At 32.8% G+C, this 72,089-nt stretch overlaps 4 protein-coding genes and 1 non-coding gene across 5 annotated transcripts; 3 read left to right on the top strand and 2 right to left on the bottom strand.

Annotated features, from left to right (window-relative positions):
* Positions 1–20,927: 20,927 nt before the first annotated feature.
* Positions 20,928–22,352, top strand: MYB69 (myb domain protein 69). Its single transcript, XM_012211178.4, has 2 exons — positions 20,928–21,226; positions 21,329–22,352. Exons 1-2 carry the CDS (start codon positions 21,064–21,066, stop codon positions 22,093–22,095), a joined length of 930 nt encoding a protein of 309 aa, XP_012066568.1. The 5' UTR covers positions 20,928–21,063; the 3' UTR covers positions 22,096–22,352.
* A 25,501-nt stretch (positions 22,353–47,853) lies between these two features.
* PSAN (photosystem I reaction center subunit PSI-N, chloroplast, putative / PSI-N, putative (PSAN)) lies at positions 47,854–48,793 on the top strand. Its single transcript, XM_012211177.3, has 3 exons — positions 47,854–48,272; positions 48,392–48,517; positions 48,604–48,793. The coding sequence occupies exons 1-3, from the start codon at positions 47,979–47,981 to the stop codon at positions 48,691–48,693; spliced, it is 510 nt and encodes a 169-aa protein (XP_012066567.1). The 5' UTR covers positions 47,854–47,978; the 3' UTR covers positions 48,694–48,793.
* Positions 48,794–49,159: 366 nt separating this feature from the next.
* On the bottom strand, positions 49,160–53,885 carry LOC105629564 (Pectin lyase-like superfamily protein). Its single transcript, XM_012211176.4, has 5 exons — positions 53,107–53,885; positions 52,130–52,250; positions 51,078–51,252; positions 50,495–50,565; positions 49,160–50,384 (listed from the first exon to the last, which is right to left on the bottom strand). The coding sequence occupies exons 1-5, from the start codon at positions 53,545–53,547 to the stop codon at positions 49,759–49,761; spliced, it is 1,434 nt and encodes a 477-aa protein (XP_012066566.1). The 5' UTR covers positions 53,548–53,885; the 3' UTR covers positions 49,160–49,758.
* Positions 53,886–58,144: 4,259 nt separating this feature from the next.
* On the bottom strand, positions 58,145–62,481 carry LOC110010541 (uncharacterized). The gene is made up of 5 exons (XM_089719259.1): positions 62,338–62,481; positions 62,129–62,283; positions 60,234–62,039; positions 58,906–59,852; positions 58,145–58,740 (listed from the first exon to the last, which is right to left on the bottom strand). Exons 1-5 carry the CDS (start codon positions 62,479–62,481, stop codon positions 58,145–58,147), a joined length of 3,648 nt encoding a protein of 1,215 aa, XP_089575385.1.
* Positions 62,482–62,527: 46 nt separating this feature from the next.
* On the top strand, positions 62,528–62,634 carry LOC119370042 (small nucleolar RNA R71). Its single transcript, XR_005177621.1, has one exon. It is a non-coding gene; the product is annotated as a small nucleolar RNA R71 (small nucleolar RNA).
* The last annotated feature ends 9,455 nt before the right edge of the window (positions 62,635–72,089 follow it).

The raw sequence follows: 72,089 nt of genomic DNA, 5'->3' as shown, positions 1-72,089 counted from the left end.
TTAACACCTATCATGTCTTGGTGATGTATGGCTGTTAGTTTTGCATGCAGTCATCATATGAGTCCCCATCGGGACTGATTTTTTGACTTTAAAAAACTTGAAAATGAAGTTGTCTATACTACAAATAACACTCCTTGCTTCACAGAAGGGATTGGTTCAATCCATTTGAAGAATCATGATGGGTCAATCAGGATCCTGACTAATGTTCGATATGTACTGAGTTTGACAAAGAATCTCATTTCAGTGGGAGTCCTAGAATCAAAAAGACTCATTATAATTGCGAAAGATGGAATGATGAAAGTCATCTCTGGTGCACTTGTGGTGATAAAAGGAGTACGGAGAAGGAATAATTTGTATTACTAATAGGGTAATGCAATTATTGGATCAACATCAGTAGTTGTTTCTAGTGATAACAAAGATTTAGAAACAACCAGATTGTGGCATATGCACTTGGGACATGCAGGTGGAAATCCTTGAAAAGTTTGGCAGATCAGGGATTATTGAAAGATGTCAAAACCTGCAAGTTGGACTTCTATGAGCATTGCACCAAAGGAAAGCAGTCAAGAGTGAAATTTGGCACTGAAATCCATAATACCAAGGGTATTTTGGACTATGTTCACTCTGATGTATGGGGACCCTCTACAATGGCTTCGTTGGGTGGCAAACATTATAATGCGACCTTTGTTGATGATTTCTCTCAAAGGGTTTGGGTGTATACTTTGAAGTCAAAAGATGAAATGCTAAGAGTTTTCCTCAAATGAAAAAAAATTGGTGGAAACTCAGACTGGCAGACGCATCAAATGTCTTCGAACAGATAATGGAGGAGAATATAAAAATGATGCTTTTGATAAAATTTGTGCAGATGAAGGCATTGTTCGACACTTCACAGTTGAAAATACACCGCAACAAAATGGGGTGGCAGAACTCATGAACCGAATGTTGCTGGAAAAGTTTAGTGTATATTCTTTAATGCTGGGTTAGACAAGAAATTTTGGGCTGAGGCTTTAACATATGCATGCCATCTCATTAATCGATTACCATCAACTGCTATTGGTGGCAAAACACCTATAGAGTTATGGTGTGGAGAACCTGCTAATGATTATGATTCCTTACGTGTATTTGGTTCCACTGCATATTATCATATTAAGGAATCGAAGCTGGATCCAAGAGCTAAGAAAGTCATTTTCATGGGGATAAGCACGGGTATTAAAGGCTATCGGCTGTGGTGTACAGAATCAAAGAAAATAATCTTTAGCAGAGATGTCACTTTTGATGAATCTACCATGTTAACAAAAGTGACAGTGAGGCAGTCAGATGGTACTCCACAAAAGGTGGAGGATAGTCCACAACAGGTGGAGTTTTATAGAAAAATCCCAGTGGTAGGTACTGAACCCGTAGAAACTCCTGAGGTAGAAGGAGGTTCAGATGAAGGAGATTTAACTCTAAGAACCTCCACAGCAACTTAAGTCAATTGCACTTGATAGGCCAAGAAGATTTATAAGAAAGCCTGCTCGTTTTGATGATATGGTGGCCTATACATCTTCAATTGCAGATGATAGCATTCCATCCACTTTTTATGAAACTGTCAAAAGTTCAGAAGAAGTAAAATGGAGAAAAGCTATGGAAGATGAAATGAAGTCCCTTTATAAGAATCAGATGTGGAACTTAGTTGATCCACCAAAGGGAAAGAAGGCGATTGGATGCAAATGGGTATATGCAAAGAAAGAAGGATTTTCTGACAGAGATAATATTCACTATAAGGCAAGATTGGTAGCTAAAGGCTATGCTTGGACGGAGGGAATTGATTATAATGAAGTGTTTTCTCAGTTGTAAAAAATTCCTCCATTCGGATTTTGTTAGCGTTAGTGGCAGAATTTGATTTGGAACTAGTTCAATTGGATGTAAAAACTGCGTTTTTACATAGAGATCTGGAAGAGGAAATCTATATGACTAGCCAGATGGATTCAAGGTTGTTGGAAAGGAGAATATGGTATGCAAACTTAAAAAAAGCCTTGTGGATTGAAGCAGTCTCCAAGGCATTGGTACAAGTGATTTGATAAGTTTATGCAAAGGCAGAAGTACACAAGAAGCAAATACGATCATGTGTGTATTTGCGCAAGCTACAAGATGACTCTTTCATTTATCTTCTTTTATATGTTGATGATATGCTGGTAGCTTCAAAGAATAAAGAAGAAATTGAGAATTTGAAGAATCAATTGAATTAAGAATTTAAAATGAAAGATCTGGGTGAAGCAAAAAGGATTCTTGGCATGGAGATAACCAGAGATAGGAAATTGGGGAGACTTTGACTAAATCAGAAGCAATATTTGAGAAAGATACTAAAGCATTTTGATATGGATGACAAAACCAAGCCTGTAAGTGCACCTTTTGCTCCTCATTTCAAACTCAGTGCAGCTTAGTCGCCAAAAATTGATGCAGAATGGGAATACATGTCAAAAGTTCCCTATGCAAATGTTGTAGGTAGCTTGATGTATGCTATGGTGTGTACAAGGCCAAACATTTCACAGGCAGTTGGAGTTGTGAGTAGGTACATGCATGATCCTGGCAAAGATCATTGGCAAGCTGTGAAATGGATTCTGTGGTATCTTCTGAACATCGTGGATGTTAGATTAACTTTTGAGCAGGATAAGAATATTGGTCAACACGTAGTCGGATATTGTGATTCTGGTTATACCAGTGATTTGGACAAACGTCGATCAACTACTGGTTATGTGTTTACTCTTGCAAAAGCACCAGTTAGTTGAAAGTCTACTTTATAGTCAACAGTGGCTTTGTCTTCAATAGAGGTAGAGTACATGGCAGTTACAGAGGCTGTTAAGGAGGCAACTTGGCTTCAAGGGTTGCTTGATGAATTGGGAATTAGGCAAAACAACATTGTTGTACATTGCGATAGCCAAAGTGCTATTCACTTGGCAAAGAACCTAGTTTATCATGCAAGGACAAAGCATATCGACGTTTGCTTTCATTTTGTCAGAGAAATTCTGGAAGAAGGACAAGTTCAACTTCAGAAGATTCAGACTGCTGAGAATCTTGTTGATATGTTGACAAAAGTGGTGACAGCTATCAAGTTCAAATACTATTTAGACTTGATTAATTTTGTTAAAAATTGAAGCTTGGCACTGCCAAGCGCATTTGAAGACATTGCAACTTTGTGAGAGAGAGAGCAAAAATCTGTGTTAGTGGGATTTTCGCCAAGGTGGAGATTATTGGTTAGATGGCTTAGAATCCCACATTGGAAATTTAGGAAGGGAATAGGAAGTCCTTTGCCTATAAAAGCAGCCTACCTCCTTAAGTTTTTATCATCCCAACTTGTCTTCCAATACCTAATGGGTTAGATAAGTTTCTCTCCTCTCTCAATTTGTATATTTCTTCAATGAAATATAAATTTGGTAGTGTCCGAGGATGCAGGCAAAATTGGCCGAACCTCGTTAAAATTCTGGTATTCTCTCTTATTTATTGCTTTGTCTTTATTTATTTAATAGCTATTGTTGGGCAAAATATTTTTGGTGGTTATTGTCTGAATAATTGCATGTCAAGGTAAATTCTGTCAAACGACACGAATTTAGTCTAAGGCAAGTGGATTCTAAGTGAGACCGCTTGTGATTCTCCACTTATCTGAGAATTTACCAGGCATATTTACTCAGTACAGTAATTCACAAATTGTTTAATTTGGTGGAAAAAGCCCAATTTCCACAACAATAACCATGTATCACAGCTAATAAATAAGAAAAAGAATAAGAAGAAATTGAATTACCTTGGCTTAATTTCATACGAGGTTCCTCGACTGTAGACACTATTACAGCGTCAACCCTCGAATTCAATTTGTAATAGTAAACTTCTTTAATTCCAATCTGTGTAATGAGTAAATCATTTTTACCTGATTTACGGTGAGAATACAACGGAAAACTGATGTGGCGTGCCAACTTAGCTATTAATTTCATTTTTAATGCCACATAAGCCTTCAAAACTGTGAATCAAAGTTTTTCTCTTTCCTACCCACATTGTTTTACTAAAAAACTACCACATTCCTAAGGGACTCTCTTCTCTCCTATCCTACCTCTCACACTCAGCAAGAGTCCACTTTGAAACTCTTCGCTTCTCCATCTCTATAGCTCGCTCACCAAAACTAGTTTCCTATAAAATATGATAATCGAACATTAACAAAAGTAGTCACTAAATATGATACAACTTCTACTTATACTGTGGATAAAATGGAAAAAGATCCATTGAATGTGAAAGAACACTCTCGAGATTTCTGTTGAAGCGTATGTTACAGATTCAACCTCTTAAGATGCATCATCTAATGCTCACCAAATCGAAACTTATTCTATACTAGGATCAAGGATCAATATCATTACTTAGGGCAAGATTAGATCGAGATAGGCACGATCTCGCCTTCTCGTAACAGGAAAAGCGAAGCCAATTCTACTTACAAAATTATATTATTTTATTTTGTTTTGTTTGCTAGTGTTCTCTCGATTGAAGATTTCGAAATGAAAGGTAGTAATTGTGTTTTGATAAATTCAATCAATCGGAGGAACAAGAGCATTTGGCAGTTTTGATTTTGAGTTTGAAAGAAAGCAAAAAAAAAAAAAAAAAAAAAAAAAGTTGAATGGAGGAACCGAGGAAGCATCACTATCTTAAGAGGGAAACCGAATGCCCTCTTCCATTAGACCACTAGTCCATAAACAAATTCCAAAAACTTTCCACCTCTTTCCCCTTTTCTTGAGCTTCCTACAACATTATTCAATACTGTTTTAGTTTTTTGGTGAAATAATTTGGGTAGGAAAGAGAAAAACTTAGCTTTGATGGTTTACAGCTTTTGAGGCTTATGTGGCATTAACAATCAAATTAATAGCTAAGCTAGCGTGCCATGTTAGCTTTCCCATGAGTAAAAGGGATTTTCTTGCTATACAAATCGAAATTGACGGATTTTACTATTACAAATTGAATTCGAGGGACAGTACTGTAATAGTGCCTATAATTGAGGGACCTCGGGTGAAATTAAGCCAATTACCTTTGGATTAGCAGATCCAAATTAAAACCTAATCAAAAAATCAAGTAGCCATAGAATACATTTGATCAAAAAGAAAAAGAAAAAAGAAGAAATTGAATTATTTTAAGTAAAACAACACCCTACTTGAATCCACTTGAGCCATCGATGATAGCAGTAGAAAAGGAAGAAAAAATTTAGAATTTGAGATTGAATAGAGAACGAAGAGGAAATGAGGGATTAAGTAGGATTGTGAGAGTTAATAGATAATAGATAAGTATTAATTATTTTTAAACAATAAATAATTAATTAGAAAAATTATGAGAACCAATCAAATGAAAGTAAAATTAGAAAAAACCTAAAAATTTGTTAAAAAAGAAAAATGAAATACTGAACAAATGAAGCGCATTGAAATTTCTCTGCATTTCAGCTTTCATATATTTATATAGACTAGTCTTTTTTATGACGTATCTTATACGTTAACTATGATCATTATATATTTGTACTCTTTTAATTTTTTTTATTTATATATTATTAAAGCATAAATTTTTGTTTAGATTAAAATAAATACAATTGCTTAATTTGTAAGGGACTTTGTCGTACAAGCTGCTTTACTTCCTATGTATTTAACTCTATTTTTTTTATAATAAAGTGGTCAAAATAAAATTCAACCCAATCCTTAGACCTATTCCTTCAGTCCTTAATTTATAAATACAGATTCTTAAAACCTTAATAAGCGCCCAAAAAGAATATCAAGTCATCGATTAATCTCTAACCTCCTGCCCTCAACTCCAAACCGATATCTATATACAACTATAATGAAAAATAATAATAAATTATTTTTTATTGCTAGATAAAGAAAAGAAATAAGTAGATGATCTGAATTGATAATGGTAATTACTTTGGCTATAGTGACAGTATTACTTACCCAGTGCATTAGAAAAAAGAATATATGCATATACACACAAATTTTGAAATCTCAAAAAGTGACTCCAAACATAAATATATAGTTCTAGTATTTTTTCAGTTTTATAAAAACTATTTTCATTCAAGTCAAACAGATTTAGAATATAATAAAAATATATTAAGAAAATTAAGTAATCATAAAGAGGCCCTTAAGAATATTTAATCATAAAGAGGCCCTTTATTTATCGTAAAGGATATATAAATCTCTTACTAAATTAAAGTGAGAGTAGTTATAAATTAATTCAGTAACGAAAAAGAAAATAAAAAAAAAATTATTATTGAGAATAGAACTCTTTTCGGAATTCAACATATAACAACAAACAAATTACATTAAAAACATTACCAATTTGAGTTTCAAAAATCAACCCCTTCTTTAAATGAAAATGCTGTAATTTAATGAAATTTGATGTTAATATACCAAAAAAAAAAAAATTATAGCCAAGTCAATAAATGAAAATCACAAAGCAAATAATGTTAGGATCTAATTGTGTTTCTCTATTTTTTTAACTTGTAAATTTAAAATAAATAAATAAATAAGTTAATTAATAAAAAAATGTTATATCCTCGCTAAATAGACCATCGCTAAATAAACTTGTAACCATACAGAAAAAGAAAAGTATATTTTTTTCTTTTTTTTATCTATATGTATTTATTTAAAAAATAATTTTTAGAAATTATATCCAATCAAGTAATTAAATGTAATTTTATTTTTATTTTTGGTCTTAACCATAAGTATCTAATCCCATTGGGCTAAAACTAAAACCTGCTAGCACCAAGTCAGTCCAAGAAGGGGTAAAGTGCTCCCAGTGAGTATTTACTTCATTAATAAGGATCAAACTCTCGACCTCACTTAATGGAGAAAAATGTCGAACTACTCATCCAAACACTCACTGGGATAAAATATAATTTTCGAATTAGCTACGACTAAGGCTAGTCTAGTTTCAAATTTCATTAAAGACGATATCGAAAATCTCATTATTCTTCCCCTCTTATTTCCACTTTTATATATAGTACTAGCTATTTTTATAATGTACTTTACACATTGACTATACTCGCATATGCTCATTTTTTATACTTGTTTAACTTTTTTATCTATATAATTGAAGTATAAATTCTTATTTAGATTGCAATAAATATAATGATTTTTATATATACAGCGACATATGTTTTTTTAGTTATATGTCTTGCACTATAATATCTCATTGAAACAAAATTAATATATTTGTTTCTCTCTTTAAAATAGCAATTTAAATATGACAGTGTCATTTATATTCTCTTCAACGTACTAGTTCACATAGTTTTATTACATGATAGTTGCTTTTATTTTTTTTTTTTAAGTACCAAATTGATTTATAAAAATCACTATGTACCTTTTATTTTACGTTTTATAATTAACTTACATGTTTAGTTAATAACTTTCTCTATAATCTCTTTTAGTAAATATAAATATATTTTAACAATAGAATGAGAAACTAATGTAATAAATCAAATTAAATATTTATAAATAATAATTATTTTTTTTTTATTTTTTTAGCCAATTAAAATCATGAAATCATTTAAAAATTTATTAATAAAATTATATTCCTTAGTAGAAAGAATATGATTTGATTTAAATAAGATATCAATATAATTAATCAAATTCGAGATATTTAAAAATAATATTTTTTATCTTATTCTTTTTGTCAACCAAATTAGATTGCAATTTGTAATTAAAGAAATTTAACCATACTCTTTTAAATCAAAATCTTAATTATCCAGATATATTTATTTAAAATAAATTCAAAAAAAATAAAAATTTTCAAATGCCTCACATTTATACATATTCATTTAAAATAATAATGTTGAAGATAAATTATAATAATAGTAAATAAAAATAAAAAATAATATAATAATAATAAATTATTAACATTATTAATTATTATTAATAATTTATATAGTAATATAATGACATAAAAAAAAATTAGACAGAATAAGATATAGCAAAATTTTAAATTTTCAAATGCTTAATTATCTATATGTATTTATCTATTAAAAACTTAAAAAAAATCCAATCAAATTATAGAAATATTATATTTTTTTTTTATGTTAAAATTTTTTAGCTGGTTATGACTAAGGTTATTTTAAAGTATCTTAAATTTTACAAAGACAATATAGAAAATCTCACTATTCCCCTTCCATTTCCACTTTTATATATATTATAGATATAGATATAGATAGATATAAATAGATGCTAATACCGATTTCGAAATTTACTGATAATTTAACAAAAAAAAATTCAACTATTTTTGTTGAGTCATTAGTGAACTTTCAAGTCATGTTAATGTTTCATGTATGGGGACATACACATTGGCAGATCTATGTATGAAAGGAGGGGAAGATAGTCCACAAGTCCGGGTCTAGTGGATCCCATTCCTCTTAGGCCGAAAAGTTGCCCGTGATTCCCCGTTCTCAGGGGGCAATTGCAAGGCGTTCCCTCGGCCATGCCTTCTTCTGGCCTTTAAATGGGGCCATCTGCTTCCAACTATGAGAATTTTCCTTCTATTCCTCCAACGACTCTATCAGAGGTAAATTTCTTTTATTTCCCAATTTTGGCTTCATTCAAATCTATATCCTTTAACATTCTTCCTTTCAAGGTTGATTGTCTTGATTTTGATGATGACAATCCTACTTTCTAGTCTAAATGTCCTTTCTTGCTCAGCCAAAATAAAGAGAATTGTTTATCATACTCTCTCTTCGGCCCCTATGGCCGTTAATAAAACCTCGACTGAGACCTAGTTCAAGGATTCCTTATATGATATCTAGGTGCTAGAGCACGGGACCGATATCTTCACAAGCTCTAAACTCTTTGACTTGTTCATTAAGAGTTTAAATATTGTGATTGCCATGAAGGGAGTGGTCTTATATATCTCCACTATGAAGAAATTGGCTAACAAGGTTCATGACTTTTAGCTGGATTTCTGCATCCGTCAGTTCTCGAGGAAGCTTTGGCTGCAACAAAAGAAGCAAAAGGAGGAAGTAGAAGCCTCTTGCCTAGAGCTTGCTGAAGAGGGCAAGAAACAATCTAATGAGCAAAAGGCTGCCTTGACCGAAATCGCTAACCTCGAGTCCAAGCTTCGTGACTGAAGAGCTAAAGAACTCATTTTAAAAGAAAAAGTGGCTTCCTTTTCATTCAAACCAATCATGCCCATAAAATAACAATTGCTTTTAATAGCTAACTAGGTGAAAGCCAGTGTTTTGCACCAATTGCTTTGATAGTTTATAATTCACAAATACATCTTACAAATGTATGTTTCCGGCAAATTACTATATTGTTAAATATTTTATTTTATAAATTGTATTTAATATATTAGTATATAAAATATTTATCTTTCTCGTGGGTTACTTTATTAAATTATCATATTATAGAAATTTTAATAAATTAGCGTGTTATAGGAACTGCAATGCCATTAATTTTTTTTAAATAATTATAAAATGTGATGAATAATGTCTAGATTTTAATTAAAGTTTATAATTCAAACAACATCTTATCATATAAAATTTTAAAATTCAAATCATTCAACTTGGATAATATATAAGTAAATAATATTTATTATTTAATAATAAAATATAATTTAATTATTTATATTGAATATTAATTCTATGAAATAAAGAAAAAATTAAAAATTACTATTCTAATAAATATTAATCTCAAATAAAAAATAATTTAGTTCAATTTTGACATATATAGCATAAATGATTTTTAAAATAGAGTTAAAGTAGAGAGATATAGATGATCAATAATTTAAAGTTTTAAAAGCCTAATTATCTTTAAAAAATCTAAAATTTCTATTAAAAACCTAAAGAGATATAAAAAATTTTGAAAAATGAAATAGAGATATAGATAAAGAAAAGAAAAATGAAAATTTTTCAAAAAATAAATATTATATACATAACTTTTCATTACGACTCTTTAATACATGAAAAAATAACCTATAAGTTTAACCTAAAAATTTAGTCAAATTACTATTTCAATTTTTTAACTAATATATTAAAAAATAGCTTTTAATGTTTAAGTAACTTTTTTTTTTTTTAGTTTATTAATGTCACTTTATTTTTGCTATAAAAATATAAGGTCGAGACAAAAAAAAAAATTTCAATAAAAAAATAATAAATTCAAATATAAATAGAAGTACAACAAATATTAATGACAAAAAAATTCATCTCAATTAAAAGTCCAGATTTTTGGAGTATTAATTTAAATATACAATCTCCGCTTCAATTTGCATGCCAATAAATGTAGTGTATAGTATAATAGCACTAAAATATATTTAGTTGATCTATTTTTCAAAATTGATATACATCTATTTTTTACTACTCTCTCGTATTCTGCATTTAATGCACTTGTAGCCTCATCTAACAATAATATCTTTAGACTGCGTGAGTTATGGCTACACTTTGCTTTTATCACCCGGATAACTATATTCCTCGCTCCCCTACCACAGTTTCGTACCCTTGTATTTTGGATTGACATAGCAATATCAATCATGCTTAAGAAAAAAATAAAAACAAAAAAGAAACCTTAATGATTATTTTTCAAAGGAAACTTTTATTTGCCAAGTGAAATTATCCACTTCTTATTTATTGACTACATTATCAACATTAATTAGCAAAAAAATAATAATAATAAAAGAAACACAAAAACCACGGTAAGAAAGATCTGTTTAATCAACACTAAACAGAATATTGAAAATTACCAAGAGAGGGAGACCTTCAAAAGATAAAAACGTGCAGAGAGATCTTTAACTTCCAATGTAGGAGTTTCAATAGAAGATAAGATATTAGAGAATAAAGATCATTATTTATACATTTTATTTATCTTAACATATAGATAGTTACAACATATAACAAACTAATATTTTTAAAATCATAACAAAATAAGATTTTCAAAATCATAAATAATTTATAATAAATAGTTTGTAAATTGTAAAACTCAAAAAAAAAAAAAAAAGAAATACTCTAAAAATGTAGAAAATTTATAAAAAAAGAAAAACACAAATGTTGAAAAAGTAGAATGCCAAATCAGCAAATCAGCATTTTCAAATGTTTTTTTATTTCATAATATATATAATTTGCTTTTATTATATGTACAACAACCAATAAGTCATTCTTTATCTACCAACCAAGCTTAAAATTTTTGTATAGTATAAGTCTCCGTACCCCCATATTTTGCCTTTCGGTGCAGCATCTTTGACGATTAAGCTTTGCATGTATCGTTCTATATGGCTATCCATAAAAATTCTTCTTTTTTTAAGTGGTATATTTTTTTATTTTTAATTGATAATTAATTAAAGAAATTTCATGAATTAATTCAAATTAGCAAAAAGAAATTGTTTCTTATTCTATCCATTAAGTTTTTATTTTAAAATCAAAACTTGCAAGATAACTTACGAATATACAAATCAAGACTGAGATGCGTATTTAAGTTATTAAAATAAATTAATTTTATTAGACACACGAAGTAATTCTAGAATAACTTTAACAAAAGTAATCAAAAGAAAGAAGGAGAATAATATGTTAAAGGCTAAATTTTAACCATGTTGATTTTTTTTAAACAAATTTTTTTAACATCAGTAAATCAAAATGTTGAGATTTGGATTGAAATTCTCTCGTGCGGAGATGAACTTGGCCCACGGTATATACAAATATCTCATGAATTCAATGGTCAAGATTCATTTTCAAGATATATATTAACCACTTTCTGATTTTTCCTTTTTTTTTTTTTTCAATTAAAGGAGGCGGTAATGCAAATATATAATAGTGATATTTTATAATATATAAGAGGATCTAAATCCATAGGGTTTAATGTTTTAGTCAAAAAAAAAAAAAAAAAAAGGGTTTGTTGGTGGATTTCAAAATGTTCGCAAATGTCAAAAACAGTGTGGTTGGGAAAAGATAGGTTAGGTTGAATTGTTGAAGAGTAAAAGAAATGAGAAAGATATGTTTGCTTAATTAATTGGGCTTCTCATTGGTAAGGTAAGCTCAGTTATCTTATAGTTTTCATGAGGAAAAAACAAATAGTTCTAATGGCTGAACAATTCAGGAGTCTCAGTGGCTCGCCCTACCTAGCCCTACATGGGTGAATAGCTCAAAGCTTCTATGCAGGTTAATGATTTCGAGCCATGTTACTTGTCCAACCAATTCCTATGCCGAAAATCAACTCAGAGCCTCAGTAGTTCGCATTATCTATCTCTACGCAGGTGAACCGTTTAGAGCCTCAATGGCTCACCCTCCCTAGCCCTATATGGTGAACAACCTTAATTAAGTCTTAGTGTCTCGCGCTACCTTAGCGCCATGTGGGTGAATAGCATAGAGCCTCAACGGCTCGCCTTACTTAGCCCTACGTGGATGACCAGCTCAGAGCCTTGGTGGCTCACCTTATAAAGTCATACGTTGGTGCATATTTTGAGTCATTTGCAAGCCGAAACAAACTTACCTGGGTGAATAAACGCCAACCAAATCGACGCGAAAAGCGAACTCTTGTGCTTAAATAGCTTATTTGAGGCATTTAGCCAAACAAATGGGAGAGTTAGCCTTCGAGCATTAAGTAGCTCACCAGCTTAAATAGCTCGACTAAGGTGCAAAGCCAGAACTGAGGCGCGAAATCAACGTTCGAGCTAAATTCGCTCTCTCAAATAAGCCATAAGAAGTGAATAGCACTTGGCAAAAAAGGCACAATCCGAGCTAAAAACAGCTTTCCCAACCAAGCACTTAGCCAATAAATGCAAAAGAGTCAGAAAAAACATCTCGCTATGAATAGAATAGAAGATAATTGCCAAACCAAGCCAACAGAGATCAAGACAAGTCGCCTAAAGCCGAGCTTCTTAGCTTGAAGGACATTTGTGTAACCTTTTGCTCGCCTAGCCGAGCTACACATGCCTGAAAACCAAAATATAATAAATAAAAGTGAGAGGAAGAGTCATATTTTTGAACAAAGGAACGAGTTAACAGAAATACATGATTCATTATTGGACATAAATATTCAATACTTGTGAGTAATAAATTAATTAATTAATTAATTAATTCAAGATAACTATTTCACCCTTTATAAATTTCTAGAATCATGACTTTCTTTTACTTAATTAAGCTCACGTAGTTAATTAATTTTTTTTAATGATGCCAAAAACATAACCAACGTAATAAAAAGAACGAAAGATAAAGATATTTATAGTTACTAGTCTTTTTTATGACGTGCATTGCACGTTGGCTATGCTCATTATTTGTTAATTCTTCATACTCGTTTAATTTTTTATTTATAGAATATTAAAGTATAAATTCTTATTTAAATTGAGCGTTAAATTAATTACACTTTGTATATATATTAAAAAATTTTTTTAGTTATATGTCAACGTACAGATTCATACAGTTTTTATTATATGTTAGTTGCTTTCATTTTCTTTTTTAAGGAAAAACCACATTGATTTGCAAAAATCATTATATAGCTTCTATTATATGTTTTTATAATTAATTTACATGTTTTGTATAATCTCTTGCAGTGAATAAATATATTTTAACAATAGAATGAGAAATCAATCTAATAAATCAAATTAGATATTTATAAATAATAAAAAAATTTATTTTTATTTTTTTAGTCAATCAAAATCATGAAAGCATTTAAAAAAATTTATTAGTAAAATTATATTCTTTAATAGAAATAGGATTTAAATTACTATGTTTAAAGGGCTTTCAACATAGTTCGAATTCCACCATAAACAAAGCTCAAGATTGACCAATAATTTTGAATTAGAAAAAGAAAAAGAAAAATCAAACAGTATATGCATACAATAAGAGTAACCTTAAAAAAACTAATGTTTAAGAAAATTAAAAAGAAGAGTCCAATTAGTTATGAGTGAATGAGAATAATTGAGTTTGATTTTGTGAGGTGAAATGTAACACCCACCGGCCAATCTCAGAGAACCAGACGGCGAATGCCACAATCGGTGCCGGAGCACCGTCTTATGTCACTTATTAAAGCTAGATCACAAATTCGAGGTGATTAGATTTTCATAAGGAGACAAGTAATTAACATTTTTTTTAAAATATATTTAAGGAAATTTCTACGAAATTTTTGCAAGAGTTTCCCCTAAAAATTAACTTGCCACACAAAGAAAATATACACACTTCCAATTTTCTCCAAATCCCAAAACTCCAATTCAACACAACATGCCACAAGCACTTCTAACTATCCATCATAATATACTTAGATTCCATCACAATATTCTAAACACATACCTTTCAAGGAATATATAAATCATCATACACAAAAAATATAATAAGATGTTCTGTCCTTAAATCATAATAACTCTTAATAAAACTTAGTTTATACAACCTCCATAACACAATATTTATATACATGCCAAAAATCACCATTTACAAAATATCCTACCCAAAATATGATATCTACTCTGATGCTACTCCTCTGGTCTTGATGAACACCCTCCGCTCGTAACCTGCGGGTGATAAAAATCAACGCGCTGAGTGGAAGACTCAGTGGTGCTAAATAACCAACAATTAAATTAATAAGAATAGCCAAGGCAAATCTCACAAATGCTTTAAATTACTAAACTATATAAATACTGAAATCGCATTCATTTAATTCAAATACTTTGAAAGCAATGAGAAGATTATAAATACAAATACGTTTTCATTCTTTTATAGCAACAATAAAACTTCATTTTTCGTTAAGGCTCGTACTCATGCAGAATGAAAATAAGCAGATTTGATCGTGGCCTATGTTACCCCCATCACACAATTGTGGCCTATGAAAGCACCACCCCCATCACACAATCGTGGCCTATGAAAGCACCACCGTGGCCTATCCCCATAACACAATCGTGGCCTATAAAAGCACCACCGTGGCCTATCCCCATAACACAATCGTGGCCTATGAAAGCATCACCCATCACACAAATAAGCGCGTCCACCTATTTATAAGGGCTGATAACCCTAGCATATGATTATAGCTTCACAATAACAAAATCAATCTCATCATACCACGTTTCAATCATGCATAGTAGAGCCCAAATCAAAATCATTCTTTCACAAAAGCAATAATTCTTAATCAAAAACTCTTCATTTCTTAATACCCATCAGTTCAAAATTTTTACTCAAAACACTATAGATATATATACTTAATATAGTATAAAAGTACATAAATCAAGTAACTTTTCAGCATTTTCATAAACTTGACCTTTGCTGGGTTCTTAACACATAATTTGCGATATGGGCCTCCAAATTGAATGAAATCAGATTCATTATAAAGATAAGACCAAATTGTACAAATTTTAAGAAGGAAACATAGCCCAGATCAATCGGTAAAATAGCAAACAAAAGCTAGGAACACAGACCAACAGATCAGACCTGATTCAGCAGAACCAAGTCCAATGTTTATTGAATTCCTACTTAACCAAACACTCAAATGAAACCAATCTAGAACAAGAGAAGTCTCAAGACACAGGGCAACAACTTTTATTATAACTCAGACCCTAATCTTGTCATTAGAGTGGTCAAAATGGGCACTCAATTTAGTGATGCATGTAGCGCGTTACAACAGAGTCAGTTTGGGTGTTTCAGCCATAAGTTGAGCTATGTATCTCCAAATTGGACACAGGAGGATGGGTTGGAAAGATAAGAAGTAAAGCTACAACTTTTATGAAGAACATAAGACCTTATTTTGCCATTTGAGTGGTCAAAAGGGACAATCATTTTGGATATACAAGTAAGACACCATAACAGAACCAGTTTTGGTATTTAAATCATAAGTTGAGCTACAAGTATTGGAATTAGACATAAGAATATGTTTTGGAAAGCTGAGAAATAGAGCTACAACTTTCATGAAGAAGTCAGAAACATATGGGAAGTATAAATGGGTCGAAAATGAGTTCCAATCCCACCTCAGAACATATCTAACATTAAAATCATCAATTTAACCAAAACATACAAAGTTCCCAAAATATATTTAAAAATATAACCATGTAAAAACTGTAACATCCCTTCCCGGTCCGCCAGTTAACCCGAATGAATCGAACCGAGACGCTACAAACTGGTTGACTTAATGACCTATCATGTTGATCTCATAATGGATACAGACTCTTATATCATGCTGATGCTGTCTACATTAATAATGTAATTAATATTTACAAGACATTATACTAGTTTTCAAAATAAAATGGGCCCAACTGTGTGCCTTGTACATGCCATGAAAAGGATAGACAAAAGATACACATCAAAATGAGTAGCTACCCTGAAGACTGAGTCTTCTACAGATGAACTGCAGCAGTTGTAAGCTGACTCTCTACGGTCCAGTCTCAAAACCTGCGAGTTAAACAGGTAACTCGCTGAGCAAATAAAGCTCAGTGGATATCTCAACATATAAAGAAACAATTAAGCACATATAAAGAAACAATTAAGCACATATAAACACACATGGATACTTAAACATGTGTATGGCACATATAAGCACACATATCATGATACTTTCATTTTACCTTGATGATCTTTCTTGCTGTTTATTATACTGTATGATTCATGTTAAATCAAGATATCCGTATGGCTCCATAAGGTTATAGTGAAACCGAAGTGATAAGAAAAACTGTATGAAACTGGATGAAACTGTATGACTTGGCTGCTATGGCCCATATATAATCATATCCACTCAACGGCCTGTAGCCGGAGTACCAAACTGTAAGGAGTGCAGATCTGCTATCCTATGTCGTGACATAGCCTTATCTACATGGTTTCTACCTAACCTCAATGGAGCATAATTTTGGTATGTCAATAGTATAACACAACAGCATATTAATGGTTTCATAACTTCATAAATCATAATGTTTACTTGGTTTCACATCATTTGCATGCTTGCATGTTGTTTTGATACATGTTCTTATGTTTTCTTTTTGTTTTAAAATGATTGGAGGCATACAAGTTGAGCAAAGGAATATAATTGCATAGAAAATGAAGTCCAAAAGAGCATAAAAACACAAGTCGCGAGCGCGCCATGAAAAGTCGCTAGCGTGAGAAGCACACAAGAGGGTCAGAGAGTTTACAGGCCAAATTCGTGAGCGCGCAATGAAATTCGCAAGCGCAAAAAGCACCAAATGAGAGTCAGAGAGTTTACAGGCACAATTCGCGAGCGCGCAATGAAATTCGCGAGCGCGCGTCGTGTTTTCCAGCCTGCGCAGTCTGTACTCTTTTAGTCATATCTCTCAATATATAACTCCGATTTGGGTGATTCAAAAACCCATGTAAAGCTAACACATAGAGGAACAAATAACTCTTCTATGACACTTCCTAATTCCATCATTAAATAGGGTAAAAATCAAGTTGAAGTTACTGGTTATTTTTCCAGCAAAACCTGTTTCAGCATAAACTCAATATCTACTTCATTTATTCAATTCCTCCCATGCTTTCTACCATTTCCAATCCTCTCACTCAACATTAAGCAACATATTTTCTCATTATCAACACACCACACAAGTTCTCATGCAAAGAAAGTGGTAAATGACAAAAGATATCAAACCTTCACTCCAAAAAGCTTGAGCTCTTCTTTAGCTTCCTTTTCTGCTATCTTTGAACTCACTTCTCCTATACATAAGAATTCTTATGAATTATCTACAATATAACTCAATTAGAGGTTGAATAACATAGAGCTTCAAGAAATTCTACTTACTTGGAGAAATAGAGGTTGACTTAATGCTTAACTACCATGAAAATGGATGGAGAAAGGAAGGGAAAGGAAGGAGATGAAGAAGATGAAGATAAAGATGAAAATGGGAAAGTGAAATGGTTATCACGGGTAGGCCATCAAAATATCAATACATTTTAGGTGAAACTTATCAAATGGTACCTCAATTGTCAACAGGCTACAACTTAATACCCAAGCTTGATCTTTTAGTGCAAGTAAATCCTAACTCTTATACTTTGATCTTTTTCTCTCATTCAAGTAAGTCCACTTATAATCCCATTCTACCCCAACCGGGTTTGGTTCAGCCCGACTCAACCCGACTCTATACAATGACTCGACTCAGTAGGATGTCACAAAAACAACTTAAACAAGTGAAAGGGAAAGAGAATATGATTGCACTAACCTTATTAACAAGCTTGAATAAGCTTGGAAAGCCTTACTCCTTGGCTTTCTCTTTACCCTTTGAGGATGGTTCTCCAACCTCTTCAAAGTATGAGAAATCAACATTAAAAGCAAAAATAGTTGGAGCATGATTTAATGCATCAATAACATGTCTAAACCATGAATTCTACTTAGCAATTCACAAAACTCAAAAACCACAACTTACTTGCTTCAATGGTAACTTCACTTCTCTTTGCTTTTAATCACCAATCTCAACTTCTACTACTTAATTCTTAAGAATTAAGTACTATTCTATGGTTTAATTAGGTAGCTTGGTGGTAATTTGGAGATAAGAAAATGAAAAAAAATGAAAGAAAGAGGAAGAAGATGGAAATGGCGTGGAGAAGGAGAAGAGAAGAAAGAAAAAGTGTTGTGGTGATAACTTTAAGGTGCCAAAGTCAAATTTGACTTCCTAATTTCATGCCAAATGTGTGGCTAAGATCAAGTCCTAAGTAATCTCATCCAATGGCTCTAAATATTCCTCAAATAATTCTCTTCTACTTATTATTTAACTCTACCAATTAATTAAATTAACTTCACTAATATAATTCCTCATTTATTTCTTAATATACTACACTAGAAATATTATGCATTTAATACATAAACTCTCCAATAATATTCATGAAATATTTTCCACCCGCCTAAATCATGCAAACATGCTCCAAAAATAGTAAATAAAATATTAAATATGCATAACAATTTTTCCGGACTCAAATAATACCAAGTCCCGGACCGATGGTACTATTCACATACCGGTAAATCACTATTACCTACACTAAAAAAAAATTAGTCTGTTTCATGAAAACCCTTTGTTAGTTAAGAAATCACTCTGTCAATAATAACTTGAATGCATCTACAATATGGCAGAGACGAGTTGTAGATGAAGATAAATTCTTGATAGATTATATCTACTACGTTATTCTTTTTATGAACAACTAATAGAATGATTCCTCGTATTCATTAAAACTAAATATATGTGTATTATATGTTAATATGTGTATTATAATATAAGTGTATTAATATGTTATTTATATTGCGCTAGAGGTTTTGTAAATTGTTATTATTATTGGGTTTTAAGGTTATTTTTTATGTTTTTATATTTTTTTATGTTAGTTTCATGTATCTTTACTTTCTATCGAATGAATTTATCATGTGTTAATATGCTTTATATATATATATACATATATATATATATTAGTATTGGTTATATACACACACAAGATAAAAGTTATTTTTTTTTTCAACTTTCACATTTTTAGCAATTAATTTAAGAATAGAAAAAACAAATCAATCATGTTGTTGAAAATAGATGGAAAGAAAAAACAAGAATAAAAATGAATTGTTCTCAAATGTCACATCTTTAAGTTCTTTTTTTATTATTTTTTATTGTTTAAATTATTTTATTATTTTAAGAGTATAAATCTTAATATTTTATTCTTTTTATAAAAAATGAGACAATATTTGATAAATTGATCCAAAAATTAATTTCAAATCAAATTAACCACCCAATTAAATATTTATCCTTAATTACTTTGTAAGAGAATCTCATTAGCTGAATTGAAATCTCATTTTCAAGATTCTAATTACAAATTTAATTGCAATCAAGGACTTGCTATTACTAATTAATGAGATTTTCTTGGTATATATATATAGGCATTCAAATGGAAGTTGTTACCTCTCTTAGGTCTCCATATGGCTACAAGACAAAGATGCTTAATGACTTACCTTTTAAACAAAAGTTGAAACTTTATCTCAAACAAACTAATTTTGACAGCAAATTATTTCACCAACTCCCTTTTTTTTTTTTATATATAATTAAGAACAAATGATATCTCTCTCTACTAAAAGTTAGAAATATTTCTAAATTTGCAATATTATAATCAATGATATTTCTTTTATGGGATATGTTAAATTCTTCAAATAGAATAAAAGTCATTCATACAACTAAAAATAGACACCTCATTTTAATTGACAGAAATATTTTAATAGTTTAGTAGCATAGTAAGGTTTGATTTATTACAACCTTGAGGTTTAGTTCAGTTTTATCGTCTATATTGTTTTCAGAGTTTGATTTTTGAGATTATATTCAAAAACATATATATATTTTTTTACTTTTATTAATTTTTTTTAGTTTCAACATAGTCTTGCAGTCATAACAATAAAAAAGAGATTAGATACTCTCAGTAAATCGAATAATGACAATTTGTGCGAATAATATTATAAAAAAAAGTTAATTATAATAATAATAATAAAGAGTAACGATTTTTTTAGTATTGAGAAAGCAGATTCGAATTTAGATTTTTTGTTAGATTATATATACACTCATCAGGCTATGCCTTATTGTGTATAAAAAATAACATTTTTTTTAGTGTAAATTACCGGTATCTAGATCTATTACCATGGATCACCTCCGACTCGGGATTTAGTCATAATTAAAACTCTTCGCCGGTCCCTGCAAGTACATTTAGTGGCGATCGAATCAGAGGATTATTCCCATGTGCCCAGCCTGCGTTGCCAACTTGCATTAAAAAAGCTACTTTTTTTTAATAAAATGTTAATTATTTTCTTGATTGATAATACTAGCACTATTTATTAAATAAAAAATAATATTAGTTTTGTTGGAATGAGAATAAAAAAAAAAGAGAGAAAAGTGAATTAATAATTAATTAAAATTAGTGGGCAATTAGTAGCTATATACACCAAGTAGGTAGTCTAAAGATCAGTAATTATACATGTATATATGCTATCTTTGTAATAAATGTAATAAAGGGTGACTTTTCATCCATAACCCTAAAACCAAACCAAATCCAAATCGTCTTTCCTTCTCTCTGATGCTTAATTAATGGCTTCTTACTTCTTCTGCTCTTCATAAAACCTTAACTTATGATTTTGCAGTTTGGTTAATTTATAGGTGAAAAGAGTGATGGAAAATGGTAGAGAGAATAGTATTAGCAGCAGCGATAGCGGTAAGAGTTGCCATAGAGGTCACTGGAGACCAGCTGAGGATGACAAACTCCGGCAACTTGTCGATCAATTTGGTCCTCAGAACTGGAATTTCATTGCAGAGCATCTACAAGGAAGATCAGGTAATTTATTAACTAATTAGTTAATTAATAATTAGTAATCAAATATTGCTCATGTTTTAAGAAATGGGTATTTCGTTTCTTTTCTCTTTTCTTCATTTGTAGGGAAAAGCTGCAGATTAAGATGGTACAACCAACTTGATCCTAACATCAACAAAAAGCCTTTTACAGAAGAAGAAGAGGAAAAGCTTCTCAAAGCTCATCAGATTCAAGGAAATAGATGGGCTTCTATTGCTAGACTATTTCCTGGAAGAACAGATAACGCTGTGAAGAATCATTTCCATGTTGTTATGGCAAGAAGAAAGCGTCAAAGCTTGTCTTTAGTTTATGGTAAGAGAAGTCTTCAATTTCGTTCAACTGAGTCTACCAAGAATAGTAATTTTGAGAAGTTCTTTAACCCTCAAATTCCTGGCAATGATTTTCACTCTAAATTAGGGTTTCAAAGCAAAAGTAACAGTAAATTACTTATTCCCTCAACTTCATCACCATCTTGGACTATTAGTGCTTCAACTATCACAAATGACTCAGTTATGAGTTTCGATTTCTTCGATGGAAAAAGAATGGATTATAAAAATTCATCAAGTTCTTCTTATACTCAAGAAGGTTCAAATGGCTTTAACGAATCCATCAATTGTCACCACCAAAGAAGATTTGGATCTTATGAGATCTCTAATTCTAAAACGGTTCTTGTCCCTAGTAATATTCCTTTATCATTACTAAGTTATGGAAGCAAAATCAAACCCCAGTTAGTGAGTGACTCAGATACATTGCGAAAATCGCCAATGACCTCTGAACAAGAAGAGCAAAGAGATGAATCAATCAAGCGAAAAGATGTTCCCTTTATAGATTTTCTTGGAGTGGGAATCTCTTAAATTATGGAAAATGCTTCATTAATTAGTTCAGCTTCAATATGTTTATCTATGTATTACAATATATATATAAATATATATAAAGAGAGAGAGAGAGAGAGAGAGAGAGAGTCTCCAGGTTTCATCTTCTTATTTTGCTTTTAGATATATACATTTTGTTTCACCATATCATTTAGAAGTTTGGTTATTGGCCTTCTTTTACTTCCTTCTAGATATTGTAATTTGAACTCAAACCCTAATTAAAAGAGGTGATTTGATTATGATATATATTGCTGAGGAAGGTAATTCAATTAAAGTTCTATTTTTTTTTTTTTTTTCTACACTTAATTTGTTGCTTTGATGTCAGTTGCCTAATTACATTGATAAAGATGTTAAAGGTGATTCCAATGTTGAAGTTATTTAGTCTTTGTATTTGTTAGTTGAAATGTGTTAGTCTCAATTATGTGATATGTGAGAATTATAGTCTTTGTATTACTATAAATGCAGATTTGAGCTTGCTGGCAACAGCTAATATATATAATGCTCTAACTCATATACACATGCACATATATAGTATGTTTTTGGAGAAGAACTTAATTGCATTCTATCATATTATTGCTTATAAGGGGACATTTGGTTTTGTTATTTATTTAATTATGCTATGGATTATTCTATCATTATTAATTTGTTTACAACTTTTTCTATATTTTTCTTTTTCCATTTATTATCTTTTGTGTTGACTCTTACTCTTCAGCTGTCAAAATTTTACTGTTAAAGGATTTTTATTTTTATTTTCTAACATTGTATTATAAGTAAATGGCTTGGGAGATTGATTAGTTATTCAAAAATCAACCCATGATTTCACTTAACTACAATCATTCGGATAATATTTACTTATAGGCTTAATTATGAATTTAGTGTCGAAAAAATAATTTTTGTTGGAATTGGTATAAACGTATTGGAATTTTTGTTGGAATTCGGTGTCTTGTTGACATGAAAATGAATGTTAATTGTCAAACCTAATTAGGGATTGTTAGTTGATTAAAAGTTAGAAATTACTAAATTACGTTTCTATTTAAAACGCTATTGTATTATACATCGAAGGTGTCGTTCAACTATGGAGAATTAAGGTTCGAGATAACAAAAATTGAAAGAAGGGATAGATAAATTTGTTATTGTTCGTTGGAGATGGAAAATGTGTTGTGCAGATGCGGGAAATGTTGCATAATTCATGCTTCGTGGACTGATTGAAACCCTGCATACATTCGGGTAATAGTTAATTGTCACTTAATAAAAAATGATTATTTATTATTACTCTTTTGTTTTTTTTCAATGAAAGACACTCATATACCTCTATTTATATATTCAATTATCATTAATAAATTTGTTGGATATATATATATATATATATATATATATATATATATATATACGGTATAACTTATACAAATAAATTTGTACTGATGTCTGTAGCAGATGATTGTTTATTCCTCTAAAATTGGAGCTTTAGTTCTGGTTTTTGGTTCTTTTAGCCATTGTGTACGCTATTGTTAGAATAATGTCCCAATTTCAATATGATACTGCCCTTTTTTTATTTTGGTAAATTGAAAATTATTAGGTGGATCAACGGTCAAATTTTAAATAATTGACCTCTTGCATTACGAAGTGATATTGCAACTTTCAAGCTTTGAGAATTCTATATATGAGATAATTGAATTGTTATATCAATTGTACATTATTTACGGTTAAGATTAAATAGTTCAACCATACAAGACCAAATTTATTGGGTTTTGCTATTTGCCCAAACAAATTATAATAAGGGTAAAGTATAAGTGAATCTCTAAATTATTATTATTAAATTAATACTTAAGTTGAGAAATAATTATGATATCCTTAACTTATATTTTATCTCACTATTAGATTATTCCGTCCAAAAAATGAGTTCTTTCTGTCTAAAAAATGACCATATTTTATCTAAAAAGTGTGTCTAATTAATGTTAAAGAGCTCATTTTTTAGATAGAATGACGACCTCACAATGGACTAAAGCATAAATCAGGTACGTTATAATTATTTCTTACATGTAAAGAGACTAAAGTATTAATTCGAACATAATTTAAAGACTCAGTTATATTTTACCCTTATAATAAATAAGTTTAATTTCTATTAAAGTATCATTAATATCCCTTATGAATTATTCTTACAACTATTTTTATTTCTGCTAGTCTTTTCATCATGTATATTGCACGTTAATTTCGCTCGTTATTGTATGCTTTTTACGTCATTACTTGCTTTTACTTGTTATTTATACTCATTTTTATTTTTAATATTAAATATTGATTATAATTTTTGTCTTATATTATTTACATTTTTATAATGTTAAAATAAAATTTGCTATAAGATTAATGTGAGTATAACAGTTAATTAATAAATCAACGATGTGTGTATACACATATTTATACACATTTTAGTTTAATTTATACGTTATTTATCTAAAATTCAATCTAACTCTATACGTACAATTCTATAATAACATCTAATAAATACGTTTCAATATATATAGATATATAAATATAACAATATAATATTACAAATATTTTTAAAATAAAAATTTTTAATAGTTTGTTATCCCACGCACACATGTTTATTTTTTTAAAAATAACTTTTAAAAAGTAATAATTCAAAAATTTTAAAAGACATTGTGTGTATTCTATTTGAAAATTTATCTTTTTAAAAATATATTCAATCAAATTATACAAACACAAAGAAAAAAATTATAAAATATAATTCTCCTAAATAAAATATTTTAACTTATAATAAAAATGTAATCAAGTTTTTAAAAATAAATTTAAAAATAAAATATAAAAATTTTCAAATGTCTTATTATCATATATATTTATTAAAAAATAAATTGAAAAAAAAATAAAACTTAAAATTCTGAAATGTTTAATTATCTCTATGTATCGATTATTTTATCCAATCAACTAATAAAATATAATTTTCTAATTGGGTATGACTAAAGGTGATTTTAGAATATTCAAATTTTAATAAAGGCGCCATCAAAAATCCCTTTATCTCTCTACCTATTCCCACATTTATATATAACTAATTTTCTTTATGACATACATTGCACGTTGACTATGCTCGTTATATGTTTATTCTTCATACTCATTTAGTTTTTTATTTGTATAATATTAAAGTATAAATTCTTATTTAAATTGAGTGGTTAAATTATATTACACTTTATATATACAGTAAATATTTTTTGATTCTATGTCAACACACCGATTCATACAATTTTTATTATACGTTAATTGCTTTCATTTTCTTTTTTAAGAAAAAACCAAATTGATTTATAAAAATCATCATATAGCTTCTATTATACGGTTTATAATTAATGTACATATTTTGTTAATAACTTTCACTGTAATCTCTTATAGTAAATAAATATACGTTAATAATAGAATAAAAAACAATCTAATAAATCAAATTAAATATTTATAAATAATAATAAATTTTTATTTTTATTTTATTTTTTTAGCCAATCAAAATCATGAAAGCATTTTAAAAAATTATTAATAAAATTTTATTCTTTAATAGAAATAGGATTTGAATTATATACTAAATTAATATAAATAATTAAATTCGAAATGTTTAAAAATAATACTTTTTTTTATCTTATTTTTTGGCTAATCAAATTAGAGTGCAATTTTTAATTTAAAAAAAATATAATCATACCCTTTTTAAATCAAATCTGAATTATCTAGATATATTTATTTAAAATAAATTAAAAAAATGTAAAAATTTTCAAATGCCTTATTTATATATATTATTTAAAATAATAATGTTGAAGCTAAATTATAAATTATAACAATAATAAATTATTAAAAATTATTAAATTAATTTACATAATAATATAATGAAATAAAATATAATTAGACACAATAAGATAATAATAGTAAAAATTTAAAGTTTTGAAATGCTTAATTATCTATATTTATTTATCTATTAAAAGAGTCAAAAAAATGTCCAATCAAATTATAGAAATATTATATATATTCTTAGGTTAAAATTTTTTAATTGGTTAAAACTAATGTTATTTTAGGATATCTTAAATTTTACAAGGACAATATCAGCAATCTCATTATCTCCCTTCATTCCCACTTTTATATATAGTATAGATATAGATTAATTCCTCTGAGTTCTTTAAAAGATTAAAGATGTACCGTTATTGAAAAAAAAAAGTTTTTATGGAATCCATTTTGTGATTTTTGGAACTTGGACTCCATATTTTGGATTTGGGCTAATGGATTTGTTGGGGCACAATTAATATTGTTTTATGTAAATAATTAATTAATTAAAAAGAAAAAGATAAAGAAGACATGCTGTAATTGAGCAAAGCATGGCAGTCCTCAAGCGGTTGTTCACTTACAAAAGGTTGGAGATCAAAGGAGCTAATGATGTGGACTTGTGTTGGTGGATCCTTCTGGTAACTATCTATGGAACCTATAAAAAGAGTAACGGAATAACGTAGAACCCCAACCAAATTCTCCAATGAATTTAACTAAACAAACCAAACTCTCCGACGAGTTAATCAATTTAATTTTCAAAATATTGTCTTTATTTTTTCTAAGCATTGTTCATTTACATTTCTTGTAATCATAGTTTCATTTCAATACAAGTAATCAATTCCCTTTACATTTCAAGCAATCAAAATTCCATTTAATTTACAAGCAATCCAAGTTCTCTCTTTATAAATTTATCTGCCTAATTTATTTTAATTGCACAACTGATAAAGTATATACCGTGGATCCAACTCATATTCTAGAAATAAGATCAAATGCGCTTTAATTTTTAGTTAGTGTACTTCACACACCTGACATGCTCGCAATTCTCCGTTCAAGTTGTCAACCGGTGGATTCGTTGTTTTTTCCCCCTAAAAGAACCAATAATTTTCTTTTCTCTTCTTTGTTACCATAATAAGAGCAAGTCAGAATCTTAGTTTGATTTCGTTCAGCTTTGACATGAGAGATTCATATTAATATGATTCTAATATGTTTTTAGTAATTTTTAAGTGATAAATCATAATAGGGAAAGAATAAAGTATATATGTAAGCGATAAGTTGAAGGGCAACAAATGAAATTACACCTAATATGCATTAGAAGATTAAAAAATGTCATTCTCTTTTTATTCCTCCTCTGATGGATTTGAGCTTCGACTTTGTTAACTAAAAAAATTGAATGTTGATTTTCCTGTTGAAAGTTTTAAAGTTTGTAAGGAAAAATATAGGAGCCCTATATGTGATTGTTCGTTGTAAAGGTTATCATGGTCTGTTGGGCCTTTGTTTATCAAGAGTTTTTAGGGATAGGTTTGATAAACAGACCTGAGCCTATTTGGTCCAAAAAAAAGGAGAATAGGATAAGAAAAGTTTAGGAGGGGAAAAAGAAAAGATAAGGGGGACTTGAGACAAATATAAAAAAAATTAGGAGATTGGAAAAGAAAGGGTGGTTAAAAGTGGGACTTGAATGTTGTTAAGCAATTCATTTTATTTGTATAGATTCATTATAATATTTATTTCCCCTATTTATAGAGTCCTAAGAGTGATCTCCAAGCAAAATGCTCCTTCTAAAAAATCTATTCAAAAACCCAAAAATACCTTAAATATATGTAATTTTTACAATTCATGGGTTTTAGGCCCAAATGTAATTGCCACAACTATGGCAAAGAGGGCCATTGGAGGAGGAATGACATAGAGTATCTTGCAACCTTGAAGTCAAAGCTTAGTGAAGCTTCTATTTCATATATATTTATAATTGAGATTCATCTTTCTGCTTTTAATTCTAGTTCTTAGTTATTGGATGCTAGATGTGGATTTCACATTTGTAATAATGTGCAAGAACTAAGAAAAAATAGAACATTAAGCAAAGGAGATATGGACATATGAGTTGTCAATAGAGTAAAGGTCGCTGCATCAACTTAGAAATATATTACCTATCTTAGTCTTTCGGCTTAGTATTAGAACTTAAAAATTGTTATTTTATTCCAATACTTTGTAAAAATATTAGAACTTAGTAATTGTTATTTTATTTCAGTACTTCGTAAAAATATTTTTTTTCTTATTTAGCTCTAAGTGTTAGATTCAAATATGTTATTGAGGGCAATACTTGCTCTTTTTATAATATTAATGTTCATTCTATATCGGGTATTTATACAACTAGTTTGTATGATTTCGTTTGAAAGGCTCATACTCGGTATAAATACTAAGAAATATAAAATAGATAATGAAAATTTATTTTATCTTTTGCATTGTAAACTTGGTCCTATCAATGAATGAAAATCACTAAGATACATAAAGTGGGATATTTTGATTATTTTGATTATGAATCACATGAAACTTCTAAAATTTGTTTAATTGGTAAAATGATAAGATCACCCTTTATTGAAAAAGGTAAAAGGTCAAAAGAGTTACTAGGGATAATAAATTCATATATATGTGGGCCAATAACTATCCATTCCATAGGTGGATATTCATATTTCATTACATCCATTGATGACTAATCAAGATATAGTTATGTGTATTTAATAAATACAAATTTGAATCTCATTTTGAAAAGTTCAAAGAGTTTATAATAGAAGTAGAGAAACATACTAGAAAAAGCATTAAAGCGCTTTAATATGATTAGGGAGGAGAATACTTAAGCCAAGAGTTTCAAGATTATCTAACATAATGGAGTGTCAGATGTGAGAAATGGTATCCTATTTACATATGGTGCAACCAATGATAAGCCTTGCAGACTTACTACTCTCCTTTTAGGCATTATGTCCTACAAAAGCGATTTACCTTCTAAATAGAGTTCCATGAAGAGACTCCATACAAGATGTGAACTAATAAAAGACCTTTATTGTCACACATAAAGATTTGGAGATGTGACACTTATGTGAAATGTATGACATCTAATAAGCTTGTATTAGATAGAAAAAACTTATTATTCATCTTCCTTTCTGTATACAAATCACCTCTCTTATAAGACATTATCTAGTCTATACATGGTAAGAATCTATACAATTATTACAATTAATGAAATATATTTTCTGCCTAATTATCTCCTGATTTTGTGCCTAATCTGTCTTGCTAACACTCCCCCTCAAGTTGAGTAGAGGGATCACCAATACCCAACTTGCATAATATTGAGTTGAATGTCCGTCTAGTTACTGCTTTTGTTAAAATATCTGCTAGCTGGTCCTCTAATCTAATAAAAGGGAGATCAATTATACCTCTTTCAACCTTCTCCTTAATAAAATGTCTGTCCACCTCAACGTGCTTGGTTCTATCATGTTGTACCGGATTTTCAGAGATGCTTATTGCTGCCTTATTATCACATTTTAACTGGCACGAAAGTCGGGGCGCGAACCCTATTTCTGTCATCAGTTTCTTAATCCATAATATCTCAGCTAGTCCTTTTGCAATTCCCCGAAATTCTGCTTCGGCACTAGACAAAGCCACAACCTTCTGCTTCTTGCTCCTCCAAGTCACCAAATTTCCTCCGACTAAGGTAAAATACCCTGAAGTTAATCTTCTGTCAACAGGGTTTCCTGCCCAATCTGCATCAGTATAGCCTTCAATGTTTAGGTGGCCATTTCGTTTGAACAAAATTCCCTTTCCCGGTGTTCCCTTCAAATATCGTATAATTCTCAATACTGCTTCCATATGATCCACTTGCGGTCTATGCATGAATTGAATCACAACTCCTACCGCATAGGCTATATCTGGTCTAGTATGTGAAAGATAAATTAGCTTTCCAACCAAATGCTGATATCTCTCTCGGTCAGCCAACGCCGCTTCCTCTACTATCTGAAGACCATGGTTCACTATCATTGGAGTATCCACAGGCTTACAATCCACTAAGCCTGTTTCAGCTAATAAGTCCAGGACGTACTTTTTCTGAGAAATAAACACTCCTTCATTTGATCTCAACACTTCAATGCTGAGGAAGTACTTCAGTCCTCCTAGATCTTTCATCTTAAATTCTGTGAATAGATTTCTCCTAAGCTGCATAATCTCTTCTGTGTCGCTTCCAGTTATTATCATGTCCACTACAAAAAAAAACGTCATTTTGCGACCGAAAAATCAGTCGCTAAATTCACTTAGCGACCGATCTGCGATCGAAAGAGATCGGTCGCAAAATGGCTAGTCGCAAAAAATTTCTGCGACCGATGATGTCATCGACTACTAATTTGCGACCGATTATATCGGTCGCAAATTTGAATAAGCGATCGCAATTTTTGGTCGTGGTTTAATTGAAAATTCAGTCGCAAATTCGGTCGCAGACAAATCTGTCGCAATTTTTTTAAATCGGTCGCAAAGTGTTAATTTAAAATTTTAATTTTTGGTATGAAATCGATCGCAAAATTGGAAAAAAAATTAAATATTATTATGAAACCAAAATTTTTCCGCACCTGTGAAAATTGACATATATACATATATATCACACACGCAATTCAAGAACAATATAAAAATGTAATTTTTATTGTACTAAACAAATTAAAATATCAAAATACAAATGAAAAACTAAAAAGGTCCAAAATCAAATATATGCTGCTGCTTATTTGCAGGATCTGATGTCGGATTGCCGGGAGGAGTACCTGCTGGATGTGATGTAGTGCCAGGAAGGGTGACCAAGGTATCGTCTGCAGCATCGGGATCAGGAGCCGGTAGTGGCTGCTGCTGAGACGTCGAAACATGTTGGTCTGTAGCAGGCGCAGGATCAGGGGAAGAAGTACCAGCACAGGGCTCACCAGACAGCCGCATCACATGCGCTCTAAGCTCTGCAATCTGTCTCTGCTGATCAGCAAGTTGAGCCCGTATATCATCAGTATAGTGCTCGTCAGTGTGCTCGGGTTGTGGTGCTGCGCTGGCTGTAGAAGCGTGAGCTGCTGAGCCGCAGTAAAACTGTGATGCCTGAGACCCGATGCCGTATACCTTCCTCTTCTTCTCGCCCCCTACAGTCTCGAGATAAAGCGCTACCTCGTCAATTCTTGACTCAGCTTCGGATTCATCGGTCTGAGAAGTAACAATACGCTCCCGAGCTGTAGTATAGTTCTCCTGAAAACAAAAAATTAATTAATCAATGCAATTGCAAGTTTTATTATATTGAACTTTGTACATCTTCGCAACGAGTAGAGGGTAAATGTAAATATTATTCATTGTTACTTACATTGACGCTCAGCGCACGTCTGTCGACAAACGTATTACGATCGTGGTCCTTCGTGTGAGTGTATGTAAACACCTCAATCGGTGTGGGTTCACGACCTAATTCTTTAGCCCGTAATGAATTTTTATGCATGATATATTAATATATATAGTGTCCTTTCATTAAACATCAGTTTCTTGTAAAGGGACTAGTTCACTTACTAATAATCGAGCTGTCTCTATAGCAAATATAGATCCGCCTGTGTGTCGAGAAGGTCCTGCTCCATCACTGCCAGTCTCACTGCGCCTGTTTTGTGCAAATATCTCTCGTTTTCTCTTGAATGCAGGATCCTCCCAAGCCTTTTGCCAGCTCTCCCATATCTCCTGAGACGCGCATTGCTGCTTCTTACCGCTTTTTCTCATCCTATAGGTGAAGTCAGCATATCGATCGGCGCATATCTTCTCCCAGGCTACTTTCAGCATAGCTGTAATGGCCTTGTCCCATATGAAATGTTTCTGCAAAAAATGAAATATAGCGTTTCAACACTAAGGATGTATCTTGAATTGTAAACATTGAATGATGATATAACTTAAACCAAAGAGTACCTGAAACTCCTCCCAATAAAAGTCTCTTGCCTCTTGTGGTACGGCATCCCATGTGTATCCTTCTTTATGCAGCTGGAGCTTGATTATCCTCAAAATTTGCCTCGCTGCTCGAGAAGATGGATATATGCTGAAAAAAAAATAGAAGTGAAATGTAATTACACGAAAGCATCACAATCTGAACAAAATATGCGTGCGGAAAAATTGAATAAGTATTTACTGTCCCGCTACCAAACTGAGGGTGATACGTGGATCTGATGAAGCTGCAAAAGAAGTGACAAATGTTATAAATTTTTAGATAATTAATATATAATTAAAATGACAGTTATGACATTTATGATTACCTTGCACAGTAGGTGACTGTGCAGCTGGTGGAGTTTGTACTGGTCCAAAAACGGGGGTAGAAGAGGAAGGAGCAGAAGGCTATGATGGCTGCAGTACTGGACGCTGAGTAGAAGATGAAGCCCCAGACGTACCTGAAGAAGGATGTGATGGCGGCAGTACTGGTCGCTGGGCAGATGACGAAGGCCCAGACGTACCTGAAGAAGGATGTGATGGCGGCAGTACTGGTCGCTGAGCAGATGACGAAGCCCCAGACGTACCTGAAGAAGGATGTGATGGCGGCAGTACTGGTCGCTGAGCAGATGACGAAGCCCCAGACGTACCTGAAGAAGGATGAGGGATCGACCCTCCTCGTCCACAGGCACTGCATCCAGGGCCACGACCTCCACACGAACCACTGCCGGACGCGTCAGAATCAAACGCTCTACCTCCAGCCATCTGTACTGCAGATATCAAAACCTAGAAAAAATGAATTTATACAATTATATGAATTGTAGAACATGTGGTAAATATGAGTAAAGAAAGTTAATACCATTGAAATTCTTCATTAATAATATTAATTAGATATACATTTATCAATTTGTAACAGTAAAACTGCTCTAAGTTTTAAGTGTCTTCAATATCATCTGCTTCCTCCTCCTCTTCATCACCTTCCTCTTCTTCATATTCATCTTCTGAGGTACCCATGATGATTTGATCTTCTTCCTCTTCATCATCTGATGCTCCTATTTCAACATAAGATCGGCTTTCATCATCCAATCTATTTGTTAAATCTTCAACAACTTGCATCGGTTGTGTTTCAATCCTAACTTCTTGAAATGGCTCCGATACTGCGAGTGAAGCAGAATGTTTGGTTTCAAGTGCATGAACAACTGATCTAGCCTTGATTTTACACACTGCCATCTAATCGCATCGATCTCGTTTAAACGATGGATATGGGACATAGTACACCTGTGCAGCTTGCATTGCCAACACAAAAGGTTCATATTTTGTATATCTTCTTCTTTGATTAATATCTACCAGATTATACTTAGGATGAACCTTGGTGCCAATGTTTGGCGTAGGATCAAACCATTCACATTTGAATAAGATTGTACACTTCATTGGTAGACCTGGATATTCTAACTCCAAAACCTCAACCAATTTCCCATAAAAATCGTTTGACACATTACTGTAGTTTGATCCCTTTATGCACACACAGCTGTTCATTGTCTCTCTGCTTCTCCCATAACCCTCAGTGTGAAACTTGTAACCGTTTACAAAATAGCCAGATCCGTAATAAATTTGTTACGAATATTGATTCCCGAGTTTCGAGCCTATGGCAAACAAAATATGACATGAGTGAGATTTAATAAACGTACATTCCATGTTGTGTACATTGAAAGTAACTTACATAATATTTGAACCATTCTGCAAATTCGGTGTCCAGCTTTGCATCAACTGCAGTATCAGTCAAATTAGGATTCTGAAGCCGCAAAAGATTGATATATTTCCTAATTATCAACGAACCAAATTAGCATAAATATGATTTAACAACCGTTTACAAAGTTTAGACTGTTTGCATTATTTATACTTACTGTACATATGGTGTGATCTCTTCGCAATTCAATAAAATATAGGTTTGAGCCACTTGTATCTTTGCATCAGTTAATCGTCTTTTTTTTTTTATTTACCAATCGTACGCCCAGGATAGGTGAAAATTTTTAGATTTCCTTCAAACTCAGATTGTACGTGATCTCCTCCGTCATCATTACGTGGCACTCTCCGATGCTTGGTGAAAACATGTTGGTCAAAGTAGTGTGAACAGAATGTGGAAGCTTCTTCCACCAAATATGCATTGCAAATGGATCCCTCGACCTTTGCCTTATTGCGCACATTCTTTTTAATTTTCTACAGGTGTCTGTGATTGTACAATGCCGATATATAAGTATAAGTTCAAATAAATGATGTAATCATTAGAATGAGATGTTAGTGAATCACCTCTCAAATGGATACATCCATCGATATTGTACCGATCCTGCTAAACGACATTCATATGGCAAATGAACCGGCAGATGTTCCATAGAATCAAAGAAGCCGGGTGGAAAAATTCGCTCCAACTTGCACATCACAACTGGGATTTCTCGCGCTAATTGGTCCATATCATCGCATCGGATAACAGTCATCATCAATTCCTTGAAAAAAAGACTCAATTCTGTCATTGCTTCCCAAATTTTTCCTGGTAATAATTCCCGGAATGCCACAGGGATCAATCTTTGCATGAAAACATGGCAGTCATGGCTTTTCATGCCAAACAATCTGTACTTCCTCATGTCCACACATCTACCCATATTTGAACAATAGCCATCTGGAAACCTTAATGATCGTAACCATTCACACAATAATTGCCTTTGGGGTTTATCTAAACAATAACATGACTTCGAAAACTTACCAGTAAGTACAGATTGCTCGAGTTCTGGTCGACGACAAATTTCCTTCATGTCTGCTCTCGCTTTTGCATTATCCTTGGTTTTCCCTTCAATGTTCATGACAATGTTGAACAGATTTTCAAACACATTTTTTTCTATGTGCATGACATCAAGGTTATGACGGATAAGAAGTGAACTCCAGTATAGCAAATCCCAAAAGATGCTTCGCTTTTTCCACCCGCTATTCCTGTCAATTATTTTATTTACCTCATCTGCACCCAACTCTGTAACTTTCATAAGCCCTAGATCTTCAATTTCTTGTAATATTTCTGCTCCAGACTTCACAGGTGGAGGGGGTTCAATAATAGTCATGTTCTTTCTAAAGCATTGTCGATTTCTCCTCCAAGGGTGAGATTCTGGTAAGAATTTGCGATGACAATCAAACCAACATTGTTTACCTCCATTCTTTAGTATAAATGCATTAGTGTTTTCCATGCAATGAGGACAAGCCAATTTGCCAGCCGTACTCCACCCAGATAACATTCCAAATGCTGGAAAATCACTGATGGTCCAAAGCAAAGCAGCTCACATTATGAAATTCTGATTGGTCGAAATATCGAATGTTTCAACCCCATATTCCCATAAATAATTAAGTTTGGCAATCAAAGGCTGCAGAAACACATCAATTTTATGTTTTGGATTAGTAGGCCCAAGAACAATAACACAAAAAAACATATATTCATCTTTCATACACATTGATGGTGGTAGATTATATGGTGTCACAATGACAGGCCATGATGAATATTGTTGTCCTGATTGGCCAAACAGCTGAAACCCATCAGTACAAAGCCCCAATCTCACATTTCTCATTTCAGCAGCAAACACAGGATGAATGTTATCAAAATGTTTCCACGCTTCAGAGTCTGACGGATGAGCATTATACCATCATCATATTCATGCAAAGCATGCCATGTCACGTGTTCAGCTGTCGTCTTAGATGCATATAACCTTTGAAGGCGAGGAACAAGAGGGAAATAATACATCTTCTTGAAAGCCTTCTCTCTTCGTACTCTACCAGTCCCTTGACCCCGCCGTTGATATCTTGGAAGATTACAAAACTTGCATTCTCTGAATTCTGAGTCAACACCCCAGAATATCATACAATTATTACGACAGCAATCAATCTTTTCTACCGATAGTCCCAATCCCCGAACTAATTTTTTTGTCCGATAAAAATTATCAACCATTGAATGGCATTCAGGCAACATTTCCTTTGCTAACTGCACAAAATCATCGTAACACCTTTTTGAAAAATGGTGCTCCGCTTTCATGTGTAGTAATCGTGCAACAACAGACAGAACTGAATGATTCTTGAATCCAGGCCACAGTTCACTGTTACCTGCACTTAGCATGTCAAACAATTGTTGTGCTGCTACATTTGGCGATTCCTCCATATTATCCTAATCACATTGTACTCTACTCGCATCGATTACCATATCATTGCATTGATTACCATACAGAAATTGATAAGGCTGAACTTCTAAACTTACCGGAATGGAGTGGCCTGACCCACTGGCAACTCGAGCTTCACCATGATGTATCCATTCGTAATAATTTTCCACGAACCCATTTTTGCACAAATGAAGTTTCACTGTATCGATGTCTAAGAAGGCTCGATTTCGACACTTCTTGTGATTACATGGACACCTCAACTTATTACCATCCATAAAACTGGGATTACCAACTGCAAACTGTATAAACGCCTCCAATCCTTGCAGGAACTCTTGTCTTAATATCCCATTGACCTCGAACCTCCAGTACATCCAATCTCGATTATTTCGCATTTTTTTTACCTAATTAACAATCTGTTTATGAAGGGTAAATTATATGTAATTGCATTAGTTTAAACCATCCTTAAAACATGCCACTAATGTAATGTTCAATTTACGCTTATAACTAACTAAGGTTATTTCTATAATAAGGGTACCTATATATAAATGTAAAATCACTAAGTTCATTTATTCACTAAGTTCAGTTATTACCTTTACCCTAATAAAGGTAAGTGTACGATTTCACATATTGAATTTTTTTGAAAAAAATTCGGCAGCACTTCGGCACAACTCAATAAAATCTCAAATATAAAAACACTTCAATAAACACTCATATATCATACCAACATTCTCCAAAAGCAAAATGGCCACTACTAGGCCTCCAACCAAACCAAACGCATCATTCATTAAAAAAATTTTAATTTTTATGAATAATAACAACAATAATAAAAAAAATGCATTATTTCATAATTATAAAAAAAGAATAATTTCAATTACATGTATCATAACATAATTATTATTAAAAAAAATTCAAACTATCATGTTTATGTCTTATTTGAAAATTAAAATTACATATAAATTAATATTATCATTTTTTTTATTTATTACTATGTAGTTATAATATTTTGTTATCATATATATATAAATATATATATATGTTAATTTATACAAGAATAGAAATGCATTATAGGAACAATAATCCAAATTGAATTTTGGCAATATCCAAATTAAAAATTCATTTTGTTCCAAAAAGTTCAAAAATAAAAGAATGATATTTGATTAGATCAGTAGTAAAAATGAGATTTTTAGATTTTAAGCCCCTTATTATTATTAGGTGTTTGGATATGTATTCTTCAATGGTATCAGTTAGTATTACATTCATTTATTAGATATGTATTTGGGTATTAGATTTATTTTAAAGTTTTAATTAATTAATATATTACATTTATTTATGCGATTTTTATTTCCATTCAAAATTTTTTTTAATTTGGTTAGATTTAAATGCATTTCATAACATTAGATTATATTCGATTTTCTTATGACACATGGTAAAAGTGAGATTTTTAAGCTTATTACTATTAGGTATGGTGTATTTTGATATGTTTTTTTTTTTTTCTATTGAAAGTTGCTAATATATTAATTATTTTAATCGGGGTTATTATTATAATAATTGAGTATGAGTAAATTTACAATGGGATAATGATTTTTACATATTTTTACAAAGTAAAATTCCTTGCCCTTACTTGTTTTTACAATTTAATTTATGATTTCTTACGTTTAATTTTGCATATAATTATTTTAATTTATATTTACTCTAATAAATTTTATTTTTTACACTATTAATGAATTATTATTTTTATGTATTGTTCCCACTAATTAAAATTTTTAGATCCGCTGGACAATTATTATTAGCATTTAACCATTTGTTAGCAGATTAATTGAAGTCTGTATTTTCTATAATTGATTTAAACCGTTTTGGAATAAAAACTGGACCAAACCGATTGCATTTTTTGGTTCAATCTGGTTCAATTACCAGAATATCCAATCTCTTTTTTTCACCTTAATATTTACCAAAATCTGACAATCTAAGTTAAAATTAAAAGGATAGTTGCTGCAAATGACAATGTATGCCTTCAGTTAGGTTCAATTAATCATTTTTTTTCTAAATCGAACCAAATTGAAAAACTAAAATTTTCTTCAAATTAAAAAAAAAATGTATCGAAACCAAAGACTGAAAAATCAAACTATATCGATTCAGTGCAGTTTTTTCATTTTTTTTTTCCAAGTTTACTTACCCTAAATTTAGGTTCAAACAAAGTATTTATAGACATATTTGAATACACTCTCATATTTGAATACCAGTATAAACATTAACCACTCAATAAGATAAATAATTAAAATAATTTTTTTAAACTTAGGCAAATATTAGCCGCTAGAAAATATAACCAGCAAACAAATATATATACAAATAATTATGCCCAAATACACATAAATCGCAAATAAAAAAAATAAAAAAAAATGAAAAAAAAATCGAAAAATTACAAAATACCTCAAAATATGTCCAAGAAGACGGGTGGAGTGACCAGAGGGGCTAGAACGGCGTCAGGAGGGGCGGCAGCAGCGTCAGGCGGGCTGGAGCGGCCTGCGAACAGAGGAGAGGAGAGGAGGAGAGGAGAAGAAAGAAAGAAGAAGAAAGAAGAAGGAGGGCGTCTGGAGTTTAAAGCCCTAAAAATTGCGACCGACCAGTCGGTTGCAAATCGGTCGCCATTTTTAAACCTGCGACGTCATTTTACATGGCAGTCCATTTGCGACTAAATTAGTCGATCGCAAACATTCGGTATCAAATCCGTCGCACATCGGTCGGAAAAATTATTCCAAATTTTGAACCGTGAAATTTTGCGACTGAATAACCTTAGTCGCACATCGGTCGCCAAATCGGTCTCAAATCCATCGCATATGAGTCACAAACTGAGAAACAAGATCGCGGAAATTTTTAGCGCTAAAATTTGCGACGGTTTTTTCTTCTATAGTAAATCTGTCACAAATTTGCGACCGATATCTGTTGGTCGCAAAAATCGATCGCAAATTAGCATTTTTTTTGTAGTGGTCATCCACGTATATTATCAGGCAGGTTCCCCGTTTCTTGAGAAACAATGTATGATCTGAGTTGCTTTGTCTGTACCCATATCGCTTCATGGCCATTGTGAACCTTCCGAACCTAGCCCGTGGAGATTGTTTTAGCCCATATAATGCTTTCTTCAAACGACATACTTCATTTTCCTGAAAATTATCCGTAAATCCTAGTGGGGGCTCCATGTACACTTCCTCCTTTAGATCACCATGAAGGAATGCGTTCTTCACATCAAATTGGCGTAGCGGCCAATCCTGATTAGTTGCTACAGAAAATAGAACTCTGATTGTATCAATCTTAGCCACTGGTGAAAAAGTCTCTGAGTAGTCAATTCCATACGTTTGTGTATATCCTTTTGCTACCAATCGAGCCTTATACCTCTCCACTGTTCCATTAGCCTTGTGTTTTATCGTAAAGACCCATTTGCAGCCCACCGGACGTTTTCCTAAAGGAAGTGACACTTTTCCCAAGTTCCATTTTTTTCAAGCGTATCCATTTTCGCCTCCATTGCCAGTCGCCACTCCCTTTTCTGCTGGGCCTCTTGTACTGTTCTCGGGATCTGTTCTGTATAGAGTGTTGTAGTGAACACTCTTGCCACTTTGGAGAGACTTCCCCTAACCATATTTCCCATTGGATACCTTGATGCTCGAGGAATATATTCTAGTGAATACCGTTTCGGAGGCACACCTCGATTACTTCTGGGTGGTAGAATGTATCCCCCTGTCTCTTCAGCTGCTGTCTCAAAAACTAAGTTGTCATGATCAGAATCACTCATAGTGGAAATATGTTCAGATTCTATTTGAGTTTGTGGATCATTTACCTCTTGTTGGACATCAGACGGAGGAGCATCACTGGTCGGTGCATCTGGCTCATTGGTTTGTCCTATATTATCAAAAGTTGGCTTAGTGGTCCTACTTACTTGCTCTTTTGGGATAGTATCTGGGACAGTATCTAGCAAAGCAGAACCATGTAACCAACCTAGGTGGTCACTGCTATTATTCTCCCCCTGACTACTAGGTTGGCTAGAATAGTAAAACTCAGACTCTATGAAATCACAATCCATGGTGACATAGATGTGACGAGTGATAGGATTATAAAATCGATACCCTTTTTTATTAAAAGCATAACCTACAAAAACACATTTGATGGCACAAGGATCTAATTTTGAGCATTCTATCTTCGGAATATGGATAAAAACAAAGCATCTAAAAATGTGTGGTGGTAGGGTCAAAGGAGAGGGAATATCTGTATGTGTGGCTAAGGTTTGAAGGGGTGTACTTAGATTAAGGATTTTAGTGGGCAAGCGGTTAAGAAGATAAGTGGCGATTGCAATAGCCTCAGGCCAAAAAGTTTTAAGGACTTTTGATTCAAGCATCAAAGCTCATGTCATTTCTAGGATAATACAGTTCTTACGTTCTGCAACACCATTTTGTTAGGGGGTATTTGGGCAAGTGGTTTGATGAACTAACCCATTCTTTCGGAAAAAGGTTTTTATGGTCTGGTTGATGTATTCACCACCATTATCTGATCTTAGAATCTGAATTTTACGATTAAACTGGGTTTGAACCATATTGTAAAAATCAACAAACTTATCCGACACTTCAAAATTATGTTTTAAGAAATAGACCCAAGTCATACGAGTACAATCATCAATAAATAGCACAAAATATTGAAATCGACCATTATTGGAATGTGGGGCAGGACCCCACACATCAGAATGTACTAAAGAAAACACAGAGTTGACCCGAGTATTGCTCAGGGGAATGACACACGATGACTTTTTGCCAAAATACATGTCTCACAAGGAATATGAGGATCAATATTTTTAAATAATGCAGGAAATAAAAGCTGAAGATAACTAGAGGATGGGTGACCTAAACGACGATGCCATAACCAAATCTGTCGGTCAACTGTCCCGCGAGTTAGCATGGTAGTTCCTTGGTGAGCCACCTCATTAACATAGTACAGACCATCGCGCTCAGTGCCACACCCAATTATCTCCTGCGTATGAATGTCCTACAAAAGGCAAAAATTCGGGTATAGTAAGACCACACAATTGAGTTCATTAGTAACATGACTAACAGACAGTAGTTTATAGGACAATGATGGAACATAGAGGCAATTGGATAATTTTAGTTTTGGAGAAATTTCAATGGACCCTGCTCCTTTGACTACTGACAAACCCCCATTCGCAGTCTGGATATGAGTTTTCTGGGACAAGGACGATTTAATTATATCCTTTGGGTCATGGGTCATAGTATCTGTTGCCGCACAATCAAGTATCCAATCAGTCATTTTTTCCATATTGTGATTCACTGTAAAGGCTTTGGGTGGTTTTTGGGCTTTGGGAATATTCTGGGGGTCAAAGTTTAATTTTTTAGAAATTTGAGGGCCCATTTCATTGTTTCTCAAGTCCCAAGGACTGTTCTGTTTTCCACTAAAAATATAAGGATTAATCTGTAAATTACCAATATCATTTGGGTTGATAAACAAAGGGTTTGAGAAATTCTCAAACCCGTTACCTCTTTGCGCCGTCTGGTTCAGGTTGGTGGCTGTTGCCCCTAAGCCGAGCGCCACAAACCCCTGTTGCCCATTACCTTCCTTGCCAGTTCCTACCTCAGAGCTGCCTCTGCTGCTGTTAGTGACCTCCGAGATGCCCACAGCGGTAGCAGCCTTACCGTTGGTGGATTTATTTTCGGTCGAGTGTTTGTGGTTGTCTTCCCACCACTCCGGGTAGCCGACAAGCTTGAAACATGTCTCTTTGGTGTGCTTTTGCATCCCACAGTGTGTGCAATACAGTTTCGATTTGTCAATCCGTTCTCGAGAGGATGAGCTCACTAGTTTTTCGGCCTATTCTAACCGTAATTTCTGCCCTCTCAATGTCGGACCACTGGATCCGTGTCCCTTTGTCGCGAATCCAGCTCCTATACCTGATGATGATAAATCGCCGTCACTCTCCTTTGCCCCATTCAGAATGCTTGATCTGGCTGCCTCTCGCCGGACAGTAGCATAAGCGGCTTCTACTGAGGGTAAGGGTTCTTCTTTTAGAATATATCATTTAATAGTATCATAACGAGCATCAAGGCCAGGTAGAAATTGAAAGAGACGAGTCTCCTGTCTCAGTCGGGCAAAAGTAGCTATGTCAGCGGCAGCCGTCATGGGGTTTGGCTGCCATCAATCTATTTCTCTCCAAAACCCCTGCATTACACTGTAAAAATTTTCAAGTGTCAAGGTACCTTGTTGCTGCCGATTTGCTTTTGTGTGTAGGTCAAATATTTGTAGTGTGTCGCTTCCACTGCCGTATGTGACAGCAAGAGCATCCCATAACTCTTTCGCTGTTGGATACTCAGCAAAGTTGTTGATCAAATCAGGCTCAATGTTTTGTATAATCTATGAAAGAACGTTTAAATCATGCTGCTCCCAGTTGTAATAGGTTGGATCATCGATTGTTGGGGGTGGTGGATTCCCGGTGATGTGGGATGTCCGTCCACGTCCTCCGATGGCTACCCTTATTAGCCTAGCCCATAGAGGATAATTTTGTTTATTCAGTTTGATATTCAGTGTTAAATTCATACTATCTGTCTGTGGTTGAGTTTGGGTTGGATTGATGCTGTTTCTGATAATTGTGGCTATCTGTTTTGATAGGTCATCGGAGCTTTGAGAGGTTTCTGACATTGTGGGAATTTCTGACGTTTCTGGGTTGATACTATTCATAGCTGTTTGGTAAGGTTTTGATAGGTGATGAGCTGATTTAGTTTTTCAGAATCGTAACTTTGCTCTGATACCATATTAGATAGAAAAAACTTATTATTCATCTTCCTTTCTGTATACAAATCACCTCTCTTATATGACATTATCTAGTCTATACATGGTAAGAATCTATACAATTATTACAATTAATGAAATATATTTTCTGTCTAATTATCTCCTGATTTTGTGCCTAATATGTCTTGCTAACAGCTTGGAGTTAAATTAGAAAAATGCAAGTTTGTGGGATATCTAAAAGAAACTGCTGGATATGTATTTCTACCATCCTATTGAGAAAAAAAGATGTTTATCTCAAAACATGCTACCTTTCTAGAAAAGAATTTGTCCTTAAAGGAATTAGTGAGAGTAAGGTAGAACTTAAAGAAGTTTAAGAACCACAAATTAACATCCAAATGGAACAAGGGCTAGGACTGTAGCATTAGATGCATAGCCTGAAGCTCAAGTAGCACAACTTTCAGATAAATCTGTTAGGATGCATCAAGCTCCAAAGAGGTAAGAACTTCTTATGGAAGTTGGTAATGATGCATTGCTCATGCTTGATGAGCTTCGAAATTATTAGGAAGCAATGTCCGACATTAATTCCACAAAATGGCTTGAGGCTATGAAATCTAAAATGGATTTCATGTAGACTAACCAGGTATAGATCTTGGTTGATCTACATGAAGGGATAAAACTCACTAGGTGTACAAATATACAAAACTAGATTGGTTGCCAAAGGTTACAGATAAAGGTAAGATGTTGACTTTAATGAAACCTTCTCACTAATAGCTATGCTTAAATCCATAAGGATTTTGCTTGTAATGGTTGTCTAGTATGATTATGAGATTTAACAAATGGATGTCAAAATTGCATTCCTAATGGGAACTTACTTGAGGATGTGTACATGACAGAACCTGAAGGTTTTGAGTCTAAAGAATTTGCCAATAAAGTATGCAAGCTACAAAAGTTATGGACTTAAGTAAGCATGGCGCAGTTAGAACATCTGTTTTGATGAAATTATTAAACAATTTGATTTTATCAAAAAAATAGGATGAACCTTTTGTATATAAAAATGTAACTGGGAGCAGAATTGTGTCTCTTATTTTATATGTAGATGACATTATTAATAGGAAATGATATATCATTTCTCCAATCTATAAAGATTTGGTTGTCTAATAACCTTTCCATGAAGGACATGCAAGAAGTAGCTCATATATTGGGAATTAAGATCTATAAAGATAGATCTAAAAGGTTGCTAGGTTTATCTCGATCAATATATACAGACAAAGTTCTTAAACGATTTAGCATGAAGGAATCCAAAAGAGAATACATGTCTATGTCATATGGAGTACGTCTATCAAGAGACATGTTTTCTAAAACACAAATTGAGATATAGGATGGAAAGAGTTCCATATTCCTTTACAATAGGATCTATAATGTATCTTATGCTTTGAACATAATGAGTAGATACCAATCTAACCTAGGAGAGGGATATTGGGCAACATTACAAAAGCATTCTTAAGTACTTGCAAAGAACTAAGAATGTCTTTCTGCTCTATGGAGATGCTGAACTAAAATTTCAAAGATCTTCATATGCTAGTTTCCAGTCAAATGATAGCAAATCATAATTTGGATACATCTTTTATTCCAAATGGTGGTGATGTGAGTTGGAAGAGTTCCAAGTAAGAAATGATTGCATATTCTACAACTAAGGTTGAGTACATCTCTGCGTCTGAGGTGGCGAAAGTGGTAGTTTGGACAAAAAAGTTTACATCTGAACTAAGTGTCGTTCCTAGCATTAGTGAACCAGTAACCCTGTACTATGACAACAATGGAGCTATTGCACAAGCAAAGAAATGCAGATCTCATCGACGATCCAAACACGTATTTAGATAGTTCCATCTTATCAGAGAGACCGTTGAAAAGAAAGATGTGAAGAGCGAGTACTCACTGAATAGAATCTTATAAGTCCTCTCATCAAAGCATTTCAGTAGAAACATGATCTCCATATGAAGGCTTATATATTGCATTAAATAAATGGGTGATTGGAATGTTAGTTGGAGATTGTTAATATATTGCATTAAATAAATGGGTGATTGGCATGTTAGTTGGAGATTGTTAATGTATATGCCCTACAACTAATCAGATAGTTTCACATGGACATCATATTTTTCATGTGTTTTATATTTTATTTAATTAAGCATTATTTATCTCTAATATTCAATTAAAGAATCTCGAGTAAAAAAAAAAAAATCCATGGGGACAATGTTACTTTACAAAAGAAATTATAACATGGTTATAACTATAAGATTCTTATTATATTAAACTAATGTTCCTAAATATTCCTAGTCCCTGCTATACCAATATTAGACGATGATCAGTGCCGTTGAGATCGGTATATACTATATTCTTTGCCTTGTGAAAGGAAGTAACTGTTCTCATAAGCTTAAGTATAGGAGATAACCAAAAGAAATATGTCGGTGGTTGTTGTAAGAAAAAGTTCATTGAACTGACCCATACGCTTATTCTATATGGAGGATTACCTAAGACTCAAGTAGTGGATGTTGTGTAAGGGAACCTTCCACTTGAGATCTTTAAGTTATCTTATTTAGGGACTACTGTGTTTCGATCCTTCTACATATTACTCTATATGTGGATAACAAATGAGAAAGAATTGGATATGATAGAAACTCTATTAAGTGCTTGAGTGATCAAAATGGGATTCACCACCCTAGATAAATTAGGGAAAATATTCTACTTGTTCTCTACTAATATTGATCATGAAATCCTTACATAATGTAGAATGAAATTAGTAAATTGGATTTGGAATCTCATCCAAAGGATCAATAGCTATTACTAAGAGAACTAATATGATTTAACATAGCATACATGCTTTATGCTTGAAGAGATATTAATTATACCGAGAGACCATTCATTGAAAGGTTAAGTCAAACCACTATAGACTATTCAAATATGTGGATAACCTTAACATGTTGCTAGACATTGCTCTTTACCTTCAATGTAAATTAAACTAATTACATTTGTTGTCAATATATTTGGACTCTAACGGGTCACACACATAAGGATTGGTATGAGAAATTAAAAATGAGAAGTTAAATCAAGTTGGACTTGATTATAAATAAATTTCAAGAGATTAAGAGTAAAATTGTAATTTCACAAGAACTATAATATTGACCTCAAATATTAAGTACGGACTATATATAAATGTTTCTAAAATTTATTGGATTTAAAAATAAGATATTTTAAATCTTGGTGAACTAATTATAATTTGTTTATTTAATTGATTAAATTAGTAAATTATAACTAGGGTTGCATTATACCTAGTGTGTCCCTCATATGTAGTCCCTTATGTGGATTGTAGACCAGACTTTTGATATCCACCAAAAAATAAGAGATTATATTTTGAGCTAGCACTCAAAATACTTCCTACTTCTCAAATTCGTGCATATATTATTAGAGACCACATGATTGTTCAGTTTTTGATAATCCAACTGAGAGCAACAAGTTTCTAATTTCTACTTGCGAAAGATTTTCACAATAAATATTATTCTAAACTAATTGTCTGTTTATTTAATTAGTTAAATGTGATCCCGTTGATTAAAAAAATTTATTGCTTTGTGTTTTGTTCCATACAAAACCAATATAACGATGAATTGATAACGATGACTATTGGTGATCAATCGATTAACATAATATCTATGTATAATATTATAATAAATTTGTCATTGTTCAGAAAATGTTTTCTTTTTTAAAATAAAATGTATGGTTACCAAACTCTCAGGAAATTGGTTTGAGAAAGTTGGATTCCTATATTTGACTGGTACTTTGTAAGGAAAATTAACTTTCTAAATATGTGAGCCCTATTCATATTTTTCTATATGGATAATTACTATTTAGTCCCTAATTTTAATCAAATATACTCATCCTCATTTTTTATCAAAATACATTTACATCCTTAACTTTTACCCATCCAACTATTTAGTCCATTCGTCAATTTTGATCGATTTTACAGTTAAATTGTCAAGAAAAGACGAATACCTTAATAAAAACTATATAAACTATGCCCATAAATTCCATGACAGAGAAAGTTCATTGATAAAAAAAAACACTCAAATAAAATAATTGCAAAACAAAATCAGAAATCAATATTAAAAATAATATTATTATTTTTAAGAGTTTTTTCTTAAAGGATTTTTAAGAGTTTAATGTTCACTTAAATCTCAACATAAAAATATTAAGATTTCATTTTCAAAATAATGTTGGTTAAAATCTGTTAAAAAAAAAAAAAAAAAAATTAAGAATAAACACCTTTTCCTTTAGACTTCAGATGATGAGTTTTTGGATCGAGTTAAGGATTAAATTTGTTATTTTTGTAGTCTACACAAAAATGGAGAAAACAATATCAGGTTAAAAGGATGAAAATGGAAGGAGCAATGAGAGTTTTGAACCAACGCCATGACTATCTCAAGCCACGAACTCCAAGCTGTAGTGCAAAAGTCCTTTATTCAACACACAACCTCAACAAATTCCTTGCAATCTAGCATCAAACCAGTACCTTTTCCTTAAAATTTGCCACAAAATTAGTAAATCCACGAAAATGGTTCAGACAAGAAAATAACAAAATCCAGATTGAACCCTAATTGAACCCTCTTACCCCTAATTGAAAATTTACAGTGGTGACCAATAATACTAGTCGTGAAGATTTTCCAAGAAGTAATCAACTTGACAGACTCCTGAAATAATTCGGTGAATAAGAATGAACATGCCATCGATTTGGTTTAAATTTTTTATTAAAATTACAACCAAACCAAATATAAAAATTCAAGAATAATTTCTCGTATTCCAATTTGTAAATCCACTTGTGCAAATTAGCTTCGCCTTGTCCTCAACTGCATAGCCACAAATTTTGATTTCAAAGTGGGCCCAAGGTGTAAGGTCACCACAAGCCTTGTGATGTTCAAAACTAGCTAGAAGAACAAAAATTTGCCAATAGGAGTGAAGCAATCTCACCTTATCCAAACTCCAACCACAACCTTCATCATCCACATCACTCCTTATCATCATCATTCATCTTTCTTAAACAACATAAACAAGTTAATTACATTCCATTTTTGTTTTAAGAAAATTTTTGCAGAAATGGCAGCCATGAACTCTAGTGTTTTGGCATCCAACTATGTAATCTCCGGCACTGGATCATCTGAGCTCAGCTCAAAGCTAGCTTCAATGCCTGCAACTGTATCCCCAGCTGTTTCTGGTCCTAAGTTACCTGTGATCAGATCCCAACAAGCTAAAGCTTTTGATTCTAAAACTGAAGGAAGAAGAGGTGCTATGCTTTGTCTTGCAGCCACCCTTTTCACCTCTGTAGCCGCTGCTTCTTCTGCCAATGCCGGAGTCATTGAGGACTACCTTGAAAAGAGCAAAGCTAACAAGGTCTGTTTGTTTTCATTTTCCCTTTGTGAATAAGTTATATTCTTCTTAGAAAATACATCAAGAATTAAATAGATTCATGTTAAATAATTTGTTTCTGTTGTCGTTTTTGATTGTTATAGGAATTGAACGACAAAAAGAGGTTAGCCACGAGTGGTGCAAACTTTGCAAGAGCATACACAGTAGAATTCGGCTCATGCAAGTTCCCTGAAAACTTCACAGGCTGCCAAGATCTTGCAAAGCAAAAGGTACAACTAAATCATGCACAATAATCTTTTAGAGGATTAGTAAAATGTTTATATTAATCAATATGTTATGCTGTGGTATTTTGCAGAAAGTGCCATTTATCTCTGATGATTTGGCCTTGGAGTGTGAGGGAAAGGATAAATACAAGTGTGGTTCCAATGTTTTCTGGAAATGGTGAAAAGGGCAAGGTTGTCTATTTAATTTTCCCCTTCTCCAACTTGTATCTAGTCCGTGCAAGAACTAAAAATTGAACTCTACGATTCTGGTCTTTCTACTTATGATTTTCTTTGTTTCTTTCTTGATCCTTGCTCGACATATAGACTGCAATAGTGTTTTAGAGTGAACTAACAGAGAAATTAGTTAATGCACCATGATGCTTCCCCTGTTTTAGGATTTCTTACTGGAAATTAATATAAAAATATGCAGGCATGAAAATCATTAGCTTATGCAAAGATAATTGATGAACATTCGCACCGATTCAGTGACCAATGGCTCGTTATATATATGAACTATTGTGATAATATAACTGGCTAAACGTCAAATAAATCTCCAGCCTGCATACGGGTTAAGTCATATCTTAATTCTACGTTGAATCTTGAAAAGGAAGGAAAAAAATAACACACCTTATATGGTGCAAAACACAATTATATGTAAAAACTAGACGATGATTTTCTTCTCTTTAGTATAGATTTTAGCAAGGCACGCAGTTCTTTTACAGTAATGCTCCATAATAACTCACAGATCAGCAGAGACCTTTCACTAAACAAGGCCAAGAACTAGATGTGAGGTATAGTCAGTTTCAGGCCAGGAAAAAAGAAAAATTATCAATAGATTCTGCCATTTTATGTGCAGCATTCTGTGATTAATTACAAAGAATCATTAGCACTCTATAAAGTGCATGTGAAAGAATGAAACCCCCAAGAAAATTTGGTAAATAATTCAAGTCAGTCGCCTTTCTGCCAATTGTATGGCATTATGCGAGCAGCATTCTGAGAGCTTATTGACACTGCAGCTTGATGAATTCATGCCCAACCAAAAATCATACAACTCACGGGCTGCTCAACCAAGATCTGTACTGTGATTCTTCATAAGAATCCAATCGAACCACATTATGTACCACACTCATAATGTGGTTCTGCAACTCTAATGTGACAAAGCAAAGTCTGCCGAAAGAAATTGGAGTGACTCTCCAAGTTCAACAGAAATTTCAAACACCCAGGGTTACCAGTGAGCCTCAAGAGTATTAACACCCTGATGCAGAGACATTATTCTGCAACTGGGGACATGGCACTGGAAGTACCTTATTGGCAAATCCAGTGACGAATTCACAATGCCATGATGCAGATGATGTCAACCCAATCAACGTAACATTTTTCATGCATATATCACTAAATGGTGAATTCTTGATTCCCAGCAAAACTGGGGCTTTTGTTGAATTCAAACTAACCACATTACTTATTCTTACACCTTTCACAATCGGTAATGCCTTTGGATCCCATTCTTCATCAGGGTGATCATTGGACCCTCTACTGAACCTAATTGGAATCTTGACTCTCTCCATTGTTATATTATTTATAGTGATATTTGCTATATATCCTCCTCTGCCTTCGTCAGTTTTTATTCTCACCCCTGCTGCTGAATCCCAGATATGTACAGCTTCAATCATTACATTAAATATCCCTCCAGACATCTCACTACCTATCCCAACCCCAGAGCAAGTTGGGGTTGTGCCTGAAACTCTCCTCACTATGATGTTTGAGCTAGGACGAGCCATTTTGATCCCATACTGATCCCACCCACTCTTCACTGCTACAAGATCATCCCCACTCTCAATGTAACAGTCTTCAACACAGACATTGGTGCTTGAGTCTGCAAAAAGGAAAGGCACAAGAAAATACAAATTGTTTTATCCTTTTCTCCCCTATCCTAACTTCAATTGAAGTGATTGGACAGAATACAAGGAAGTAAAAGTAGTATACCTGGGTCTACACCATCAGTGTTTGGTGCATTAAGGGGAGCCAAAATTGTCATGTCTTTAACCACAACATTACTGAAATAAATAGGAGCTAACATTAGTTGTACAACTTTAATATTCAACTTGAAGAAATTTATGACAAGGTACAAGAGAAGTGAACAAGCACATTGATAACCATCAGTTAAAGACATTATGCCCCACTTAAAACTTCTATGCTAGGCCCCTACGACCTGTAATAAATTTAACTTAAATGAAGACAGCTGGGACGATATTGAGATGCAGCAACAAATATTCAAGGACGTTAGAGAATAGCATGGTTATACACCCATGATAACAAACAAACATGGTAATAAATTTTCTGCAGCAAAACAAGGGGTTTACAGGGTAAGGAGTCTAATTAGTCTTATCTTATGTTCTCTTATTACAAAGGATATGAAGTTTCAGCCCATTTACATCAGCAATACTACTAAGATGGTTTCATAACATACTGTTTTATATTGACAAGGAACATTCTGATTAAAATTTATGCTAACTACTGTCTGCAGAAGACAACAGAAACTAGTAAGGTTAAAAAATGAGAAAGAAACCTGCAATAAACGGGATGAATGGTCCAAAAGGGAGAATTGCGGAAGGTAAGGTTGGAGATGAGAATGTTCTCAGAGTTCATTACTTCTACAAGGTGGCCTCTCGTGTAATCCAGTGTTCTATTCCACCATAATTCCCACCACATCTTCCCTTGACCATCAACTGTTCCATTGTTTCCTGCAACCCAAATTAACTAATAAATATTTGTGACCAAAGCTATAGGCCAAAAAGAAAATCCAAAATTTTTACAAAGGATATCATCAAAAGACTTTTTGCTTTTGTAGATTCAAACTGAGAAAAAAGGTCAAGAACATTGGGTTGCCACTGATTTTCAGCTTGCTACTGGAATTCTGAATATAAGATATAAATTACCGCAGATATTGGACGAACATAAACCGATGAGGGTCTTATGAACACTATATAGTTATCCCACTTGAAAAATATTTAATATATGTAGATTCTACATGATGTTTAAATTTAGCCAGTTTTGATTCAGATTGATTGTTTGGCTCCATAGTTTACTGTGGAAGGAAAAGTTCCGCTGGCCTAACACATAGCATGAGAAAAATACAATTAATTGTCCTTATCTAGTGAAGATGCTTACGTTCACCACCACAAAAGGCAGTGTATACAAACAAAACTCTTTGTTGACCATTTATATTAACTAACAAGGATGCCACAGGTTCCAGGTAGTTTCTGCTGATTCAACTCAAACAAATAATCCTGTCAATTTGAGATAAAGGATAGAGGCACTAGTTTGTTTTTAATTTTTTTTTATATGCAATGTGTCTTATGATGACACATAGCTTTCAGTTTTATTAACTCCAAGGAACATGGACAAATACAAGGAATCAAAATTTTGCAAACGAAAATATTACAGTTTATAATCCACTCTTAGATTCATGATCACGTATTTAGAATTAGCCCTTTTTTCCCCCATTTTTTCATTCTTCAGCCTCAATCAATGAAAGCACTCAAACAACTATCAACTTAAAGAATCACCTACATGTATGAATCAAGGGCAAGATAAAAAAGATGTGAAAATTCTGGGTACCTGTAATGACAACATTAGTAAGTCCATTTCCATGAATAAGGCTAATATGTCTTCCTCCTAATCTCTCTCTACCTCTTCCATAAGAAGGCAATGGCTCTATTATGGGCCATTCCTTGGGGTCCTATTATCCAAACACATAAAAATAAAGAACAAAATCTGGAAAAAAAAAAAAGAAGGGTACAATAATGCATTAAATTTTGTACTTAAAAAGATTAATCCCATCAAAATTCAATTTGCCAAATAGTCACTAACCAAAAAAAAAGGAGAAGATGATGAAAAAGAACAAACTCTGTAGTTAAAACAGAGTAAACTCAAAAATAACTAATTCATAAATCAAGTTAAGCACAAGAAATAATTCAATCTCCATATACAATAACATTCTAACCCCTAATCCAATATTCAGCAGGTCAAAGAAAAACTTCTGTAGCACAAATGCATTCCCAATTAGTTTCTTTGGTGCAAGTAAGAGGAACAAAGGCTACAAAATACAAATTATAGCATTGCGGGTCCCATAAATTGCACTTCCGCATCAGAATCTACCTACCAACCACTCTTTCTCTTTTCCACAAGAAAGTGCTACAACAAAAGGGGAGTCATAAGCATGATAACCAAGACAAACAAGAGAAATATTTCAATTTATGGTAAAGTTGATTTCTGCTTTTCCAACCCAAAATTCTCAACCAAAAAGCATTCTTAAATTCTTCCTTTTCATGTTCCAAAAACCATACCTACCATTCTGTCTCCGACAACACATCAGCTCCACCGCCGCCGCCGCCGCCGCCGCCGCTTAACTTTTTATAGATCGTGACAGAACTTAAGCTAGATATTCATATCATTTTAAAAACTAAAATTCATAAATAAGAAATCAACAGAGAACCACCAAATGTAATCAGCCAAAATATAAAATTTTCAATCAAAATCATCAAAACCCAGAATTTGGATTAGAAATAGATAAATAAAAATAATGATTAGAGTACCTGAGAGCCTAAAATAACCGCACCCTCTTCAAGAAACAAGGTGAAATTACTGGTAAGATTAAAGCTTCCAGTAAGCCAGCTACCCTTGGGGACATTCAGCTGGGACCCACCTTTATCTCCAAAACGTTGCATGTGGCCTATCGCTTTTCGAAACGTTTCCGTATTAGACGTTGTGCCATCACCAACCCCACCAAAATCCTCGATAGACATGACAACTCCTCTCTTGGGCAACAATTCTTCGAAGAATCCGACGCAGCTCCCGCTATCTCCGGAAACATCACTATCCGTTTCAGATAATCCGGACTTGAACCGAATCGGGTAAACGGTTCTGCTGGTGATTTGTAAAGATAAAAGCACTAGAACGATGATCAAGAGAAGAAACGTCGACCAAGACAATCTCCTCATGATTGCACCATTAAAGTTTTGCTTCTGAAAATCCATTGATGCATCGAATTCGAATTAAAAAAATTAACAATAAAGCGGGTACAGTTTCTTGTTGTGTAGAAGATATAACAGTGAAAGAGTAATTTGCTTGCGTGTTGGTTATGGAAGGTGGTGGCTGTGATTCCGTGTGCGGGAGCAAGAAACGAAGGTGCCAAATGCCAATACGGCTGTGACTGTGATGTTGTTTCTATAATATTGGCGTAGTATTTTAAATCTTGTTCTAGAAGGAGGTGGAGGGTGCAAAGCAACCGCTATTCACGGGTGGGAAATTTTATTCGCTTTGACGTTTTTTCTTTTCTTGGGTAGTGATGGCATGCGTATGATGTGCATCGAAAGGCTCTATGCATGTTCGACGCGTGGGAATCATGATTGTTGGTCATGATGGGCATAAACTCATTTGTTTTATGCTATGTTTAGAAGGTGAGAGAGGAAGTAAAATAAGGATATAAAATATCATTATTCATTTTTCTTTAAAATATATTAGATTAAAAAGATGTAAAATGAATTTATTTTACATTTTATTTGGATATTTTCGCCCAAATTAAATAAAAAATTTTGATATTTCCGAAATATTTTCGCCTTTTATTTTACATTGATCCGTGTTTTACATCCAAACAAAGCATTAAGGGTTTGGCAGTATCAATTAATCCTTGTACTTAGCCAAATAAATTTTTTGGCCTTCTAAAATTTATAATTAACCGATGATGTCCCTCAATTTATTAAACTTGTAACCATTATGACCTTGCGTGGTCATTCCCAGCAATTAAAAGCGCGTGGCTTCACGCTATATCTTTTTCTTTCTATTTCCTTCTAGTCGTCTTCTTCTTCTTCCTTTTCTTTTTTTTTTTTTTTTTTTTTGGGGCGACTTCTCTACTCTTCTTCTCTTTTAATTCTCTTCAAATTCAAATATTCTTATCCAAATTTAGAAATTATCACCTATTTGTACGTTTCCACTTCCATATCTTCAAAGTAATGGTTATCTATTGTCAATTTTGACAAATAGATTTCTTGTTTACATTTATCATCCATGGTGAAGGAGTTCCAAGATGTTTCTCCACTGCCTACTGCAAGAATTCACAAATTTAATGTGCCAAATATAGTTCTTCCTTCAGAATATGTATTAAAAAAATTTTACTTTCTTTCCGCTTCCGAATCTAAAATAAGTGTCTTTGTTTCTATTTCTTCATTTCTTATAAATGTATCAGTTTAATTTCTTTTTTTTTTTTTTTTTGCTTTATGGGTACTGCATTTCGAAGATGCATAGTGATCTTTGCTAAACTGTGTGTTGTTAGGATTGATTTTGGTGCTTTGGGTATTGCTTTCTAGTGTGTTTCTTATTGCATTCTAAGTGTTTGATTAAATACCTCTTAAAGTGTTTACATCTATTTACTCAACTATGGCTTCAAGCCCTTAGTTTTTCTTATTTCTTGACACTAGTTTTAATTAACTTGTAATTGTTGGTGCTCTTAAAGAAACAGTCATGGAGGAACGATAAGATGCAGAAGAGAGAAACAGAAAAAAACAGTGGTTGGGAGGGGGTTAAAGTGTTTCTTTGACACGTGGCTTTGTTTTATTGATTCACACTCTTTTTAAGCAATTGAAAACATGCACTTGATGGCTGGTAGTCATGGATATAATAATTACAAAATTGATAAGTTTGAGGATATGATTGGTCACTTGCGAAGTTTTGGAGTCCATTAAATTTTTTTTTTTTTAAGTATAAGGATTAATATATACATTTCATATATAATTTAACTTTTGGATTTCAATAAAAAAAATTTTTTAATAATCTTATATCACGTTAAATTTTAAAATCAACTTTGTGATCCCTCGATTTCTCTTTTTGTAAATCTTACATCATATTAAATTTTTAAAGTTTTGACTTTCATATACAAAATATTGATTTAATACGTGGTTGCCACAATTTTTGAAATAATAATTTTTATATTTTAATTATCTATTAAATATTTAATTGACCTAATTTTAAAAATTAAAGCACTCAATAGGTCAATCGAATTATTTAAATAGGTGCAATTTTATAAGTTGAAATGTTCAATAGATCAAAATGAAAATTGAGGGTGCCACAAGAGAAATACAGGGGTGAATTTATATATTGAACCGGGCTTAAAATAATCATTATATTTGTGATTGTGAAGGTTTTAATATTTTTATTTTGATATTTAAATGAAAAAAAATTGTAAAGTTGTAATTATATTTGAGTGAATTATTTTCCTGAAAAATTAAAATAGATCATTTTGCTTCTATAAATCATAATAGATGGAAATACGTATTCAATTTATCTCTTTTTTCTTTATTTATTTTTGTTTATTTTGTGTTGTTTTATATCTTTTCTCTCTAAAAAAACTCAAAACTTTCTTCTATTTTTTTTTATTTCTAAAACAATATTAAAACAGAGATAAAAATAAAAAAGAAAGATAATTGATCTAAATTGATTTAAGTATACACAAAGTAAAATATAGTTCATTTTGATTTTCTAATGAGAAATTCCCACTAAATAAATTTAATTATATCAAAATTATTAAGTTAGACATTTAATATAAAATATTAAGATACTATAAATTAAGAAACTAAGAAGTTCAAATACTAGAAATTTAATTAATCCATTAATTTATTGTGAAAACTCAATTCCAGGTATAATATTATATGTTGCATATGCACCATCTTTCCTTATTTCTTACATTTTTGGGATTGATTTATGTAAATACAAACTGTGGATCCATCATGAATCAAATTAATTAAAAATAATTGTTGAAACAAATGTATTTCCGACCATTCACTCAAAGAAAAATTAATAAAGTGAGAACAGTATTTAAAAATTATCTATTTTAATTGATTTGATACATATTTAATAAATAAATATGGATAAGTCTAATTTATATTTTTTATTTCTTAAAACTAAAAAAGGAATAGAAGAAAGGTGTCTTACCTGGCCGGTGTTGAATCCGTCAAAATTAATAATCTCACTACCAATCTAAAGAACTTGAAGAAAATGGCAAGTAAGGTCGAAATCCACAGAAACTAGAGAATAAAAATATTATTTTTAAAACCAGAAAATAAAAATGAATTATGAATGGGAGGATTGGAAAAATTATTGAATCTAGCAAAAATAGTAATTTAAAAATGGGAAATTCAATTGGAGAAACATTTCCGGCCAAGATCAATCTTGTACTAGTTCTTCATGTTGATCACTGAATTCAAATTGACTCATTAACATAATCAATAAATTGGTTATGGTTACCAAAAATGCTTTAAACAACCTAGTCTTTCCGTAGAAACAGAATAAACAAGACAACGCGCTTTGAATTAATCCCTTACCAATAACTAATTTTGACACGCGCCTAAAATTAAAATATATTGGTAGCATTAAGAATAAGAAAGACCCAATTCAATCTAATAAACAACATGTGTAGTCTATTCAAGAAGATTGTTTACCCCTTTAATATAACTTGAAAATCTGGCTCTAAACAAGCTATATTAATTGCTACAAATTGTTAACTCAATCAAACAATTACGGATTTGATTATATTAACTAGCACCTGTCACTCTAAATTAATCAAATAACTGGCCATTTACTTAATTAAATAGTACAACAATATCCATCTAAACCATTAATTGCAAGAGATAAACAAATATTGAAGAGTTAAATGAGTAAAAAGAAGAACAATTCTCACAACACTTCGGTAGAACTAGCACTTAATTAAACCTTAAGCTGGAATTGAAAGAATTCAGCCATGTATGGCCATTTCCAAGCTTACAAACTAAAGAAAAGAATTATTAACTCAAAACTCTGATATCCCAACTAATAGCCCATCTCTCCCTTTTATAGAAGAGAAGAGAAGACTATTTCAAAGGAAACTGAGAAAAATATATTTACAATCAAATCAAATCCAACAAAATAAAATTCCATGATCCTCTCTATTCTTCAAAACCTTTGAATAAATCTTCCAAAAAGAATCCAGCAGCTCCTCATCCTCTGACTTAGTGATTTTATGCCAAAAAGGCAAATAAATAGAGTCAAACTAATACCTGCATCTATTTAATCACATAGACCAACAAACCCATCAAAAATATCAAATTATATGACTAAAATAGTCACATTTTCATAGGTTATTCGGCACAAATAATAATGCCATCAAATTCCCCCACACTTAATATTTGCTTGTCCTCAAGGAAAAACTCAATCTACATAAAAGGAAATTCACCCAACTCTTCACAACTCTTATAAGAACATCTTTAGAAAAGCAACCTTAATTACAAAAGTAAAGCTGAGTTGAATATTCAAATCTGAAATCTATGGAGAATAAAGAATTGAATTCACATTCTTTCAAACATAATAGACCTGGCTTGAACTTTGTAATTTTAAACATGCAATTTAAATTCCATATCAATTAAACCATTGCTTAAAGAATTATTTGTTAAACAGCTTGGTCACAGAAAATCATTGCAATCACACACAAAACAAATAATGCTGAACTTTTATTTATTTATTTATTTTTTTTTTTTTTTTGTGCTTGAATATTTATCAATTGCCTGAGTGTGTCATCGTTGGTAACCCGCTTGCGGGTACTTGGAGTCACAAACTCAAGTGGCTACTAACACTACTCTTTGCCCAAACTCGGACAGCGGAGTACCTCGACTTCCTATGTTCTCCAACAGCATCCACGTCCATATTGCACTTCTTTACAGCCCAATAAGCTCGATATTCTAATTCCACCGGTAAATGGCATGGTTTCCCAAAAACCATTCGGTAAGGAGACATTCCTATAGGTGTTTTATAGGTTGTGCGATACGCCCACAGAGCATCATCTAAACACAAACTCCAATCCTTTCGATTTGGACTCACTGTTTTCTCCAGAATTGACTTAATTTCCCTATTCGATACTTTCGCTTGCCCGCTTGTCTGAGGATGGTAGGCAGTAGAAGTTCGATGAGTAACCCCATATTTCTTGAAGAGAGCTTCTATTGTCTTATTACAAAAATGTGTCCCTCGATCGCTAATGATAGCTCTTGGAGTTCCAAACCTGGCAAAAATATTAGACTTCACAAAATCCACCATAGTTTTAGCATTATTATTTCGACAAGCCTTAGCTTCTACCCACTTAGAAACATAATCAACAGCAAGCAATATGTAAGTGTAACCAAAAGAAGCAGGAAAAGGACCCATGAAGTCTATACCCCACACATTAAAAATTTCACAAATCAAAATAGGATTAAGGGGCATTTGATCTCTATGTCCTAAATTTCCAGTTCTTTGACAATTAGCACAAGCTTTACAAAAAATATATGAATCATGGAATTATGTTGGCCAATAAAATCCACATTCAAGAACCTTACGAGCTGTTCTCTTAGGTCCAAAATGACCACCACAAGCATAAGAATGACAAAATGTAAGAATGGACTCAACCTCATCATTAGTGACACACCTTCTAATTATTTGATCTGAACAATATTTCCACAAATAAGGGTCATCCCAAGCACAGTATTTGGCATCACTTTTAATTTTATCTTTTTCATGCTTAGTTAAATCATCAGGCAATGATCTAGTAACTAAGTAATTGACAATGTCAGCAAACCAAGGAGTACTATTACTTAAAGAAAAAAGATACTCATCTGGAAATGCATCATTTAAAGGTAGAGTTTCCTCTGTCAAAGGTACCCAGCTAAGATGGTCTGCCACCAAATTTTCAGACCCCCTCTTATGTCTAATTTCTACATTAAATTCTTGCAGTAACAAGATCCATCTTATTAGCCTAGGTTTAGCTTCTTTCTTCTTCAACAAATACCGCAGAGCTGCATGATCAGAAAACACAATAACCTTAGTGCAAAGCAAATAAGAACGGAATTTTTCTAAAGCAAATACAATAGCTAACAGTTCTTTTTCCGTTGTGGAGTAGTTGCTTTGAGCACTATCAAGTGTTCTTGAGGCATAATAAATAACATGAGGTTCCTTGCCAATTCTCTGCCCAAGAACAGCCCCTACAGCATGATTGCTAGCGTCACACATTATCTCGAATGGAAAATTCCAGTTTGGAGCTTGAACAATAGGGGCTGTGATCAACTTCTCTTTCAATATGTCAAATGCTTGCTTACAGGCTTCATCAAACTGAAAATCAGCATCCTTTTGCAAGAGTTTACATAAAGGTTGAGCAATATTTGAGAAGTTCTTGATAAATCGCCAATAAAAGCCTGTAAGTCCAAGAAAAGAGCGAACTTCCCGTACACTTACGGGGTAAGGTAAAGATTTTATAACATCGACTTTTGCCTTATCTACTTCTATACCCCTAGAAGAAACAATATGACCCAAAATAAGCCCTTGATCAACCATAAAATGACATTTTTCATAATTAAGAACAAGGTTAGATTCTAAGCATCTTCCCAAAATTTTTTCAAGATTTATTAAACATTCATCAAAAGAATTTCCATAAATAGTAAAATCGTCCATAAAAACTTCTATAATGTTCTCTACAAAATCAGAAAAGATACTTACCATACATCGTTGAAACGTTCCTGGGGCATTGCAAAGCCCAAACGACATTCGTCGGTAAGCAAAAGTTCCAAATGGACATGTGAATGTTGTCTTTTCTTGATCTTCGGGTGCAACTGGAATTTGATAAAATCATGAATATCCATCTACACAACAATAATGAGTTCTACCCGCTAACCTTTCAAGCATCTGGTCAATAAATGGCAGCGGAAAGTGGTCTTTCCTCGTTGCCTCATTTAGTTTCCTGTAATCTATATAAACACGCCATCCATTTTGAACTCGAGTAGGAACTAACTCACCATCGGGATTTTCTACCACAGTAATGCCTGTTTTCTTAGGTACTACATGAACGGGGCTTACCCACTTTCTATCTGAAATTGGATAAATCACACCAGAATCCAAAAGCTTTATGATTTCTTTCTTGACAACCTCCATCATAGGTGCGTTAAGACGCCTCAGTGCTTCTCTCCTTGGCCTGCTATCTTCTTCAAGCAAAATTTTATGCATGCATATGGATGGACTTATGCCTTTAATGTCAGCAATAGTCCACCCTATAGCATTCTTATACTTCATAAGAACCTGAATTAACTTCTCCTCCTCCTCCTTCTTGAGTTTATTTGAAATAATCACTGGAAGGGTTTCTTCTTCACCCAAAAACACATACTTCAATTGTTGAGGCAGCGGCTTAAGCTCCAATTTTGGTGGCTGCAAAACAGAAGGCAAAAGAGCATGGTGACATTTAGGTAAATTAATTATAGGTCCATCACTTACCTTAGGGTCTTGTGCTTTTAATGTAAGCACCACTTCATGCAATTCTTCTTCAATCACAAACTTTTCTTCAAGCTTTCCAAGGCTCTCTGAATTTAAGTCATTGCAAAGCACAACCTTAAGCTTATCTTCTTCATTCAAATGAAGTACTTTTTCAGTCAATGGTTCAATAACATCTATGCCACAAACAGAAGAAACATCATTGGGAAATTTCATGGCATCATAAACATTAAATTTAATCACCTCACCATCAAATTCCATACTTAATGTCCCCTCATACAAATTTATCTTAGTTCTAGCAGTACTAAGAAAGGGTCTTCCAAGCAGTAAATTACAGGAATTAGAAGATTTATCATCCTCCATATCAATAACATAAAAATCTGCTGGAAATATTAAGTTATTCACCTGAACTAACACATCTTCCAACACTCTCTTGGGGTAAACTATAGATCTATCGGCAAGAACAATAAGTATCCTAGTTTCTTTTAAAGGGCCAGCATTTAGTTGCAAATAAATAGAATAAGGCATTACATTTATTGATGCTCCTAAATCACACATAGCCCTATCAATCCCGAAATTACCAATTTGACAAGGTATGGCAAACATACCTTTGTCTTTGCATTTTTGGGCTAATTTTCTTTGAAGCACAGCAGAAACATTTTCTCCCACATCAATATACCCAGATAATTTCTTTTTATTAGTGCACAACTCTTTAAGAAACTTTGCGTACCTGGGTATTTTCTTGATAGCATCGAGTAGTGGAATATTGATTTCCACTTTCCAGAATATGTCAAGAATTTCTTTCTCTTCTTCTTCCCTCTTAGACTTGGCAAATCTTTGAGGAAAAGAGGGCTGAATCTTTAGAATTTCAGATTTCTCCAACTCCGCACCATCGGTTGGCTTGACCTTCTCTACTTCTTCCTCCAGTACCAAGTCACGTACACAATTTTTTGCTGTTGGAATTTCCAGCTCCTTGCCACTCTTCAAAGTAATTGCATTTGCATTCTGTTTCGGATTCAAAATAGTTTGAGAAGGTAACTTACCTTGAGACTCTAACTTACCCAATGAAGTGGCTAATTGGCTAACTTGGTTCTCCAAATTTTGGATGCTAGTTCGTGTCTCTTGCTGAAATTGCATAGTGTTAGTAGCAAGTGATTTAACAATGTCTTCAAGAGACATACCTGAACTAGAAGATCCATGATCAGGTGCTGGCTGCCTATTCTGAAATTTCGAAAAATTTGACGGCTTTGTTCCGTAGCTCAAATTTGGATGGTCTTGCCAGCCCGAATTATAGTATTTGAATACGGATCATATTTCCATTGAGGACCTGAAAAATTTCCCATTGCATTGGCTTGTTTTTGACTTTCATCTTGCAAAGTTGGACACATGTCTATAGGATATCCAGTATAGGCGCAAATTCCACAAGCTTTAACTTGCTGCCCTTTCCCTACAACTAAATTCTGAACCAAAGATGTTAAATCATTAATTTTATTTTCAAGAGAAGAAACACTTACCTCATTAATATTTCTCGAAGGTTCATGGCGAGACCCGAATTGTTGAGAATTTGCAGCCATCGTGGAAATCAATTCCCTTGCGGCTTGGGGAGTTTTATTATCGATTGCTCCACCACTTGCTGCATCTATCATTTGCCTCTCCATAGGTAATAAACCTTCATAAAAATACTGTATTAAGGCTTGATCTCAAAACCCATGTTGCGGACAGCTTGCGCACATTTTCTTAAATCTCTCCTAATACTCATATAGAGTTTCATTATTCTTTTGTCGACTCCCACAAATATCTCTTCTAATGTTGGCAGCCCTTGAAGCAGGAAAGAATTTATCTAAGAAAGTTCTTACCATTTCTGTCCATGACGTAATAGATCCGGATGGCAAATAAAATAACCACTCTTTGGCAGAATCGGCTAAAGAGAAAGGAAAAGCTCTTAATTTTATTTGTTGCTGAGAAATTCCATGGGGTTTCATGGTAGAGCATACAACATGAAATTCCTTTAAATGTTTGTGAGGATCTTCATCCAACAAACCTCTAAAAGTGGGCAATAATTGGATCAAACCTGATTTAAGCTCAAATGCAGCCTCCAAGGCTGGGTATGTGATGCAAAGAGGAGTTTGATTAATTGGAGGTGTTGCCAACTCCCTTAATGTTCTCTGATCAGCCATCTCCTCTTCTGGTTCAAACTCACCTGAACTTTCAGAAAGTTCAAGAACAACAGTCTCTTCTGGGTGTGAAGTAGTTGTAGGAACTTCAGGATCGATTGTTTGCTCTAGAGTTACTGTAGCAGCTGTAGACAATTGTTTCTTCTGCTTTGCCTCTTTTCTCAATCGTCTAGCAGTTTTCTCGATTTCAGAATCGTATTGGAGATCACCTGTACTATCTGATCTGGTCATAAAAAAAAACAATATAATTAATTAACTCTAGTCCCCAGCAACGACGCCAAAATTTGGCCGGTGTCGAATCCGCCAAAATTAATAATCTCACTACCAATCTAAAGAACTTGAAGAAAATGGTGAGTAGGTCGAAATCCACAGAGACTAGAGATTAAAAATATTATTTTTAAAACCAGAAAATAAAAATGAATTATGAATGGGAGGATTGGAAAAATTATTGAATCTAGCAAAAATAGTAATTTAAAAATGGAAAATTCAATTAGAGAAATATTTCCAGCCAAGGTCAATCTTGTACTAGTTCTTCGTGTTGATCACTGAATTCAAATTGACTCATTAACATAATCAATAAATTGGTTATGGTTACCAAAAATGCTTTAAAAAACCTAGTCTTTCCGTAGAAACAGAATAAACAAGACAACGCGCTTTGAATTAATCCCTTACCAATAACTAATTTTGACACGCGCCTAAAATTAAAATATATTGGTAGCATTAAGAATAAGAAAGACCCAATTCAATCTAATAAACAACATGTGTAGTCTATTCAAGAAGATTGTTTACCCCTTTAATATAACTTGAAAATCTAGCTCTAAACAAGCTATATTAATTGCTACAAATTGTTAACTCAATCAAACAATTATGGATTTGATTATATTAACTAGCACCTGTCACTCTAAATTAATCTAATAACTGATCATTTACTTAATTAAATAGTACAACAATATCCATCTAAACCATTAATTGCAAGAGATAAACAAATATTGAAGAGTTAAATGAGTAAAAAGAAGAACAATTCTCACAACACTTTGGTAGAACTAGCAGTTGATTAAACCTTAAGCTGGAATTGAAAGAATTCAGCCACGTATGGCCATTTCCAAGCTTACAAACTAAAGAAAAGAATTATTAACTCAAAACTCTGATATCCCAACTAATAGCCCATCTCTCCCTTTTATAAAAGAGAAGAGAAGACTATTTCAAAGGAAACTGAGAAAAATATATTTACAATCAAATCAAATCCAACAAAATAAAATCCCATGATCCTCTCTATTCTTCAAAACCTTTGAATAAATCTTCCAAAAAGAATCCAGTAGCTCCTCATCCTCTGACTTAGTGATTTTATCCCAAAAAGGCAAATAAATAGAGTCAAACTAATACCTGCATCTATTTAATCACATAGACCAACAAACCCATCAAAAATACCAAATTATATGACTAAAATAGTCACATTTTCATATGTTATTCAGCACAAATAATAAACCCATCATTACCATTCATGAATTTCTTTATTTTAATTTAAATTAATTAAATTGTTATTTTTTAACTTTAATCAATTAAGATTTCAAATAAATCAAGTTTTAGAAAATATTAATCGAGTTTTGTAATAAAAATTAAATGTTGGTCCTACTTAAAAAAATAAGACAAAATTAACTATTTATAATAAAGGATAGGGAAAATAATTATTTCGTCCCTCAGGTTTATCATAATTATTTAAGTAGTCCCTTACATTTTATATAATATATAACTTGTCCCTAACATTTAACTTCGTCTAATTAGAAGGTCCTTCCATCTAAATATAGGGTATTTTACCGTTAAAATCATATAAAAACCAAGAGAGAGGTGAGATAATAATTTTGTAAAGACACATTATTCCCTTATTGAAGTGTGCATAAAAGAAAGAAGGTTTGACTGTATTTGATAAGGAACAAAATCAGAAAATGCATGAAAATTAAAATTACCAAAAATAGGATTTGAAGCTCAGTGGAGAAGAGATAGCCGACTATGTCTTGTTCAAGCGCAGTGGATGGAGCATGGGAAGGAAGGTTTGTGAATATGTATTGCAATTGCAGGAAAAAAAAGCAGGGATTAGGATCTCTGAGACACAAAAGAAAACAAAATCGGCTATATTATTACTGTATTGATAATGCATGTAGGTATTTCCTTGGATGGTGTAAGGCTATAGGTTCATTAGATTGGTATCAAGGAAGTGATTTGGAAGTGAGGCAAAAAAATGTACCTATTGGCTTGTTTGTGTTTGAAATGAAGGAAGAGATATTGTATCTCAAGGGGAAGTTAATGAAAATGCACATTGAGATTGTGATAATTGGAGGAAAAAGGGAGTGCTTAGAGTCGAAGATTAGCAACTTGAAGAAGTTGATTTTCATATGCTTTTTACCTTACTTGTAATTTTGCTTGCAAGGGTAACTGAAGATTGTGATTTATATATATATATATTTTTTTTGTGTATATTTTGAGTACTTGGGTAGTTTTTGTAAAGGCACCTTTTAATGTGGTGGGTTAGTTGTTGTTGAATGTTAGGTACTCAAATTCAATGCAATGGACTAATTTACAGATGAATTGAATGTAATAGACCTTTGGAAGAAAAAAAAATGCATACTTATTAATTCTAAACTTATTTAGTGGTGAGTATCAGAAATGATAAGAGTAAAGAAAATTTTGAATATATTAAAATAGTCTCATTCTCATTAATCATCTGTTTCTAATTCACAAAAATCAAAACCAACTTATTTCATAATATGTGCATTACAAAAGAACTCAAATGAAACTTGGTTCACATGCACTTGAGTTTTTCCTGTAATCACTTCAGTATTTGCTGTGAAGAAAAAGATATACACAAAGAGCAAAAAAAAAAAAATGATACATTTGTTCCTGTGCTTGCAACAAAATCAAAAAAAATTCATATTCTCCTTGTCTTCATATCTTGAAAACCAGTTTCCCCCTAAACTAAGTGTATCTGTAAAATTCATATGACCCCTAAAAAAAAAAATACTAGCTTGTCCATCTGCATGATACCAATAGCCCCAAAATACCATATGCAACATATCAACAATCCAAAAAAAAACCATCTGCAGCATATCAACAAACAAAATACCATATTCAACATATCAATAACCCAAAAAAACCATCTACAGCATGTCAACACACAGAAAAAAACACTAGTTTCTGCAGCATATCTTCAAAACCCAAAAAACCAAATATTCAAGACATAGGAGCTCCTCTCCCAGTAGAAATAGAAGGGCCTCTCCCTCAAGAAACAACAGCTCCTCCCATCGTAGAAACAACAGGTCTTGTACCTCCCTCTTAAACCAGAAGCACCTCTCCCTCTTAAACCAGAAGCACCTCTCCCTCTTAAACTAACAATACCTCTTCCCAAAGAACCAACAGTACCAGGAGATCTAAATACTTTTTTTCCTCTTTGCACAAATTGTTTATTCCTCTGATAAAACAAGTGCGATAAATATTAAAAATCTAAGGAATTCATAAAAGAGCATACTAAAAACTCAAATTGCAATAAGTGAATCTGACCTGAGAATTGGTTGGTGTGGCTTGGTCACATGTTCTTTTATTATGTCCTAGTTATTGCATATCACACATGCAACTTGTTAGAGCTCTCCTCATATGAACCTGCAGCTTGCTCTGTAGTAACTATCCTTGCCTTATGGCGCTGCCAATGTTGAGGCTCAATACCCCCATTTTTCCTTTAATTCAGTTTGCATTAAAGCAATGCTCATTCCTGGATCAACAACCAATTGAGATTCCAATTTCTTCCTCTCCCACTTAGCTGTAGCATTTGGATTCTTATTATCCAATGGCCTCATGCATGTATGCTCAGGCTGCAATGTTTTTACTATAAAAGTAACTATGTTTGGAGCCACACTGCCATGGAATCTAAATGAGCACCCCTCCCCTTTACATTTTGTTGTCACTCTTATAGTCTTATTCTTGATCATCCCTATTATGAACCCTCCCTTGACAACATAATCCCTTAAAGCTTCCCTACAACTGTCAACACTTAAGAATGCATGCCCAATTCTGAATTCGATATCACCTTTAGCTGGTGTTTCGAACGTATATATTTTCATATATTTTCTTCCAAGGATCTGTTGTTTTCTTTCTAACTCTCATCCTTCTTGGTGCATCAACCTCCATCTTAAAGCTTGCAGCTAATTGTTCCTTGTCAGTATCAAAATCACTAAGACCATCATCAACATCATTATTGAATTCAATATCCTCTTCTCGATCTCTTTCCACCCCCATATGTTTCAAATTCACTACTTTCATCTTCAGTACCAAAAAATACACAGTCATCATTTGTGAACTGACTACCAGCAACAGTTTATGTTTCTTCCCCTTCCCCCTCCATTAGTTGTTGTTGTTGTACCCTCTATCTAAAGCTATAAGAGGCTCCACCTACAACTGCTCTTTTCCCCTTCTTGTTGTCCCTTTTCATAGCCTCATCAACAATTGCCTCGCCTTGTCCCCCTCCCTCTGTCCCTACCTAAACCATTTACATAGTTTGAATAGTCACTCTCCTCAGCCAGCACATTATCCCACATTTGTGATCCTATCAACATTTCTACACCCTCCCCCTACCTTTGCCTATACCCTCTCTATTTCCAATCCGACCATCTGCATTTTCTTTCTCAATATTAGTCACACCTCCAAGGTCTACACTTATCTCAATTTGTCAGCCAATATTACTTTCTGCCTCCCCAACACCATGATCTGGAACTTCCCTATTCTCAGGTTGTAAATTTTCATAAACCAAACCCATATTAACCGCCACCTGACTATGGAAGACAAGTGGCATAACAACTCTCGTGGGACCTTGCATTCTAACCAAATTCAATTCAACAAAAGCAGTTTCCTTGAATCTTTTAAACATTAAACGTCTTTATCATTCTTTATGGTATAGTTTTCAGAACATTTAATTTCCATATTCTCATCTTTTATCCTATAACTTTGTATACATTCTATAAGAGGACAATGTAGCTCATTCTGTCAGGTTGAGCGTCATACAAGTAAATAGTATCCCCTCATATGTAACCTTAATAGTGTAAATTTCAGGTAAGTCATTGCATTTAACTTTTCCTGCCTTGCAATTTAACACATATGTTCAAATGAAGCTAAAAAATTAACATATGTTAAAAACCCTACATGCATTCTCAATATAGAAATAACAACTCATAAAGATGCTAGAGCATTTCAATATACCAAAATTCATCAAAAACATCCTCGACAATATGGGTTTTCAATCTTTTCAAGCAAAAACTCAAATGAGTTTCAGTTTATCGTGTTTACCTCAAACACGAAGCTTTTAGACTATGATTCCACGCAAACGAAGCACTACCAGCTGCAAGCACTCACTTCATATCATTAAGAAACATCATTTTCTTAAAAAAAAAAAATCCACTACATATATTGGCGATTGAGAGGTTTTTAACTGAGAAGTTTTCATTTTGGAGAACAAAGTGGGCTCTGACTTCTCGTTTCCCTCCCTTGCAATGTCATAGTGGCCCATGTCCCCGAGGGAGGGGTGTTTTAGTACTTTCATCTTACATTAACGGCAAAATACCCTTTATTTTGACAAAATGACCTTTTAATTAGAATGGAGTTACAAGTGAGGGACAAGTTATATATTATATAAAATGTAGGGGACTAGTAAGATAATTATGGTAAATGTAAGGGACGAAATAATTATTTTCCCTAAAGGATAAGCATTGGTTTGGTTTTTACACTAAACTTAACCAACTTAAACTAAATAAATTGATTTTTATAAGAAATTGAATTATTTAAAATTGAATCAATCGAACTAATGGTTCAATTTTTTCAATCTCTTTCATTTTAAAGATTTTTAAAGATTAAATCACCATAATTTTTATTATTATTTCTTTACAAACCAATCAAATACTTCTAAAATCAAATCAAATGAATTAATACTAATTCATTTTTGTAAAGACATATTTCCTTAGATGGATAGATGCTAAAAATTGGGTTAAGGCCAAGTCTAAAAATTCATAGTAACCTAATAAGTAACATCTAAAAAATGAAAAAATGGACAAACATTTTGCGACAGATGGAGTACGTAATAAAAAGATAAGGGGAACTAAAAGAGTAGGTATCACATGACTATAATCTAACAAAAATAACTACACAATCATACGAGTAAAATCTTGACTTGTTAGCATTCCATAATTACAAACAAAGGGCATCCAATTACAGAACAATCTAAATGATTATAGACGATGAGATTTCATTAATGGAACGCACAGGAGGAGGTGTTGATCCCCACTGCACGAGAATTCAACGCAACATACATTAATTAAACATTTGAAAATCATAAATATTGTATTATAAATAATGTGATATAATTTATGCCTTTAATTCTTATCATTTACATTCACATATATAACGTGGTGTTGATCCTCTATTCTTGTGTTCAATATAGAGGTGTATTTTCTCTTTTGAGCTTTAAAACTAATAATCCTTATAAATTAGAAAAATTTTGTGAATAGGCATTAAATGAGCTAAAAAGCTTTCTTAGCAAGTCTCCAATGTTGGATGTTCCAGTACTAACATATGACCTATACTTATACCTAGCAGCAATTTAAAATGGAGAAGAATATGGAGCAATGCACGTTCTTCATTGAGAAAAAGATGCAATACAGGACCATGTATAATATAGATAAAGATGTTTTGTCTGCTTTTGAGATTTTAAGTAAAGGATAAAAGAGTAATTTGATTTTCAATGGTCAATTGGCTTTTTTTTTTTTTTTTTGGAGAAATAATGGTTAATGGGCGTTGAATGTAATATTGAGCCCAAATTTCAGATTTCACCTTCCTAATTTCCCACCCCCTAAATATCAAAGCATGCGCCCTTCAAATAAAGAAAAAAAAGAATTTAAAACTTTAACTTAACATGGAAAATTGGAAATTAAATTTCAAATACAAATCACCCTAATTGTAACAAAAGAAAAATATATTTGACAAATGAAAAAAATCCAACCCAAAATAATAATAATAATAATAATAAATATGTTAAATTAGTGAGTTGAAATTTTATAGAGATATTTTTAGGTGAAAAAATTAATAATTTTTATTGTTATCGAATTTTTCATCATATTGGTAATATTATTAATCAGGCATTTCGTTGATAGAGAGTCCTGTTCCTTGACCAAGCGCAAACAACGCTTGCCTCAGAGAGCTTTGTTCATCACCGCCATCTTACGAATACCTAACCCTCCTTGCTCCTTTAGAGTTTGTAAAATATCCCATCTAATCAGATGAACACATTTCACATTATCCTTAACTTTCCAAATACAGTCCCGGCATAAGCGTTCCATCTCATTACAAAGGGCGGAAGGAAAGAGACATTAATTACACTGCATCAGTTAAATCGGAATAGTGGATAAAATTGATTGAACTAAGGTGACTCGACCTGCCATGGACAAAGTATTTGCTCTCCATCCCACCAAACGACTTCGCATTTTATCCAAAATAAGTTGAAAAGTTAAGTCGCTAACCTTTTTGTGCAACAAAGGAACCCCTAAATGCCTTCCCAAATCATCAGTAAGAGGAATGTCGGACAAAGAAGAAGTCTCAGCTACCACAAATGGAGGAACATGGGGGGACACAAATATGCAGGATTTAGAAAAGTTAATTTTATGCCCCAAAACCATGGAAATCTGACGATGAACATTTAATATAGTGCACATTTGCAAAATTGATGCTTCTACAAATAGAACCATATCATCGGCAAGCATCAAATGAGACACCGAAGGGCCTCTCCGGGAGAGAGAAAAAGGTCTCCAATATTTGCAATCAACGAAGTCTCTAATAAAATGAGCAAGAACCTCAATACAAAGCACAAATAAATACGGAGACATAACGTCACCTTGCATAACTCCTCTTGAAGGCTAGAAGAAGGAAGTTTTTCATTGTTCCAAAGAACAGACATAGAGGAGGACTTCACACATTTCATACTGTTAGAACCCACCAATTCGAGAAACCTGCATCTGATAATACCCATTGAATAAATTCCCAGTTAAGGCAGTCATAAGCCTTTTCCAAATCGATTTTGATAGCCATGAAGTCAGATGACCTTAAAGAAAGTTTCATAGTATGAATAGCTTCTTAGTACATAACAACATTATCAATAATTTGTCACCCGGGAACAAAATTGGATTGCTCAGGGCTAATAAGAACTGGGAAAACCTTTCGCATTATATTAACAAGAGTTTTAGTAATCAATTTATAGAGAACATTACAGAGACTTATGGGGCACAATTAGGATAGTGATTTCGGGTTGTCAATCTTAAGACTGAGGACTAGAAGCATCTCATTCACCTCAGGGGGGATAAGAGCTCTATTCAGAATAGAAAGTATAAAAAAAGTACACATTGAATCACCAATAATATACCAGAACCATTAGTAGAAACCAGCTTGAAAGCCATTAGTCCCCGGGGCTTTAAAAGGAGCCATAGTCTTTGGGGCCTGCAAAACATCATCATTAGTAAAAGGCTCATTTAAATACTAAAAAGATCATTCTAAATTCGAGGGAATCATTCTCCAGGCAGGAGGAAAAGATCAGAATCCATATCCCTAGAATATAAATTTCGAAAAGTCCCTGGCCATAACCTTTAGTTCCTCCTGATCTGAAACCCAATCACCATTCACTCTCCTCAAATGAGCATATCCTAACTTACTCTTTCGAATAGTAGTAGAAAGATGATAGAAGCAGGTATTACGTTCTCCTGAAACAATGCAATCCTCTCTGGATTTTTAAAACCAGAGCAGTTTCTGTTGCTGCAACACTTCTTCTAATTAACTTTTTTTTTTTTCTAAGCATATGAGATGAGGAGTAGCTGACTAGGCTAAGCAGGCTTGAACCCCTTCAAACAAGCCTTTAAGCGATGCTTCTTGGAAAAGATATTCTTGAAAATCTCCCTATTTTAGATAGTAAGCTTTCTTGCGAGTTTATTCAATAATACATGAACTAGAGAATAAGGGTTCCATATCTTTTTTTATAACATCAGTTAGCGAAGAGCTGGACATCCAAGCCGCTT

The sequence above is a fragment of the Jatropha curcas genome, chromosome 3 (assembly GCF_041381405.1).
Source record: "Jatropha curcas cultivar XTBG-Jc1 chromosome 3, XTBG_Jcur_1.0, whole genome shotgun sequence".
In the NCBI taxonomy this organism is placed as follows: domain Eukaryota; kingdom Viridiplantae; phylum Streptophyta; class Magnoliopsida; order Malpighiales; family Euphorbiaceae; genus Jatropha; species Jatropha curcas.
This window is presented reverse-complemented; position numbering and strand designations above follow the sequence as displayed.

What these genes read in the sequence shown, in the direction of transcription:
- MYB69 (XM_012211178.4), top strand. Translation starts at nt 21,064, where the DNA reads ATGGAAAATGGTAGAGAGAATAGTATTAGCAGCAGCGATAGCGGTAAG. An exon ending in GCATCTACAAGGAAGATCAG is followed by an intron (nt 21,227 to 21,328) that starts GTAATTTATTAA and finishes CTTCATTTGTAG; the next exon opens with GGAAAAGCTGCAGATTAAGA.
- PSAN (XM_012211177.3), top strand. Translation starts at nt 47,979, where the DNA reads ATGGCAGCCATGAACTCTAGTGTTTTGGCATCCAACTATGTAATCTCC. An exon ending in AAAAGAGCAAAGCTAACAAG is followed by an intron (nt 48,273 to 48,391) that starts GTCTGTTTGTTT and finishes TGATTGTTATAG; the next exon opens with GAATTGAACGACAAAAAGAG. An exon ending in AAGATCTTGCAAAGCAAAAG is followed by an intron (nt 48,518 to 48,603) that starts GTACAACTAAAT and finishes GGTATTTTGCAG; the next exon opens with AAAGTGCCATTTATCTCTGA.
- LOC105629564 (XM_012211176.4), bottom strand. Translation starts at nt 53,547, where the DNA reads ATGGATTTTCAGAAGCAAAACTTTAATGGTGCAATCATGAGGAGATTG. An exon ending in CGGTTATTTTAGGCTCTCAG is followed by an intron (nt 52,251 to 53,106) that starts GTACTCTAATCA and finishes TTTGGATAATAG; the next exon opens with GACCCCAAGGAATGGCCCAT. An exon ending in CACTGATGGTGTAGACCCAG is followed by an intron (nt 50,385 to 50,494) that starts GTATACTACTTT and finishes TCCTTTTTGCAG; the next exon opens with ACTCAAGCACCAATGTCTGT.
- LOC110010541 (XM_089719259.1), bottom strand. Translation starts at nt 62,481, where the DNA reads ATGGAGAGGCAAATGATAGATGCAGCAAGTGGTGGAGCAATCGATAAT. An exon ending in CTTCGAGAAATATTAATGAG is followed by an intron (nt 62,284 to 62,337) that starts GTAAGTGTTTCT and finishes TCTTTGGTTCAG; the next exon opens with AATTTAGTTGTAGGGAAAGG. An exon ending in ATTGACCAGATGCTTGAAAG is followed by an intron (nt 59,853 to 60,233) that starts GTTAGCGGGTAG and finishes TGTTTCTTCTAG; the next exon opens with GGGTATAGAAGTAGATAAGG.